The 67,084-nt window shown below is 45.3% G+C and overlaps 3 protein-coding genes and 1 pseudogene across 11 annotated transcripts; 2 read left to right on the plus strand and 2 right to left on the minus strand.

Moving 5' to 3' along the window:
* The first annotated feature begins 5,230 nt into the window (after positions 1-5,230).
* Positions 5,231-17,365, plus strand: NFE2L1 (NFE2 like bZIP transcription factor 1). Of its 5 annotated transcripts, none has more exons than XM_063112447.1 (6): positions 5,231-5,400; positions 6,831-7,848; positions 12,180-12,395; positions 12,820-12,909; positions 13,132-13,290; positions 14,208-17,365. In XM_063112447.1, the coding sequence occupies exons 2-6, from the start codon at positions 7,339-7,341 to the stop codon at positions 15,546-15,548; spliced, it is 2,316 nt and encodes a 771-aa protein (XP_062968517.1). In that variant the 5' UTR covers positions 5,231-5,400; positions 6,831-7,338; the 3' UTR covers positions 15,549-17,365. The 5 variants fall into 5 exon arrangements, with proteins under 5 accessions (XP_062968517.1, XP_062968516.1, XP_062968515.1 ...); XM_063112446.1 differs by having other exon boundaries at positions 5,231-5,337; XM_063112445.1 differs by lacking the exon at positions 5,231-5,400 and adding an exon at positions 5,651-5,737.
* A 4,518-nt stretch (positions 17,366-21,883) lies between these two features.
* On the minus strand, positions 21,884-22,445 carry LOC134386849 (tropomyosin alpha-3 chain-like; annotated as a pseudogene).
* A 3,189-nt stretch (positions 22,446-25,634) lies between these two features.
* On the minus strand, positions 25,635-50,967 carry CBX1 (chromobox 1). 4 transcript variants are annotated; one of them, XM_063109307.1, is made up of 6 exons: positions 50,852-50,967; positions 50,424-50,607; positions 29,815-29,991; positions 29,099-29,276; positions 28,382-28,476; positions 25,635-26,210 (listed from the first exon to the last, which is right to left on the minus strand). In XM_063109307.1, the coding sequence occupies exons 3-6, from the start codon at positions 29,952-29,954 to the stop codon at positions 26,066-26,068; spliced, it is 558 nt and encodes a 185-aa protein (XP_062965377.1). In that variant the 5' UTR covers positions 29,955-29,991; positions 50,424-50,607; positions 50,852-50,967; the 3' UTR covers positions 25,635-26,065. The 4 variants fall into 4 exon arrangements, with proteins under 4 accessions (XP_062965377.1, XP_062965376.1, XP_062965375.1 ...); XM_063109306.1 differs by having other exon boundaries at positions 50,753-50,967; XM_063109305.1 differs by having other exon boundaries at positions 50,746-50,967.
* On the plus strand, positions 50,958-60,228 carry SNX11 (sorting nexin 11). Of its 2 annotated transcripts, none has more exons than XM_063109303.1 (7): positions 50,958-51,131; positions 54,163-54,359; positions 54,815-54,901; positions 55,217-55,317; positions 57,417-57,512; positions 57,737-57,949; positions 58,696-60,228. In XM_063109303.1, exons 2-7 carry the CDS (start codon positions 54,318-54,320, stop codon positions 58,967-58,969), a joined length of 813 nt encoding a protein of 270 aa, XP_062965373.1. In that variant the 5' UTR covers positions 50,958-51,131; positions 54,163-54,317; the 3' UTR covers positions 58,970-60,228. The 2 variants fall into 2 exon arrangements, with proteins under 2 accessions (XP_062965373.1, XP_062965372.1); XM_063109302.1 differs by having other exon boundaries at positions 54,305-54,359.
* Positions 60,229-67,084: the final 6,856 nt, after the last annotated feature.

Below are 67,084 nucleotides of genomic sequence, written 5' to 3' on the forward strand. Positions count from 1 at the left end.
AGTGTGCACGGTGTCAGGACAGTGTTCTCCAGAGAGCATTGCCCCAAGAGGACTTCACAGTTTAAGGCAGGCAGCCCTTGCGCAGCAAGCAAGCTGAGCCGGAGAGAATGGGCAGAGAGCCTCCTGGAATGAGAAAGCCAAAGCTGGGATCAAAAAACACGCAGCCTTCGTGCTTCTCCACCTCTGCTCGCTTCAGGTGGGTGCGCTTGGCGGCATAGGGGCCGAGCACACCTCTGACCAGCTGGAGTCTGTGAAGTAGCCTGACTCTGAATTGCTCCCTGCCCTTTGGAGTCCCAGGAGGCAGGCGATCCAAATTTGTGTTACAAGGCTGCACTCTAACCAGCTGAGCTCACTGGCCAGCCCAAAATTGGGATCTCCTCTTAGCCATGGTATATCTTGGAGGGGAGACCATCCCGTCTCCTCTGACTCACCCTCCTGCTGCCACATTGCTGTGCTGTCTGTCCTCGGATTTCAGCATCTGTTCTTGTGTGAAAAGAAGAAACAGCTCCCTTGGGTACCAGCCTCTCTCGATCCTTCCTGCTATAATGTCAAGAGGGGGAGGTGTGTGTGGAGTACGCAGCATGGATGTGCGTGCTGGGCATCCTCTAGAGAGAAAACGAAAGTGTCCATGCTGTGTCTGCAGGATGGGTTTCCAGGAGACCATTCTAAGCACAGCTCCATTTCTTCAACGCGTTTGGCTTTCTCTGGGATAAAGTTGTAGGGTGGGTGGAGAGAGTGTTGGCCAAGAAAAGGTGCACCTATTCCTATGTGCCAGTGGCTTTATACACACGATCTGATTTTTACAGTTTGTGGATATGTATATTGTTATCTCCATTTACCTTGGGGTGGCCCAACTAGTAAGTGACAGAGCCGGATGTTTGGACCCAGCTATGAGTCCAAACACCCACTCTTCCCACCTCAGAATGGCACCTGCCTGATTGTGACATGTCACACTGAGAGCTATACAAAGACAATTACTCAATGTTGTTTGGGACGTCATGGCAAGTTTAACTTACATACAGGACAGTTGGACTCAGCTTCAAAAAATGTTACACCAAGACATGAATGAACAATGAGGCGTTTTCATTGTCCAGGTCAAGGAAGAACATTGAGGATTGAGAAAGAGCATGTCCTAGAATGAGATAATCGCCCTGGTCTGTGCTCCTGCATTATCACTGCTGTTCTTTTAACCCAACTTGGATTCTTGCTCCAAGCTAGTGATGCTCTATTCTGGCTACACATAAGAATCACTTGAGGAGCTTTTATGAAATACTGATGCCCAGTTCTGCCCTGGGAGACTCTAATTTAATTGGTCTGGGGTGGGCCCTGGGCATTGGTATTTTTTTTTTTTTACAAGCTTCTAGGTGATTCTAATCTGTGGAGCCAGGGTTGGGAAGCAATCCTCCAAACTGGCCTGGTAGTGGTGCAGCAGGCAGAGGCATGCTTTACCTCTCTTGATGATTTACTGGTAACAAGTTTGCTAATGATGTTTACCATGTAAGAAAGGGGGCCAGATGTCCAGATTAGCTGTAAAACGAATTGATTTCCTTGCAAGACATGCTAACATTTAGTACTGACAGAAGGTAATCCTAGAATCTCTCTGAAGGGTTGAAGAAAATCTCAGGCAGTCATCTAATCCACTCCTCTGGATTAGATGAGGTTGGAGAGTGAGAAATACTTATATAGATTAGCAACATTTAAAAAAATGTCAAAGACAGAAAAATAATGGGCAAGCAGAATGGCAGAAAGACCCGGTTTCCCCTAAGGGAAAAAGTAATTTCTCCTATTCCAGAAGAAATCAGAGCCCCAGTCAGTCTGTTCACCCACTGCCCTTTCTCTGAGGGTTTCGTGGCAGGTGTCATCCTGGAGGATGGATGTGTCTGCTGGTGGCAGCAGCAGCTTTTCCTACAGGGGAAGCTGGGCTGACACACATACTCCTGGGAGGATTGGGGATTTCAGAGTATGTTTTATAGTTAGCTGACTCTTTTTATGACCCCAGATCCCTGTGCATTAGAACTAACCCTCTTCCTGGCTTCCCACTGCCTTTCCTCTCTCCTGTGCAGCCTGGAGTCACATGCACAAGGTCTGGTTTTACTGATGGCTGTCAGCCTCTCCCTTTGGGAGCAAGTGCATACACTCACTTTTTCCAGTGGTCTTCTCAGTCTGATTTAATGGATATACCCGGACTGATGACACATCAGCATGGGATCTTCTTTTGCTTCTTGGGTAATTGTCCTATTAACAGCTGTCACAGGCAAAGGGAGGGGAGAGTGTGGGGGAAGAGGGGAGAGTGTAGGGGGAGGGGGGAGAGTGTAGGGAGAGGGGAGAGAGTAGAGGGGGAAGGGAGGACAGTAGCTTCCTGGGTGAAGAAAGACACACCCTGGATTTACGAGGTTAATCAGCAGGTTCTGGAACGGAGGTTTGCACCTGCTCAGACTTGATCTGGAACTCTAGACAGAGTGGAAGACAATCTTTTGGTCTCCACTCCCTACCATGGAGTATTAAATATCCTGGGCTCCCACACTCTGCCAGGCCTGACTGCCTGCTGTGAGATGGTCTCTGCACCTATGTCTCCTCCGCCCTTGCAACTCTTTCTTTCCCTTTCTTGTCCCACCTTTGTGAAACTGCTAAGCAGGAAACTTTTTCTAACTACCCTCTGGTCATTCTTTAACCCAATGATACAGTTCCTGGTCCACCTCTCTCCCATTTTACACTCACATAATTATTATATACATTTAAATACCGTATGTGAAGTAGGGATGCAAAAGAAAATGAACAGGAGAACATGGGCAAAACACAAAAGATCTCTCCACTCGTCTCCTACCCCTTCATAACATGGGCCCCTCCTCCTCAGTGCCTGCCACTCCCTTCACACCCAGGACCCCAGGTAGAAGGGGAAAAAGATGGTAAGAGTCCTATACCAAGATATTTATGAATCACTGAAAAGTGACCAAGTGAATTTAAGCTCTCAAAGTGATGTGACAGGATCTACTTTATCTCCCCAGGGTGGCCTCCCCACCTACAGCTGCCATGTTTCATTTAATATTTATCTTATTTTATTTCATGTTAGTAAGTCTTTTATCCACCATATGACTTCATTTTGGATTCTAGGAACCTGGCACCTTTGCATGCAGCTCAAAAGACACTTGGGGGCTGGCAGGTTAGCTCAGTTGGTTAGAGTATAGTGTCATAACACCAAGGTCAAGTGTTCAGATCCCCCCCACTGGCCAGCCATAAAAAAAAAAGACATTTGGAAAATACAAATGTTCTTGTCTGAAATATTCTTGTTGTCACTAAGGTTTCCTGACTCCTCATAGATAAAGGATTGCCCAGTTTTTGTTTGTTTGAATTGTGTCGGGACTCAAAATTGTTCTGTATTCACTGTGTCAAACAAACAACCACTCTTAGTATGCTCTCTCTCCTTCCACCTTCTCAAAATAGGCTTGTATATAAAGGCTATAACTTTAGTTGAGCCTTGGTATCTTTCAGCTCCGTGGTTTCTAAATATTTCCTTCTCAGCTCCCTTGATTTAAGGTTAACATTCACACCTAAGTTTCTCTTCCTTTCTTACCCAGTATTTACTGTCATGGTCTCACTAATTCAGGGGTCTCCTATTTTCTTGGTAGCAGACCATATCCTTCAAAATCCCACCTTCTCCGAGATGTGATTAATTTCAGCTTTTAACGGTAACTTCTTTCTAATCACAGGCCAGCCTGCTTGAGTACCCCCTTGAATTATTCAGTATTTATTATCTAAGTTCTATGCACTGTTCTGTGGTTTGTTTTTTGGTGGCTGTCCGGTACAGAGCTAGGTTTTGAAGATACAACAGTTAATGCACAAATCCTAGCCCTTCCTCATGGAGTTTATATCCTAGCATTTACTGGGAGACAAACTGAAAAGAATAAGTAAAATGTGCTCTCCGACTCAGTCTTTGAAAGAGGTAAACCAGCTCGGTAGTTTTGTAGGGATTCAGTGAGTGGATGCTGTTGTAGGATAGTACTTAAAAAATTCTTGGAAAGATTACTATTATCTTTTTTGTTCTTATTTTTTGGCGGCCAACCCAGTATTATCTTTTAATTCTACTTTTCCTTGATTATCTATCAGCAGTTGGCTTTGTCCTTAGTGACTCTCCCGCTAGACTGTAGGCTCTTCCCAGGAGAAGGGACTTGAGTTGCCGCCTTTGTCCCACATCTGGGAGCAGCTTAATGATTCCCTAATCGTGGTTGTCCGACCAGCTGTATTAGAATTACCGAAGCGGACACGTTATCAAAGACATCCAGGGTTACTGAATCAGAATCTCTGGAGTGGGGTCTCCAAGCTCCCCAAGTGACGCTGGGAGTAAACTTACGTTTGAGAGGCAAAAACATGTTTCAGAATATGGCTAGCTGGAATCAGAGAATTCTGTAAACTCAGGAAAGTCCGTAAAAAGCAAGATTAAGTTCCGTGGGGGGTAAAGTAATGGGGGGGAATGTTTCTCTCATGACAAAAATCGCTATGAAGCCACATCTTTCCCACCGCCAAAGTGCCACACAATCCGTCGTGGGAACCCGTCCGCAGGGCAGTTCCTGCGAAATGACCCTTGCCCGGGCCATGAGGAACCACCATCCACGGCGGCTAGGGTAGCTGCGCCAGTCCCGCACCCACAGGAAGCTGGGGTATCGGTTTCCGCTGCCAGCACCCAAAATGGCGGCGCGAGCGTCGGCACTATGAGAACCACGTGCTCTGCGCCCGCCTCGGGCCCCCTCGGGTCTCACTGGACTTTTGCAAGTCACTGTGGGAACCCTCAAGAGGGGGATTCCGCGCTCCGGCGGCAATACCGCCTCCCAATCCCCCGCCCGACGCCCTCACTATCTAGCCTCAGAATGCACTGGAAGCACACTGCCTGTATACTTTTCTGCGCGCCCAACCTGTAACACCGCCCACCGCGAATGCACGGTGGAGGGGCCCCGAATTCCGGGCACTAGGACCTTCGCTCCTCTCATTGGTGGGCCCATGTCGCGGGGCGGGCTTAGACACCCATTGGGCCGTGGGCCATGTCAATCTTGGGAAATTGGGCCCGGGGAGGCGGAGGCGCACTCAGCCACTGGAGTCTCTCTGCTGTCAATCAGAGCGATATCCGGCGGCGGCCACGGTCTGGGCTCGCTGATTGGAGAAACTGTTCTTGGGGTGGGCGCGGCGGGCGGCCTTCCGAGTGCGGTGGGTGGAGGGGGCGGGGAGGGAAGCGGAGGCTGGGGAACGCTAGGCCGGCCGGCGGCGGCGGCGGCGGCGGCGGCGAGGCCGGGAGTCGGGCTGAGGGCCTGCTGTGGCGGCAGCGGCAGACGCCGAGCTCAGCAGCGGGTATCGGTCACATTCCTTTCCCTGAAGGGAGGGGCGCAGCGCCGCGGGGCCGAGGCTTATGGGGTGAGGGGCGGCGAGATGGAGCTGAGGGGCAGGAGGCGGGAGCCGGACGGCCGAGCGGGCATCGGGGCCGGGCCGTGGGCCTGGTAGGAGTCGCAGGGCTGAGAAGAAAGCCGGCTCCGGGGTGGGATGGACTGGGGAGGGTGGAGGGCGCGAGAAGGCGTGGTGTGAGGCCGCGGCTTGGGAGTGGGGTGGGGCCACAGGGAGGAGGGCGGGGTGGGGTTTGCCTTTACAAATGGGTCAAGGCCGGGAAAGTAGCACTTGTTCGCTTGCTGCCCCGGAAGGCTACAAGCCGAGGCGCCGAGAGTGGGCATGGCGACTTGTTCCCAGCCGGACTCGGGTATCAGGGGCGGGGTGGGACCGGGCTCAGGACAGGCCCTCTGGCCTTGACTCTACCTTTAAGGGACTTTGTTCGGTTTCTAGAACTTAATTGGCTCTTTTAGTAATAAATTGCGTATGAACGGGAAAGTAGTGTAAGGAATTCCGGGTCGCAGTTGTGTTTCCTCCAACGAAATGCGTGTGTGTGTGTGTGTAGATACCTCTTCCCGTTTAGAGTGAGGTTGATAGATGGGTCACAACGTTGAAGAGGAGAGGGCGCTGTCTTTGTTTATGAGATTAACGGAAGCTCAAAAGTGGAGACCAGAAACTGAAAGGTAGATTTACCCTCTCTCCACTTGGCAGTCCGGGTTGAGAACTTGGCCATACCTTCTGCTTTGGCTCAGAAGGTCATATGAATGAAAATAGAACCTGCCTATGAAAATTCTGGACGGAATAGTTCTGCGAAGCCCCCCATCATCCCTCTCCTTCCCTCCTTTTTTTTTTTTTTTTAAAATTTTAATGATGTGAGGATGACAGGAAAGGGAAATTAGATTTCAAAGTTGGGAAAACAAAAGGCATTCTTTTGTACGAAGTCGTGGGCTGAACATTGTCCTCGTGTCTTTTCACACTTTCACCCATTAATAATCTTTCCCCTTTAGAACTGGAAGGGTCTATTATAGACAATTTTCTCCTGAGAGGTGGGAAACCACTGGTTAAGATAGGAAATGGGCTTCTCATGCTAAAATTAGAAGCTGGGTAATGTGACTGTATGGCGGGGAGAAGGACTGATAAATCAGTCAAGGTGTAAGATATTTTGCATGTCGTGGGCATTGCCTGCTTATCCAAAGCAAGCTACTTTGTAGGGTATTGCAAATTTAGTATCCAGTAACTGAGATCCTTTGTGATCAATATCTTTCTTTTATAGTTGTTCTGTCTATAACAGGTTTTTTTCTTTTCCTTTTTTTTTCTGAACGTACAAGTGATTTGGGCTTTTTTCCCTGTAAACGTGGCTCTTTAATGTATTTCCTACCTTCTATTATGGAGGTTCCTCTACCCTGATCATGGTGTGAAAAGTATAGAATCTTATCCTGTTGCTCTTGTGATTCTCATTTCAGGTTTCTCTGGAAACCCCCCTGGTAAGTGTGGAGGAGGCGGGACACTCTGACCCAAGACAAAAGGCCTGTAGCTCCAGCCAAAGAAAATAAACCTTAGGAGGGAGAAGGAAAAAAAAAAAAATCCATCAGCTGTTACTGAGAACAGCCTGCAGTGGAATCTACAGAGAGGATAACTAATGTGAGTGAGGAAGTGACTGTATGTGGACTGTGGATACCGTAAGTCACGTGGGCCCTGAGGGCCTGGACTGGGTTAGGAAGAGTTGTACTTTCAGAGGTGAGGTGTTGAGAAGGGAAAAGTGAATGTGGTCTGGAGTGTGGCCTTGGCTCCTCAGGGTGTGCTTTCCTCTGGGGCCATCAGTGAGCTCAGCCCCTGTGTTCTGCCTGGGTGGGGTACAGGGTTTGGCACTGAGGAGGGTAACCTGCTGGCTGGAGCGGCAGAGCAGTGACCTTGATTTGTCTTTCGGAAGATTTAAAAACCAAAAAGCATAAACATTCTGGTCCTTCAGCAATGCTTTCTCTGAAGAAATACTTAACGGAAGGACTTCTCCAGTTCACCATTCTGCTGAGTTTGATTGGGGTGCGGGTGGACGTGGATACTTACTTGACTTCACAGCTCCCCCCGCTCCGGGAGATCATCCTGGGGCCCAGTTCTGCCTATACTCAGACCCAGTTCCACAACCTGAGGAATACCTTGGATGGCTATGGTATCCACCCCAAGAGCATAGACCTGGACAATTACTTCACTGCCCGGCGGCTCCTCAGTCAGGTGAGGGCTCTGGACAGGTTCCAGGTGCCAACCACTGAGGTAAATGCCTGGCTGGTTCACCGGGACCCGGAGGGGTCTGTCTCTGGCAGCCAGCCCAGCTCAGGCCTCGCCCTCGAGAGTTCCAGTGGCCTCCAAGATGTGACAGGCCCAGACAACGGGGTGCGAGAAAGCGAAACGGAGCAGGGATTCAGTGAAGATTTGGAGGATTTGGGGGCTGTAGCCCCTCCAGTCAGTGGAGACTTAACCAAAGAGGTTAGTGGCCCTGTGGTGGGTGGGTGGGGCCTGGGGTTGGGGGGTGGGCTGGTCCTGAAGGACTGTGGTATAGCACCAAGTGCTATAAAGAGCCAGATAGGTTCCAGAGGGGGTCTCAGGCACTTTCTTAGATGGAAATGGGCTTAATTGTCTGATTTTAGGACTGGGGGCTGGTAGCATTTCCCTGTGGTGAACCATTGACCTACCTCTAAATGTACCCTCAGGGCAGTGGGAGGTTCCTGGCACATGCCAGGGTGTTTACTGCTTGGATTTCAACACGACTGCTGGAGGCCTGGGGTGGGGGAGGGAATCCTGTTGTGATGGGCCTTGATGCAGTGTGTATCTGTTGCTAAGACACAAATACTTTGTGGACTCTTGCTTTGTACCTCCCCTCACTTCGAAACACACATACATACCCTGAAGTTTTCCTCCTCTGTGGTTAGGCCTGTTGTTAAAAGATCCTGATAATTCAGCTCTCCTGAACCTGGGCCAAGGGGGGGTAGATTTGGATAGTTATTCTTGGCCAGGAGCAGGCCAAGGCTCCTATTCTTTGCTAAAGGCTGACTGCAGGGAGTAGGGAAGAGAGTGCTGGGAGCTAGAAGAGATACTGCATTCTGTTGCCCAAGTCAGCTTGCTTTGAGCTGTCACAGGCGATCTTTAGTGCTTTTCAAGTGGCTGACATACTGTTCTGAGCAGAAAGTGATGCAGTTTGTTGCCTTTAACAATGGAAATGGCTACTGCTGCCCCTGCCTTACCAGAATGATAAGACTCTTTTGAGCTATGTGTTCATCTGGCTGTGGCTTACCACCCGGCCTTAGGGAGATTGAAAAAAGGCCCACTGCGTTCCCCTAGCCATTAGGAAAGGAGAAGGCTTTATTGTGCTGGGCTGGGTTTTTCGAGGTAGGGATGAGGAGGGATGTAAAAAGTTTTGTAGGAGCCGCAAAACTTGACTCCCTCTGCCCACCAGATCAGAACACGTTTTGCCTCCCTCCCTGCATTGGTTGGATTCCTGTTCCTGATCTCAGTACTCTTGAGTGTTAGTGATTGTCAAAGAATATGGCTTGCTCTAGGCCAGTGGTCCTCAACTGGGCTTGCTCCTGGCAGCCCTGCAGGGGTAGCCCCAATCCCATTCCTGCTGGAGCTCTTGTGGGATGGGATGGGGTGGCATGTTTTGGATATATTTGGGTGGATTGGGATGGAATGGGACTGACCCTGCTTTCCTCTGTTTCTTGGCCCTCCTGAAGGTTTTGCTTTCCCTGACCCCAGGCCTTCACTGCTTTCTTTGGAAAGTGGGGTGGGTCAACATTAGGGGCCCAGGCTGGGTATGGGGGAAGGGAGGATTATTATGTGTCTGGAACAACATTTCCTCAGCAACTCAGGGATAAAAATACCCAGGTCCAGAGCATGTGACAGGCATTGCTGGAGCCAGTATTATCCCTGGGGCGGTAGCACTCCCCCGCTGCCCAGCATGTTCGATGGACAGCCATAACCTAGGCCCTTGTCAGGAGTAGGATTCCCCTCAGGGTTGGCACCCTGCCCAGAGCAAGGGGGTGTACTGTTTACAGCTCTTTCCAGGCTAGGAGCAGGCTGTGACCAGGGAGAACATACTGTCTCTGTGACCTGACCTTAGGTTCCAAGGGAGCAGCACTGAGGAGGGAGCTAAATTTCCCCTTGAGAAACTAATCCAGAGAGTCTGATTTGTGATACTGATTCTGTCAGGGGTTTCTTTCCTGCCTGGAGGGATGTGGGCCGGGGGTCAGGCAGAGAATGCTCTTGAACGAAGCTGGGGTGAAAGTGGGAATGGGGGACATATCTGTGTTCAGGATATTGCAGAGCACCTGTCTCCCTAAGCACTCGGTTTTTAGGGTTGTGACTCCCCTTCTCTTGCTTGGCTAGGCCTGGCCAGCACTGTGACATTGCTTCACGTGTGCAAAAATGGCTTTCCCCTTTGCTCTAGTCTGGCCTGTTTTATGGAACAAGCTTCTGGCTCTTGGTGGTCCTGGGTACCCTGGGTTCCTACCAGCCTGGCTGTGATCCTTGGCTTTGACTGGCCACAGCTTTCTGCAGGAATGGGAAAACTTCTACTTCCAGAAAAGAATTTAGATTCCCGGAGAAGCTGCTGGAGGAGTGTCTGCTTAGTCCTGAGTGGGCTGGATGAGCAAGCTGCGACAGGAGGGAGGAGAGTGGCACCCCTTCCCCCAGAGCTCTCTCACTGCGCCACCCCAGCTGACTGACTGGGTTGGGTGGGGCCGCCCGCCCCTGGGTGCATCTCCTCAAGGAGAGGAGGCGGCCCAGGGATGGGCTGGTTCCTTGCGGCAGCTCCTCCAGCTGCCCTGGTGCAGAGATTGGCTCCTGGCCGCAGCTAGGTAACAGGCGGTGGGAGGGGATTGGCTCCTTCCGCATCTCCAGCGGAGACTTGGGGGAGGAGATTGGCTCTCCGCGCAGCCTAGGTAACGACAGTGGGAGGGGATTGGCTCTTTCCGCAGCCCAGCTGCTGACCTGGGGGAGGGGATTGGCTCTCTGCAGCCTCAGCAGTGACCTGCGGGGTGGGCGGGGGAGGGAATTGGCTCCTTGCTGCAGCCTAGGTAACAAGTTTGGGGGGCGTGGGGAGGGGGAGAGAGGGAGGAGCGGGAGGATAGGCCCAGGAGGGAGCTGGCTTTTCTCTGCAGCTTGAGCACGGAGCATGGGGTGGGAGTCCCATCTCACTGCAGCCTCTGCGGTGAGCTCCGGGTGGGGGCTGCCGGGCGCCTGAGTGGAACTGGGGTTGTGAGGTGGGAGGGGGCTGCTCAAGGATGGAGGAAGGGGGCTGGGCTGGGCCGCCCAGGCAGCAGCACGGGCGGGGCACCCTCCTCGGGCCCCTCGGAGCTAGCAAGGGGCCACCCTTCCAGCCTGGTGTGCTCCCTGCAAGCCAAGAGCTCCTTGCAGCCCCCTGTCCGGCTTCCCGGCACCGGCTGCCCTGGGGCTCATCTCGCAGACCATGACCCGCCTGGACCGCAGCTCTCACAGTGGTGGGGGCCATGCCAAAGGCAGCCGGCCCTTTAACTCTTTGCTGGCTGGCCACCGGGTGGCCCAGCCCCCCTCTGTTCCTGGGTCCAGGGCTTCTGTTCAGGTTGGTGTATGTGGGGAGACTAACGGGAGAGGTACATCTGGGAGGTCTTAGCATTGGTGTGGGTGAAGGTGGGAAAGGGATACCTGCTTAGGGCTAGAGATGTGGATCTGATCTAAGGATATTGCTTTCTGGAAAGTATCAGCTTTTTAACCCCGGAATGGAAGGCAACACTTTAGGGTTTCTTCAGGCTTGTGGGGAGAGCCCAGCCACAGGGGGCGGTGTGTCTAGGAAGCCCAAATGGCTCTATTTATTGGGGTTCTGTGCTGGTGGCAATGGGGGTGGCAGTTGGTGCAGGAACTGTTCAGGAGCCACAAGGGTAGAGCCGGGAGGGAGGCATTTTGGTGCCCAAGCTATAGGGGGTTACATCCTTGAGTGGATTGACTGGTGGGGATTTGGTGAGCCCTGGGGTGTGGTAAGGAAGGGAGTGAGAGAGCACTGGTGTGAGGGAACACCGTGGGGCTGGCCTGGGTAGGGGTGGGGTGCCCAGTGAGGATCATCTGATTGCTTGAGGCTCCCCTGAGATTGAGGCTTTTGCTAGGATCAGCTAAGTGGGAATTCTGGCAGGGATGGAACTTGAGGTAAGCCTGGGCTTTCAGAGTTGTGGGTGTTCAACCTTGTTCCTGCTGTGAGCCAGGGAAGGCGGAATGACCATAGGAAGGGCTGGAGACAGCCCGCTGTTGTCATTGGTTGCATCAGGTGGTTGGAAATGCAGGGATTTTCCTTTCCAACCCACCCCACCCCTTTATGCAAATGAAATGGCACCACAAGCTGATGCAAGTCTGGTCACTGCTAAGCAATTCTGCATGACAATTTGCCCTTCCTAGCCATGGCCAGCCTCCTGCAGACCAAGTTTTAAGGGGTTCCCATTCCCAACATGAGAGGTGTTTCCTGCTTCCCCCTTCTGTTGTATACAGGGGTGAGGCGGCCTTGCCTTTTGGCTTGGGTGTGTCTCTGGTATGGATCCTAAGCCTACAGACCTTTACGGTGATAGTCATGCTAATGGTTTTTGCTAGTACCTCTGTTTTGGGGAGGGAAGGGGCAGGAAGTGGATGAATGAAGCCATGCTGGTGCAGAGGGGCTGGGGGTAAAGGCTGGCAGGTGTAGGGCTGGGAGGGCCCCACCCAGGACTAACTGGAGTGACACAAGGAGGGACTTCTGATGGGCAGGATAGGGAGGGGCACTGGGATCTGAGAGCTAAAGTCATGGTGATCTATTCTTTCAGGACATAGATCTGATTGACATCCTTTGGCGACAGGATATTGATCTGGGGGCTGGGCGTGAGGTTTTTGACTATAGTCATCGCCAGAAGGAGCAGGATGTGGATAAGGAGCTGCAAGATGGAGGAGAGCAGGAGGACACCTGGGCAGGCGAGGGCGCCGAAGCTCTGGCACGGAACCTGCTAGTGGATGGAGAGACTGGGGAGAGCTTCCCTGCACAGGTACCCCGCCTCTGCCCACTGGGCTCTCTTTTTCTCCTTGTTCCCCTCTAAACTGAAACCAGGCTGGATTTCTTCCAGAAATTTCCTCGTAGAGAAGGCAGGTTGTGTCTGGGGTGGACTTGAATGTCTCTTTTGGGTGGAATCTATAAGTCACAGTGGCTGGGCCACGGAAGGGGGAGTGGATGAGTAGCAGATGCAGAAGGGCCAGGTTTTGGCAATAGACAGAACTGAGGAGGCAAGGCATCTAGCATCTTCCTGCTTGCTTCAGGACTCTTCCACTCTTACTTCTGTTGTGCCTGGGAGTTTGGGACTCGGGGCCAGCTGTTAGCCCAGGAACGGGAAGGAGACTGCAGGCCTACAAGAAACTTCAGCCCCTAGCAGCCAGGGCCCAGGCCAGTCAGACTTACAGTTGCTGTTGCCACAGGTGCCTGGTGGGGAGGACCAGACAGCCCTGTCCCTGGAAGAGTGCCTTAGGCTGCTGGAGGCCACCTGCCCCTTTGGGGAGAATGCGGAGGTGAGCAGGACTCCAGGGAAAGTCGACAGCAGCAGGGCAGCCTGCACGTGGTGTGTCCCTTCATGGCTGGCTGAGGGGCCAGCTTTTGGTTCTGGCCTTGTCCTGGCTGCCAGGAGTGAATTCAGAGGAAGGAAGAAATAGAAAACCAAGTGGTAGTCTCTGGGAGGAAAGTAGAAGGTGATCTTTCCTTCACCCCATTAAAGGCTCTCTGTTTTGCCCTAGTTTCCAGCAGACATTTCCAGCATAACAGAAGCAGTGCCTAGTGAGAGTGAGCCCCCAGCTCTTCAGAACAACCTCTTGTCTCCTCTCCTGACGGGAACAGAATCACCATTTGATTTGGAACAGCAGTGGCAAGATCTCATGTCCATCATGGAAATGCAGGTAGGATGGTCAGAACAGGGCACAAACTTACTGGGTTTTGTGTAGGGTGTGTAAGCTTTTCCGTCTCTGGGGAGAGAAAGAATAATACTTTATCTGTCTTATCCATAGGAAAGTGGGGACACTGAGAGGTAACCTGTCCAGGTGTCTTCTGGGGGCAGTAGGGAGTGGAATCAGGAGTGGGGTTTGGGTTAAATGTCAGGACTGAGCCTTCCAAAGTAGTGCCTGCCTTCTAGGTGCGCCATCTTCCTTTCATTCAGGCAGATATTCACTTGGCTGGGGACTTCCACGATTAATAATAGGCCACATTCACATAGTGCTTTACAGCCATCGTCGTCTCACTTGGCCCTCACAGTCATCTAGCCAGCCCTTTATTATTATTATATTTTTTATTTTTTTCTTTTGCTGGCTGGCCGGAATCCGAATCCTTGACCTTGGTGTTGTAACATGACACTCTAACCAGCTGAGCTAACCAGCCAGCTCTCCTTTATTATTTTAAAGGTGAGGAAATTGAAGCTCAGAGGGGTTAAGTGATGTGCCCATGCTCATACAGCAAGTGGTGTAGCTAGGTTTTCTGACTCAAGTCCGGGTACTCTCTCTTCATTGTGCTGATTTTGCAGCAAAGAGGTAGTGTTAGTGTTTTCTTCCTTATCCTTCTGAGATGGGAGGAGTCTGGCCAAACATGACCAGGAGCTGATCAGTTCTGTGTGAGGGAGGAGCCCACACAAAGGAACCCATCTCTGCCAGGCCTGATGGACCAAGTGGGGACAGGAGCTGACCCTGTGGGCTTTGGTTTCTAGTTTCTTGCCTTTTCACCCATGCGTTTGTGCTTCTGTTGGGTGCCTGCAGTGTGTAAGCCTCAGGGGAAAGAGTCTGCTCCTAGTGAATGGTGGTGCTCTTCTTCCCCCCTGCCCCCCCAGGCCATGGAAGTGAACACATCAGCAAGTGAGATCCTGTATAGTGCCCCTCCTGGAGACCCACTGAATACCAACTACAGCCTTGCCCCCAACACTCCCATCAATCAGAATGTCAGCCTGCATCAGGCATCCCTGGGGGGCTGCAGCCAGGACTTCTCCCTCTTCAGCCCTGAGGTGGAGAGCTTGCCTGTGGCCAGCAGCTCCACACTGCTCCCTTTGGTCCCCAGCAATTCCACCAGCCTCAACTCCACCTTTGGCTCCACCAACCTGGCAGGGCTGTTCTTTCCACCCCAGCTCAATGGCACAGCCAATGATACAGCAGGCCCAGAGCTGCCTGACCCACTGGGGGGTCTGTTAGATGAAGCCATGCTGGATGAGATCAGCCTGATGGACTTGGCTATTGAAGAAGGCTTTAACCCTGTGCAGGCCTCCCAGCTCGAGGAGGAATTTGACTCTGACTCAGGCCTCTCCTTGGACTCCAGCCATAGCCCTTCCTCCCTGAGCAGCTCTGAAGGCAGCTCCTCTTCCTCTTCTTCCTCCTCCTCTTCCTCTGCTTCTTCCTCTGCCTCGTCCTCCTTTTCTGAGGAAGGCGCCGTTGGTTACAGCTCTGATTCTGAGACCCTGGATCTGGAAGAGGCCGAGGGCGCTGTGGGCTACCAGCCTGAGTATTCCAAGTTCTGTCGCATGAGCTACCAGGATCCGTCTCAGCTCTCCTGCCTCCCCTACTTGGAGCATGTGGGCCACAACCACACATACAACATGGCGCCCAGTGCCCTCGACTCTGCTGACTTGCCACCACCCAGCGCCCTCAAGAAAGGCAGCAAGGAGAAGCAGGCCGACTTCCTGGACAAGCAGATGAGCCGGGATGAGCATCGAGCTCGAGCCATGAAGATCCCTTTCACCAATGACAAAATCATCAACCTGCCTGTGGAGGAGTTCAACGAGCTGCTGTCCAAGTACCAGCTGAGCGAGGCCCAGCTGAGCCTCATCCGGGATATCCGGCGCCGGGGCAAAAACAAGATGGCGGCACAGAACTGCCGCAAGCGTAAGCTGGACACCATCCTGAACTTGGAGCGCGACGTGGAGGACCTGCAGCGTGATAAAGCCCGGCTGCTGCGGGAGAAGGTGGAGTTCCTGCGGTCCCTGCGGCAGATGAAGCAGAAGGTCCAGAGCCTGTACCAGGAGGTGTTTGGGCGACTGCGGGATGAGAACGGGCGGCCCTACTCACCCAGTCAGTACGCCCTCCAGTATGCCGGGGACGGCAGCGTCCTCCTCATTCCCCGCACGATGGCAGACCAGCAGGCCCGGCGGCAAGAGAGGAAGCCAAAGGACCGGAGAAAATGAGCCTGGGGAGGAAGGGGAGTGGATGCTCACCACGACTGAAACTGGAGAAGGCCTTGGCCTGGACCTGGACCTACCGCGGGGACTTTCATCATGCCTTCTTATCCAATATATCTTCTCAGATGCGATGACTGCGGGTCAGTGTACAAGAGGCGGTGGGCGCCAGTGCTGTCTGGCTCAGCTTCCCCCACTGGGGTGGGGCGGAAGCGGCCAGACCATTTGGGTGGACAGGGTCCTCACCCTTACCCCTTTTCTGTGAAGGAAGGGTGGTGCTGGCATTGCTGGAAGTAGAGGAGCAATGGGGAGCGAAGGCCAGCAAAGGGGAAGGAAGGGAGGAAGGAAGGAAACCCAAAAAAATCAAAGCGGGAAGATAGTCAAAGGGAAGGTTAAGGTTTTTTAAGGTTGGCTTTGGCCAGGATTCCAGGCAGCAGGTTTGAGTGACTGTGGTGGGCCTAGGTTATGGGTGCGATAAAGTCCATTTCACCCGGGGTGGGGAGGGGGTGTACGCAGACACAGGGTAGGGTCAGGGAGGGACGTTGTTAGTTATCTGCTCCTTGCACTTTGGCATCCCTGAAGGGGAGCTCTTGGATATCACCTGTAAGATTTCAATCCAATGGGAGCCACTGGGACACAACACTGGCTTGGAGGTTGAGTCAAAGGGCAGAGTGAACAGGGAAGGGAAAGCCTTTGTTGCAGCAGCCCCAACACCAAGCATGTCACTCACTGCTCTGTCACTGCCATCTCCCCCCATGCTTCAGCCACCCCTTGGCTGAGGCTCCCTGTCTCCATCAGAGCCTGCATGTGAATGCTGTCATCTTCCCACCCGTGTTTGTGTTCCCCCACCCCTCACCGCCTGCCTGCAGCTCTTCTGTAGCTGGGTTGCTGTGCTGGCAGTGCTGGGGTCTGGGCCTGCAGCCTTCCTCTTCTGGGGGCTGCACTGAGGCAGGGGGATGATTGATGTGGAGGGAGAAGCCAGCACAACAACCTCCAGGCAGTATTCAGCACAACACTGAGGAGTGACCCTTCCCTCAGGCTTCTGCCTACCAACAACTGGGCTTGTCACTGGAAAAAACAAACCCTACAAAACCCAGCAACAAAAAACTAGTCCTCTTAGAATTTCTCGCGCTTTGATTTTTCTTTTTAGGGCTTGTGCCCTGTTTCATTTATAGGGTCTAGAATGTTTGTGTTGAGTTGAAAGGAGATGCCCCAATATTCAGAGCTGCTAAATGTTCTCTTTGCCATAAAGACTCCGTGTAACTGTGTGAACACTTGGGATTTTTCTCCTCTGTCCCGAGGTCTCTGTCTGCTTTCTTTTTTGGGTTTCTTTCTAAGATAATGAGAAGTGCATGTAAGTGGGGCTCAGAGCACTCTCACCCTCAGAGCGCTCGGCCACAGGTTGCTTCTCCACAGCCCCAGTTTAGCCTGGGCTCCTGGAGGACTGCCTGGGGGAGGCACAGAGGGAGAGTGCCAGGGTGGCCAGATGGTTCCAGGACCACAATGTCTTTATTTTTAACTCTTTGCCACTGCTGCCCCCACCCCTGCCCGGCTGTGGAGTACTGCCTGCCCCAGACTAGCAGGAGTGAATTGGGGGGAAAGCACTGAATCCTCTCCCCTTGCGGGTAGACGGGGGTGGGGGTGGGGGGGTGTCCCTAACTGAGCAGTAGGGATAGAAGGCGTGAGCCTGGGAATGCTTTTATAAATTATTTTCCTTGTAGACTTTATTTTTAATTTATCTCTGTGACCTGCAGGGAGAGGAGAGAAAGAGATGCTGTGAGCACATGACAAAATAAAATAAAATAAAATGGATGATTCATTCTCAAGTGCAGTTTTTCCCCACTTTGACTTTATTTAAATTGAGAGTAAAGGAAACAAGCTTCACAGACGGGAGGACTGGCCATTTTGTGGTTAAGGCAGAGCACAAAAGAAGGTGGGTGGAGAGCAGAGACAATGGAGAATTTGAAGACAAGTCTTAAATCCTGTATTGAACCTTTCAGGTGGGTGTTATTTACCTCTATAGGGTTTGCCAGCTGAATCATCTCAGAGGAAGGATTCAGAATTCTTTTGGCCTCCAGATTCTCATAGAGCTAGGATAGTTGGAGGATGTGTCACCTGGCTCAGCTCCTTACCTGTCCACCTGCTACAAACTGCATTTTTATGTTTGTGCTGTTATTTCTCGGGTGGCCACACCTGCTGAAGGGGTTCAGAGCACCGGAGTGTAGTCATGATGAAAACCTGAGAAATCAATGGGACCAACTAACACATGGCAAGCACTAGTGTAACCAACAGCAGGGCCACAGAACAAGAGAATCAGGGAGCTAGGAAACCTCACCAGCTAAGGTGACTGTAATCTGTTCTCCCTCCAAAAATAATGGCTCTAACACCCAGCTTGTGAAGAGCTGTAATGCTTTAAGGTACCTATGGGTGGACACTGGAACTCCCACATGCCATCTCGGGGTGGGCGTTCAACGGTCACTCACTTGGCAGTCTTCTGTGAAATAATTGGACAAAGTTTAGGGGTAGAACCTGTGGTCCTCAGCTCCTGGGTACCACTGTGTAATCTGGCTCTGCTCAGTTCTTTAATGAGTGTCCTAAGAGGTGTAATAGAATTTTAAGAATAACATTGATTTTTATTATTATGTTTCAGTTTACAACCCATGCTGCTCCCCATCTCTAGTTGGAAGAGATTTTATCAAACAAACTTTCCTAATTAGGAACTGACTAATTTCTATAAGCCAGATAAAACCAAGATTCTTAAGGCTCGGGGGGAGGGGGAGGGCAGAGAGCAAGACTGAAAATGAAGGTCAAAAAACCTTTAATTCATGCTGATAATTTAAAAAATACAAATTACATATAGAAGGGTAAACTGACAAGTAAAATTCAGGGTTTTTTTGGAGGCTGGCTGGTATGGGGATCTGAACCCTTGCCCTTAGTGTTGTAATACCACAAAAGTTCAGTTATTTAATGATTTGTGTCCTTTCTAGAAACGTGTGCATATGTATTTTTGTTTAGTACATATTAGGCTATAACTTTTTTCATCTTGTTTTTCAACTTTTTTTTTAACTTAAAAGATTTGAAAAATTCTTCTTTACCGCTTTGGGAGTGTTGTCCCTGGTCTGAGTAAATATATTTTTGTTAACACCTATTCTCTCTGCCCCCCACTCCACCAGAGAGATGTAGTTTTGTCTAGGATCAGGCTGATTAGCTGTGGCTTTGGGCCAAGTTGGTCAGCACTACTGTGGCCGCTGACCTCTTTTTGCTGTTGGCAGGTAGAGTGGGTATTCTAGCCTCCAGGCTTTTTCTGGCAGAAAGATATGAGGACTCAAGGCCTGTGGAAGGGCTGCTACCACTAAACCAAACACCTAGGACAGGAAGTGAGAAGACGTCCTGGGGTGAGGCAGGGAGATGAGCAGACCTTAGGCTTAATTAAGGACCAAACTCTGCAGGGTTACCTGTGTGGGTGGGCGTGGAAAGCTTACTTTGTCTTGACTTCCGCAACCCTAGGCTTCACTCAAATTGATTTCCCACACACCTTATTCATGTAAGGAGGTGGAAAGAGACCCATTGTTTACCTCTGCCCTGCGTGGATCTCACCAATGAAGTTGGGGCTATTTCAGTGTCAATAAAAATAGAAATATTGAACCACGTGGGGAAAACTGATCTAGAAACATGCTTCAATGTCATCAAAACCTGGCCTCCATGGCTGACTCCCTCACCTCTACTGTGGAAAGCTGAACAGTAAGTAACTAGTCCAATAGCTTGGTGAATGGAGAAGTACCTTCTTTCCTTAGGCTGACCTCATCTCTTTTATAACCCCCAGATAAACCAGATCTTGCTGCTCTTCAAGTTTGTTCAGCAAATAGATGAGACAATAAATGTCTTGCAGAAAAAATAAAATCCTCACCACCCTCAAGTCTTCTACCCTATCCCGTAGGTGCTGACCAAGAACAACTTTAGAAGCTCATACTAAACAATAGTGAACAGGTGGACAGCAAGAAGTCTGTTTCCATGTTGATGGTATACATAGACACATACTAGACAGGTACACATACTAGACATACAGCCTTTTCCCATTTTCTCAGCCAAGTGTAGAAATTCTCTAGCAAAACCCATGTACTTGATTATCATGAGTGGTTAAGCCTTGTTTCTTCTTATCACTGATCCATCTGGTAAGTGAAAGAGACCCATAAACCTTCAACTTGTCATTTTGTCAAGGTACCAAGAATAACCCTTCTTTTCGCCTTTACTTTCTTACACAGAAGTCAGTCATCCTCCTTGCCTCTGGTTCTGAATTTTGTAGTGAAGAATGAGCATTTGGAGACCCTGAGGATACATGTGAAACTTAACACTATAAGTTCTAGTCCTTGTTCTGTACAGAGCTGCTTTGAAAGTGCCCGAATTAGTTGAGAAAATCTAATGCACAAGTTGTCTCTGGAGGAGAGAGAGCATGGGACCTTTGCTAAAGAGGTGTCTTCAAAATCAGCTGGATAGAAACCATCTTCCTTTTGAGTACACAAAAATACCAAAAGGTCTTAGAACTGCTTCTTTCCCAGCCTAACTTAAACTGCAAAATGGAGATAGGTTGCACAGTATTTTTTACTTAATTCCAGATGCCATTTCAACCAAGGACACAAAACCTACTTCACTTGGGGAGAGGTGGAGAAAAGACAAAGCAGTTAGCACTGTGCCTTTTGTTTTAAACTAGTTTAATTAGGCTAATACAACTGACTTAAACCTTCCAATCCTCAGCTAGGGGCTGAATCAATAATTGAAACAGTGGGCAGGTCCCAGACCAGGCCTCAAAATTGCCCAGCCTGACCCTAGGCTGTACACACAGCAGAGGGCAGGCTTGGTTAAAGTCAACCAGGATTTAAAAATCCACTGGGAGTAAGCAGTGGCTTTGGTACTATCACAAATCAACAAGGTCACAATGCAGACCCAGTCCTGCTGTTGAATATTTTAACACACGCTATTTAAACAAAAACTATAGAAACTGAATTGTCAACACATATTCGAAACTTAGTATTTCAGCCCTGCCTCACTTTTACCACCTCACTGGCCTAAGTAAACAAAAAAAGCATAGAAAGGGACTGTTCTGCTTGACCCCACTGAGCAGGGCCAACTATGTTTTTTTGGAGGGACTGGTTCTTTATTTTAAAAAGACACTTGTCAATATTCAGTATCAAAATAATTGCAGTACTGGTTTCTCTTTCTCCCAGTCAGCCCCAAAGAGACTACCCCAAAAGAGAGTACATTTTAAGCCAGTAAGTTGCAGGATGTACACCTAACAGACCTCACAGAAACCTCACCAAAAAGTGGGGGTTGGCTGGGGAAAGAAACTAGAAGATCAACACCTGCCAGCTCACAGACTATAGACTCTCATAGCCAGGTGGCTAGGCCAGGGTACCCCAGCACCAGAGAAGCAAAGTTTGAAAATAATATAAAAGTTTATTTTTTTATGTGAGCTACTCAAGATTTCTCCAGCACTGACTGATAACAGCACAATGAGATGGCAGTTTTAAAGACAGCAGCTTTAGACCTTGAAAAGGATGATGAGATGAGTTTCATATGGCTAAATCAGTGGCGAAAACAACTTTCTTTCAAGGAGCAAGGAGTTTATAATACCAAGAGCAAGGGTTGGGATCCCCATACTGGCCAGCCACCAAAAACAAAACAAAAAGGAAGGAGCACAATTAGGTGGTCACCTCACCGTAAAGGGCACATGATCCATTCTGTGAGCATTTGGGGGAGGGATGAGATGGGAACAAAAATTTGGTCTCAAAGGTCTCACCATCTTAATTTGGTCACTTCTGATGAAAAGAATAAAAATAAAGTCCAAAGATACCTTTAAGCTGAAAATCTGAATAGCACTTTTTTGGGGGGAGGGGGCGGGGGCTAACTCCTGGAATCCCCTTTCTGGTTTTGGCTGGTACTCTGTCCAGAGTAATTTGGTTTCCCATGGTGGAGTCTTTCCCTGGGCTGTTTGGCTCTTAGTAAGGCAAGCCTGTACCTCTTTCCCTTCTCTATGGAGAGGGCAATACGCATTAAGTGGAAAAGCTACCTTCCAAAAGTGAGAAAGGGACTAGATTGCTGCTTTCAGAGCCGTGGAATTATTTGGAATGCTTTATAAATGGCTGCTACAAACAAAAAAGGTAATTAAAAAAGGTGTACAGCAGAACATAACTTTTAAAGACACTCTGCACGTTCCCTTAATTGTTCCCAAAGGTGCTCCGCCTCTAGCCCAGCTGGAATCTTTGGGAAGAAGCAGAGATAGTTTGGTGGGCGGGGGGCAGGGGTGGTGAAGATAGAAGGTGGAGGGTGCAAAAGAAGAAAGTAGCCTTCTAGTTAGCCTGTATCTCTTCCTCACATGTGCCCTCTTTTTGAGTATTTTCTTCAGCAGCATGCAGATACTTCAGGTTCTGGTCCATCAGTGTAATCTGCTCACCCTTCTCTCAGCAGTGGACCAGTTCAACTCCTTCCTCTGTGTTCCAGGTCTCCTTCAATAATTACCAACTTACAGGCAACCTATCTGCCTCTTCTGCAATGTGCTTAGCTTCTTTGAGTTGGATTTCCTGCAGTTCCATCTTTTCATCTTTGCAGGCCTGGTTTCCAATAACTTTCATACCTCTCTCACTCTCAGCAGGTTTTTCCTTTTTCCTCTAGCTTTTACAGGGCAATGGCCAGGCGCTCCTGAGCGCAGTCCAACTTCTCTTCAACCAGCTGGACTGTCAGCCTCAGCCTCTTCCCTGGCCGCTGTTCCACTTCCCGTTGGAGGTGCTCGGCTCTCTCCTTGTCATCGCTGGCCTGATGCTGCAGAAGCTGCATCTTGCACTTCACTGCCTTGATGGTGGTGATCCCAGCTATGGTGCCCACCCAGCTCCTGCCTCCATCTATGTTTTTCATCCCAGCAGGATGGTTTCATTTCAGATTTCATTTGCTTTCAACATTCAGCAGTTTGTTCGGTGGGAAACTTACAAAGCTGAGTTTGATTAAGTCATCCATATAAGAGAGATGAACAACTTTAAGCACATTGGCTAGGAAAGCAGTAACCTTTGGAGAAAATCTCAGTGCTGGACATAGTCAAGAGACTGATAGTTATCTTGGGATCTTAAGCTCCTCTCTATCAAACTTCCATAATCCCACACCAAAACACTAGGATGCCTCTATTTGATAACTGTTTCCTAGTACTCAAAGCCAACACTCCTTTACTAAGCTGAATGCAGGATCGATAGTGCTATTTGCATTTCAATCAAATTCTGGAGGGGAGAAAACACTGAGCCTGGACTTAGTTCAGTCTTATCCGGCTCTAAATTTTATTCATCTATTTATTTTTTGGTGGCTGGCCGGTACAGGGATCTGAACTCTAGCTCTAAGTTTTAAAGGAGAACAGCCCCATGAGAAGACCCAACTTGAACATCAGATTAATCCCAGCTCTACAGTGCCGGATCTGGAGTTATTGCAGAAAGAACCAGATTAGGATTTCAAAAGTCTAGTTCTACCAAATTATTCTGGAGTAGCAATTTCCTCTGTCATTTTTTCCTTCTACTACGAGAGAAATAATTGCTTTATAACGCAGATTTCTTGTGCCACAGGATAGACTGAAATTATTTATAATTGCGCTGGCTGGTTAGCTCACTTGGGAGAGCATGGTACTGATATAACACCAAGGTCAAGAGTTTGAATCCTTGTGCAGGCCAGCTGCAAAGAAAAAAAAACACCAAAAAACATTTATATATATAGTTGATAGTGAAAACTTTCAAATGACATTAAATGGAGAAACAGTTATTCCTCAGCACTGTTAGGTGGTAGTCTTTCTGTAGTCATTATACTGTCTGTTTATAGTACTAAAAAGAAAGTTAACTGAAGACAATGGAGGAGCAAGATTGTTTTTGCTCTGCCAATATAGGATACCTCGGATAATGAGGTTGCCACCATTAGTAAGCACCCCCCCTTTTTTTCTTTTGCCTCTTCTACCATGTAAAGTAAGCTCTCCTTTTCTAACAGTAAGCAAGGTAAGAACCCATTTCTTCTTCAACCTTTGGGTGAGAGGTCCATGATGGTGCAATTCCATGGATACCATCCAACAAACATGTTTTTGCACTGCCTGAAGAAATGTTTTCTGAATACTTATTTAAGATCTGTTGTGCCTACTTATATTTATTTCTAACATTTCTGCATTTGTGGCCACAACAATCATTTAAGAAAAATTTATCCTTAAACCTTAGATCTAGAAATATGAAATTAGCTTTTGAAGGTAACAAAATTGTGAATATCTATCTTCACCTCAGTTTTCGCTGCATACATGTCACTTTTAGTGTCTTCTCTGGGAAAGAATGATATGGTTTTTACATCAGTCAGCAATGTCAGAAATGACAATGAAGTTGGTTCTGAAGGTTAAGGCTAAAGCTGAATAGCAGCCCTTCTGGACATATACCAAGGCTGAAGTCTCATTTCAATACATCTGATGATGCAGAACTAACCAGAATGTCTCTACCCTTCTCTCTCAACTAGCTGACTACTGTGCTACTACCAACCACCACAAGGACACACTCAGACCTTTGCACAGAAAGTCGTCTTCATGATTTAGACCTTCAGTAAGGCTCCCCAGCTCTACTTTACTTATGTCTCACCAAAACTCCTCCCAGGAGGCTTTTGAAAAAAGTATCTACACATCAGTTTATTTGAAACACTTTGCACTAGTGATTAAAGCTCAACTGTTAAAATGACGTTAAGAAAATGGACGACATTTTAATTCACTGCTCAAACACACGGCCAATTCCTGAAAATTTTGGAGAAGCTGATTTTAGCCAAGGTCATATGATCTACTACACACCAGAGCCAGGATCTAAACCTAACTCAAACCCCATGTTTGCAAATATATCATAGTTTTGGAAGTGCTACCAGGTCACAGAGTGCTCAATAAATAAATAAGCTTTCAGCAGTACTGAAGACAGAATGATATGACAATCTTTACAATATCTGCAGCAACTATACATGCTCAGTATTTACTAAATTAATATGGTGAGACCACTAAGGCCAGACACCAAATCTTCAAGCCTACAGTGTTCAAGAAATAAAACCAAGTGTGAAAGCCGTTTCCAACAGGCTGAACCTATAAGGCGATAAAAGGCAATATGGGTTTATGGTAAGACTTAAGACAGAAATCAGGGATTATAAATCTATAGTTTTATTAAGACAAAAACTGACAATGACATGATAATGACATTTAAACAAAGTTTTCACAGAAACCTAACACATGCCTAAAAAATTGTACAATGCAGCTCTAGATGATGTCAAGAATGGATGGGTCTCATGATTCAAGACAGAGCATTTTGGGTTAATTCTTAGGATTTTTTAAAAAATGTTTGTTTTGTGTTTTAAAGTGAATCACTGCCCCAGTTTGAAAGTTTAATCTTCTCCTGAGACCAGGGCTTTTGAAATCATTCAACCCTTGAAATGATTCAATGAAACTTGTGCTGTTAGTGACTGAACCCTGCCACCAACGGTTTTAGAGTTCAAAGTTCAAAAAACAGAGAGGCTCCAAGAATTCTCCACCCTAAGAGCACGAGCCCTTGCCTTTCCCCACTCTCCCATCTTCTATACCACCCTCTTCTCCTCCCCTCATACCACAGCCAGTGCTTGGATGGACGAGCTGATACATCTGTAACTTCATAATTGGAAAAGAAAGGGTCTTCCTATCACATTTCAAGAATTAGCACCTCTAAGACAGAATGACCTGCCCGTGTATGCTCTCCAATAGAAGACTTTCCCTCCTCAGTCAGTTTCCACCTCCAAAATGGCAGCTTTGGTAACTTAAGAACTGGATTACTCCTTTGTGGGGAACAGCATTAAGCTCAGGCAGGGAACACCTTGGCTTATAGGTTTCAGGCATTCACAGCTTTTAAACAGTCTCTTGTAGTCCTTGCTTATGGTGCCAATGACATTTTTTGAAAAGGTAAAATATTTTGGACACAGAACTGAATCATTTAGTTGTTTGTTCTTTCTGTTGTTTCACCATTTCCTCAATCAGGCCCTAAATTTTAACCAAAATGATCCAACCCATCTCCCTTCCTCCCCGCCCCACCCCTCCCACCCCAAAATAATACACCAGAAATAGCCAAAAACTACACACATGCTACGCTGTAAAAATGCGGTTAACACTATTGGGAAGAAGGCTGTGGGTTGTGGAGATGCTCTTTGAAGATCTACAGTATCTTTTTACTCTCCCACACACCGAATTCTGCAAGTATTGTCCTTCATAGAAGGCCCTTTGCTTTTCTCAGCAAAGTGCAGAACAGGTTGCCTTTAAACACTTATCCCCATTCCCCTCCACTGGGATGGGTGTGCAAACTATACAGCTTGGAACGGCTTTAAAGCACTTGGGCTGCTGCAGGGCACAGAAACTATACTGGCTCTTCAAAGGACATCTTCTCAAGCCACCTCTATGGTGTCAAGACAAGCAGAACTCCTTCCTTCCCCATTGAAACCCACAGTCAGATGACAGGGGCTGGTACTCAGGAGAGTTAATTCTTGTCATCTTTTTTGTCATCCTCCTCCGAGGGGTAGGAATGCCACGTCAGCCTTTCCTCATAGAAGGATATGACAACCTGTGGGCACTTGACATTGGCTTCCTTGGCAGGGACCAGGTCAGCCTCATCAGAGTTTTTCCTGCAGAACAAAACACAGAAAGACTTTGAGACCAGGTGCCAGTGGTCTCCTAACTTGGATCACCCAGGGGATAGATAGGGCTTTAAAAATATTAACTCCAGAAAAGTAGGCTAGGGAAAGGTAAAGACATTGCCCAAGCAGCATTATTGGCGGCCTTTAGTCAACTGACATCCTCAGGATCCCCTCCTGTTGAAAATCCCCTCTGGGTATCTTTGTCAAAAGGTAGGCCACCTGACTCAACCTATCATATCTGAACCTCTGGGAAAGGCCAACAAAAAGCATGATTCTCTAGATTCTCTGAGGAAAGAAGAGACTATCACACTCTTCCAAAAGCCATATGCCAGCTGATAAGAGCCCATGGAGAGATCCTTGCACTAGCCGAAGCCAATGCAAGTGGATGCTTTCTTGCTTACTGATATTACACTGTTTGACATTATCCTCATACAACCTCCAGGTGCTTTGAACTAGGGCTTCGAAATGGTGCTTCAACATTGGAAGGTAGAAAATGAGGGGGTTGTTACATAATTCTCTACATTTTTCTGAATTTCAAAATGTTGTCAAAATTTGAAAAACCACTCACATTATAAGGGATTTAAGAGTAAACTTTTATCTTCAAGTCACAAGGAGTGTCCTAGATGGAAGCAGTAGCATAGGGCAGGCAGCAGATACATGATGTGATGAATCTCTGACAAGGCACCACCAAAGACCTTCAGAACTCCAACAATAGGAAACCAAGGGTAAACAGCCCCACAGAACCAAAGAACATTAAGCTAATAAGGCAGGTTTTTGAGCAATGGACCCAAGAGAATGGGAGGGAAATGGACTATAAGAGTGTGGGGAATCTGAAGCATGCTGCCCTTTGTTGACAACTGAACATCCTTTGAAGTAAATTCAGTTGTTTCACTGCACAGAAATATTTGCTATTTTTGGAAATGGACAAGTATCTCCACTCTCCAGGAAATTCATGTTTAAAATTAACTTGGTTTTATAATCACCATCCAATCTTAACCTGTAGATACAGTAGTGAGTCTACCAAAGGAGTAAAATCTTAAGTAATATGGAGATACTACTCATACTGGTCACTTGCAGAGAAACTATTCTAGATGGAGTGAAAAACCCCTGGCATCAATTATTTTCCTCCATATGCAGTACCTCAAAAAAGAACATTTCTCCTACAGGCTAGCAATAAATCAGTTAAAAGAGCGTCAGATTCAGTAAACATCTAGGGAATACATGGGAAGAAAATAAAGGGATAGCTAGTTGTGAGCTAGGCATTCAATAGTGCTAAAGTTAGGTCTCTCCAATCTTTTAAAGGAGAAGATTTAGTACGGATATGAGTTTCAGAGAAGGTTCTAGACTGACAAAAAGAAAAATCCCCAGAATGCTGCTTTCGTTGGCAATGGCTTAGAATTATTCCCTCCTAACTTTATATTTTAAGAACAATGATTGAGATCCACTTTGGGAGAAAAAAAGGCACAAGAATTTTCAATAATCAAGAAAAAGGGAAGAAAGGCCTCCTTTTGGACACACAGTAGGGAAATTAGAAAGAATTTTGGGTTAATTACGGTTCTTAAAGACTCTCATAATAACTGCCTTCATTAAGATGTTTCATGGAGTATTACTATCACTGGTATTTATCCTTATAATGGAAAAAAGCAGGATTGCTCTATGCTCAGTAACAGTAAAAGGGCCTTGCTGACCCCTGCTGGCTGATTCTGTAATTGTACAATCTGCACAAATTGGAAAGGATCTAACAAAAGAGCTACAAATTCTTTCCTAACCCTGAGAAGTTAAGGGAATCTCTGATCCTGGGGCCGCCCTGATCTTTATAAGGAGGTGGAAGAAGGGGAGGGCTGTCCAATCACATTTCAAATTTTTTTCCTTCATTTACAGAAATGAAATGTGATTCCTCCCTCTACCCTCTCCACTCTAGATTTCTCCCCCCACCTCCTAAAAAAATGGGCAAAGATCCGAGAATCCTAAGGGCCCCCTACCTGTAACTCATGAGTCCAGGTTGGCAGTCAGGCCGAAAATCACTATCAAAGGACTATGACATCTTAAAGATTTCACACCTGGGCGACTGGAATTTCGAAGGCTCAGCTCTTTTTCTCTGGCATGGAACAGACAGGGAAAAGAAAAAACAACCACAACAGGGCCACTGGCAGACTCACCATTTCATCAGGAACATAAGCTCTCCACTGGAATCTGTAGCTCCAATAATCCGCTCTGGCTCCAAACCCCGGGCAAAGCCCCGTGGCTTTTCTGACTGTAAAAACCAGATGGGTGAAACAACTTTATCTATATGGGACTGGAGTTGCCCCTCTGTTTCTGATTAAAATAATCATAAACTCTTGCCAATATTTCACCAATACCTTGGCTCCAAGTAATAGGCCTTTTAGTATCCTTCAGAGTGAGTATTCCACCAAGATCTGAAGTGCTTGAGGTTTTCCCGTATGTGAAAAGGGGAATACATCCCAAGCAAAATAAATATTTACAACTGTCTCTTCACTCTCAAAAGATAACTTACTTTAAGGTGTTGAATTAAGTTAAAATAGCCACCTCAAACCTTTAATGATTAAAACATAGAAAACTATTCACAAGAATGAATTCACTTGCCTTTATATCTGTTCCCCAGTAAGTTCATGCTTATTGTTCCTGCACCATGAATAAAAAGAGTAGATCATGTGGCTTCACAAGAGTAAGCCCCCAAGCACTTTGTAAGCAGTAGCCTATCTAAGATTTCAGAAGGATTTCAGATTTCAGGAATGAGAGTTGGCAGCTGCTGAAATCCAAGAGGCAGAACAAAACTGCTTAAATTATTTGGTTTTCAGCTTCTTTGAGAGTAGAACAAATTCTGGGCTAGTAAAACTTCTTACTTCTAGCCTTACCTCTTCTTTCTTCTTCTTTGGTTTGCTCTCCTCTCCCTTATCTTCAGAATCAGAATCAGCTTTGCGCTTGCCTCCCTCTGATTTATCTGTCTCATGTGCTGTTTTCTGTGATTGTAGAAACTCAGCAATGAGATCAGGACAATCCAGGTTCTCTTCTGGCTCCCATGTGTTGTCTTCACTGAAACCAGAGGAGACAGCAAATCATTTTCCACTTACGCATACTAACAATAAGGATAAGCACAGGAGGGCAAGAGCTGATGTACTTGGAAAAGAGGAGTTAATGATAATCAGTAGTTAGATTTTTGTTCAAGACCAAGAACTTGGGAAAGGTGAAATTTCTTGGGATGCCTCCTTCAAAGAAAAATTACTTTAGGCCGGCCTGTTAGCTCAGTGGGTTAGAGTGCAGCCTTGTTACAACAAGGTCAAGGGTTTGGTTCCCCCTACCAGCCAGCTGCCAAAAACAAAAAGCTCAAAGGAAAATTACTTTTCTTTGCAAACTCGGATTGGTCTATAGTCACACAGAAAACTGCTCCTCAGAAATCACTATCTTGCATTATAGCTCTTTGTGCATATAGGTCATATTCCTAATTAGACTACAAGCCATGAAGGCCAGGACTGAGTCATGTGACTCAGTATCCATCAAAGCACTGAGGCATATCACTAGACTCCTGATAAAACTACTGGTAACTAAATTTACCCATCTCAATAAAACTTACTCTGAGAAACCCTTCCACTTCAGGAGGTACTCCACTTTGCCCTTTACCACTCGGCGGTCAAGAACTTTTTCCACCACATATTCTTCTTCCTCCTCTTCCAGCACCTCCTCCACTTTCTTCTTGTTTTGTTTTTTCCCCATAGTGCCCGCCAGCTTTCTGGTGTAAAGGGTGACGCTGCTAAAATCATAAAGGAATAGAAAGGGCATTAGGGCACACTCTTATTGGTTAGATGAATATCTTTATGGTGAGAAAAACAAGGACATCACTGATGATTTTAATACTGCATGAAGCTTATATAAGTTATGCCTATTCATCTTCAATACGTGATAGTTTTCTGGTATGTTCGAAAGTTCATAAAACTGCCCCAACTAATCTCACAGCAAAACTTCTTTATTCTTGCATATCCATTTAAGACTTTTATACCCATTCTCTCTAATTTAAAGGGCTCCCAAAACCTCTTTAAATTAGCCAAAGATTACCAAGCATGGTACCTAAAATATTATATTAAATTGAAACAAAAGCAATCTTCCTGAAAGTAATGTTCATACATCTAAGTTACATACATATAATGCTTTGACCCATACTTTCTCCTATTCTCTATGCTTTCCTTTTCGTTATAGCACGGGACCTAAATTTTTACTTGGGAAACAGCTTGTCCTATTAAACATCTAATTTAGTTTTTCTTTTTGTTTATACATATATATATAATAATCCATTCTTCTGAATTGTAAAAACACTTTCTTTTGAAAAGTTCCCCTATTCTTTATGCAATGAATGATTCCTGAATGCCTCCATAAATTCACAATTCAAAAGTTTCTTTTTAACGTCTTATTCTACTTAGTTTATTTCATAATTTATTTCTAAGACTGAAGAAGACTAATAAAAATGCCAGAATAACCATGAAATTCTCTAAACTGGAACACTAAAATAATTTGGAAAACAAGTGTGAAAAAAAGGTAGTTATGACAGATAAGAGAATCTGAGTTTACTCTTTTGTAAAATACATCATCAGGTTGGGTAACATCTAAGGGTTTTTCCAGTGTTAAAATTCTAGTCCCCATAAATCTATTTTCTTTAGCTCTTCATCCAACTGACTTCTACTAGGCCTAAAATCTTATGATTACCAATTTGTGTCAGTAGATGGCGCCATGAGATATCAATAAAACAAAACTGGCCAAACTCTAAAAGGGATGAATTGCGTTGCCCAGAATGAGATGCAAAGAATCGGAGGATGACAGATAATCCAAAACAAAGAAGATTACTACTACTCTGCTTCAGTTTAAGACAATACTAATTTGGGGTTAAACTGGTTTCCCAGCATTCTTGGGAAAAAGCAAATAAATAGAAACTCTTCTAAAAACTTTAAAACTGGCAAGTGCAGATGGAATGTAATTCAGAAAGAGTCCATCCGTAGACTGTGAAACATAACAAACCTTTCATAAATGTCAGGATCATCATTATAAATCAGTTATATCATCTACAGATGTTTAAGTTGGTACCTCAGAGATATTCCCATGTCTCCATCTATGAACAACATTCTAGACACTGTGCTTAATGTTAGAGATTCAAGAGAATAACATATGGCCCCTGCCTTCCTGAAGCTTAAAGTCTGGTAAAAATAATTTAGACACCTTTTCCATTAAAGGTATTGTGAACTCTTGCAGTACAAAGAATGTTTTCTGAGGTGCTTTTACTATGGCCTAAGACAACACCCAAAGCCCCTCTCTCCACACAGTTCAGAACTATTGGCTTGAACATACATCTGTGCTAAGATCAGATGTAGCTATCTTTTTAGCACTCTTCCTCACTATTCATGTACTGCTGCAGATTCTGCTTTCCCCAACCCTTTGTTGTCTCTTCTTTTAGAGAAAGTGCTAGATGAATCTTCCCTTCCTTCTGTTACTGAACAGACTGATCTGTGAACAGAATGTAATCTTTGGCTAAATCTTGGCTACCTTTATTTATGCCTCTGACTTAGGGACTGTGCTTCTTCCTAGTGGGATATACTTTCAGGTTTTCAGAATTCTGGTTGTCAAGTGACAAGTGTTATTTTATGAGGAAAGAAAAATCTAATTGTCCTTTTGAATAAATGCAGTAGTGTTTTCTCCCAAGAACAAGTGTTACTCCTTGCTTGCTTACTTTCACTGTCAGTTGAAGGGGTAGCAAGATTGTCAGTCTTTGATATAGAGCAGGGAAAAATAAACTGACAATCATCTTTAGGTAACAAGGGCTACCACAATTCCCTACATTAATTTGGACTTAGAAATTGGAAGATACTCCCTTTCTCAATAGATGGAAGGGAAACAATGGGTAATGAACCATCCAAAAACAGTAACTGTCCCCTAACAACCCCTCTTCAAAGTAATTACATTTAAGGAAAGACATTCTATCACTATGATTTCAGAATTCAGAGCTATTTAATTAAGGCTCTATTAATAACTATTTTTCTTACAAAAAGAAACAACCTTGAATACTATCCATCTGATCTTCCTATGAGCCAAAAGGGTTAGTATAGCCTCTGGCTGATCCCTAGCTACTGCAGGCTCTCTGCCCTTTATCATTAGCATGGCCTCAAAGAGGAAAAGACGGGCCAGGCCCACGTCTCACTTGGGAGAATGTGGTGCTGATAACACCAAGGCCATGGTTTTGGATCCCTACATAGGGATGGCCGGTTCACTCACTTGGGAGAGCGTGGTGCTGACAACACCAAGTCAAGGGTTAATAAGATCCCCTTACCGGTCATCTTTAAAAAAAAAAAAAAAAAAAAAAAAGGAAAAGTCATAGAATGGAAGAACATAATTGTCAGGTTAAGAAAGCCCCCCAAAAGGGGAAATCTGAGCTAACTGGCCAGCCTAACTTTCATCTTTATTCACTTTTTAACATATTGTCCTAAGAGCAACTCAAATAAGAAGTGAAGATGTAGAACTGACTCTTGCCTTTCACTGGCTCATCCCAGCATCTACTTCCAGAGACCGGATTCTTTATACCTGAGATTCTCAGCCAGGCTTCCCAAAGTGAATTTTGCCCTTGTTTACAGCTAGTTCTTAAGGGTCCTGAGTAAGCTGTTTGTCAAAATCAGTAGAAGTAGGTTAAATATGCAACCCGCTCTTCCTAAAGGATCTAGCACCTTCTGAGGAGCCATGGATCCCCTTAAATATTGCTGATGGGACAATTATTCTCATAGTTTCCAACTAACTGGATTACTTCAAGAGAAACCTCTTCTCCCTCCAAACACCAGCAGGGATATCTGGAAGGAAGACTCTGTATTGGAATTGTTTGGGAGGGAAATTTTAAGGTAACCCAGATCAGTGTAGCAGCACAGTGAAATAAATGCCTTTAGCTAATACTGTTTGCCACTCCCCTTAATCATCCTGGCAACCAAATCATTTATGACATCAAAGTGCCATAATTATTACTGAACAAACAGTCAAAATATGATAGAACATCACAAGATACACGCAGGGTCAACAGTTCCAGATTAACTATGAAATCTTAATCTGGGACAATACTAAATTCTGACAATACTCTATGCTTTTTTTTACTGCCATCACCTTTGATACTAGGCAATTTTACTAGACGTTTGTCCTTCTTGCAAATCACTTATCAAGTAAGTATCTTTATAATGTTATTTGGAAATTGTGTGCTGCTGTTAGGTAATAGATTCACTGTAGGATGATTGGTCAAGGACCTAGCTATTTTGTTGGGGATCTTCCAAATGTCAGTATATATCCACAGCTCCTTTCTATTAGGACAGTTTCTCCAGAAAGGAATCTACCTATTTCCTGTCAGGGAGAAGAAATTGAGGCAGGGGATGTCTTACAGGCAAGTTCAGGAAGAAGTCTGGGGGATTCATTAGTTAGTACATTGATTACTGTTTTCAGTATGGCCCCCTACCCTTAGCTCTGTATGATGCCCCCAAGTCCAGAGTCCCTTTGGTTCAACCTTCAGTTCCAAGTACACCTCTAACACGCTACTGGGGCAGGAAAGGGGTAGTCTTTACTGTGTGGAATGGAGAAAGGGACCTGTCGGTTCTACCTTCCCTTCCAGAATATAAACCAATTCTTGCTTTCTAAATCCCACCTGCAACCCCAAGGTACCTGGTGGCCTCTCTGGAATCCTGTTGCACAAACTAGCTTACCATCTTCTTGCCTCTTCCTAATTTCAATCCTGCTTAATTTTCAGCTTTTTATGGTCAGGAACTACTTTTCCATCTATTTTCTGACGTCTCTGCTTTCCCCTCTCCTGTTTTTATCCCATGCTTCCCCCTCCCCCACCCTGCCGCCCTCTGCTTTTTTTGGGCAGCTGGCTGGTACAGGGATTGAACCTTGGGCCTTGGTGTTATCAGCACCATCCTCTAACCAACTGAACTAACCAGCTAGCCCTCTTGTCCCCTTTAAATTCCTTTACCATTAGTTGTGAGGACTTTTGGAATGGAGTAGAACCCATGTGTTCAACCAGCCATGTTTAACTGGAAGTTTCATGTAAATATCTAATATTAGTGAGTGCTTACTATGTGCCAGGTACTATTCCAAGCACTTTGCTCATTTATTATTTACAATACTCTCAAGAGTTACTAGTCAGAGCTAGTAACTGTGGAGACAGAATACAAACCTGGGAATCTGGCTCTATGATATGTACTCTTAACCTCCATGGGATCCTCAATTGTCTTACTTGGGCAACGCTTCTTAAAATAGGGCTGGCCAGTTAGTCCAGGGTTTGATCTCTACCAGCCAGCCACACACATACAAATAAATAAATAATATATATATATATTTTTTTAAAAGATGACTGGTAAGGGGATCTTAACCCTTGACTTGGTGTTGTGAGCACCACGCTCAGCCAGTGAGCAACCGGCCATCCCTATATGGGATCCGAACCCGGGGCCTTGGTGTTATCAGCACCACACTCTCCCGAGTGAGCCACGGGCTGGCCCTAAATAATTTTTTTTAAAAAAAGGATTTTACAGTGTTGCAGTAAAAAAAAAATAAAAAATCTAGTTAATTAACTTGCCATAATTTCTACCTAAATATTTACTGAGTCTTCCACACTTTAAGATTCCTAGAAAAATTATATTTTACATTTGCATTGTGCTTTACAGTTTACAATGTGCTACCATGTTATCTCACTTGATCCTCAAAACCATCCTGTGAGATAAACCTTTTAGCTGTTATCTCTGTCTCACAGATAACAGAACAGATTTAGATGAAATAAATCACCAGGGTCACACAATTAACAAAGAGCACAGCACTTCAGTAAGAACATTTCATAAGGATAGGCTAACAGCCCTGCTGCATAGACAAAACTAAGAGCTCACTACAAACCTGCAGGAAGACCTCTCTCCTCCAGGCTACACAAGGAAAGGACAGAGGTCTCTTGAGATGGATCCTCCCTACAGTTTGTCATCAATAAATAAGGAACTAACTGATAATGACTTTCTTTCAGAAAAGACCTTGGAAGGTATGGTTGTTAAAAAAACCAATGATTTTTAATTGGTTCCAAGAATATGAAGGTAATGTTAATTAAGTCAGCAGACAGTAACAAAGCTTGGTTTCTAATGCCCCAGCAGTCTTTTGGGTCTTTTAAATTGGCAAGTGCTAGATGATGCAGAATTTTTGAAGTTAAACATCAAGTAAGTAGGCTAGACAGGTAACTACTGAAAAAAAATGCCAATTTTAAGAGTCCAAAATTTGTTTATAGTGTCCCAATCAGGCCAGGAATAGTGTAAATCTGAAGCGGGAGTAATGAAATTATAATTCTTTGGGGAGAAAAAAAAAAAAGAGCACTGTTTTGATTCTCCTCACTCACCCTCTGCCCCTACACTTAGAAGCTAGAAAATGGAAAGGAAGAACAATGCTACCTGAAGGTAGAAGTCAGTAAAGTATCAGACACAAGATTAGGTCTTCTCTGTTTTGTTTCATTTTTGAATGGTCTGTACTGTGAAAGGGTGTGAAAAGGATCTGAGAAGGCCAGTGGGGCCATGGCTCCTGGTTGCCACCACAAACATGAATTATAAAGGGCTCTACCCCCAGGAACTTCCAGGATACTGATTTCTTGCCAGCTTGAAAAATCAAATTCTAGATATGAGGCCAATATCTACAGACCTCAGAAACCAAACTAGTATGGTTTTTAGCTAAATGCTAAGGTGAAGCATTTAAAATGCTGGCATAGGGGCTGCCTGGCTAAGCTCAATTGATTAGAATGTGGTGTTCTAACACCAAGATCAAGGGTTTGGAATCCCCTGCCAGCCAGCTGCCAAAAACAAAAACAGCAGAAAGAAAGAGAAAGAGAGAGTGAGAGACAGAGTGTGAGAGAGTGAGAGAGAGAGAGAGAGAGAAAGAAAAATAAATGTTGGTTTGGGCTGGCTAGTTAGCTCAGTTGGTTAGAGTGTAGTACTGATAACAGCAAGGTCCAGGGTTCCAATCCCCGTACTGGCCAGCTGCACACCCTCCCCCACCCCCCCAAACCCCGTAAAAAAGATTAATGTTTGGTAAGATGGTTGTCTGTACTAAGGAAGAATTCACAAGAAAGCAAACTTTTGAGTTGAGAACTTTCATGAGAAAGTATGAGAATCAGAATCACCAGAGTTTAATGCCCAGATTCCACACCAGATCCAATAAATCAAAAAGTGGTATATCTATTTTTTAAAAACAATATTTTCATTTTTTCCTAATTGTAATAGGATACATATATTCACATTCAACTATAAAAATACGCAATGTAGGAAATCAAAGTCCTCTGGCCCAAAACGTGTCAAATCATGTTTATGTTCTTCCATAAATAGATTCATACATGTGACAACAGACGTTACCATTCTACAACTTGCCTTTTTATGCAATGCAATGTATCTTTGACATTGTATTATGAAGATCACTAATTTTTAAAAAAAATTTTTTTGTGGATGGCTGGTAAGGGGAACCGAACCCTTGACCTTGATGTTATAAAGCTGCACTTCTAACCAACTGAGCTATCTAGCCAGCCCCAAGATCACTATTCTTAACAACTGCCACAGTATTCTATTGTATGGACAACCGTACTTTATTTAATCTTTCACCTAGTGATTGTAGAGGATCCTTAAAGCAAATGTACTTCACAGGGCCTGATTTTCCAAAGCCTTGCAGTTTCGAATATTGACCTTGCAGAGGACAGGAAATTTTCCTCAGGCTATAAAGTCTCTGTCTCTGTTGTAAGATAAAGATTTGTGGCACAGCAAGGTTGTTGGCTCAAGGACAGACTAGTTACTGATTGTTATATAAAGATACTGAGAAATTGCTCTAAGAAGGGAATGTTTGCTAGATCAAGCTTGTGTTGGTGGATCACTTAATTGTCTAATGGAATGTCATCTGACTTGTTTCACTGAAAGTTACCAGCCTATATTGTTAAACTATAACCCCACCTATGTTTTCTTCCTGTAACTTCCTGGTCTGGAAAATAAATGCAGGAAGGGAACCCCAATTTGGGATTAATTTCCCAAGGAAGGGATGCCTCTCGCTTGAGGGTTCTGGGGAAGTTAACCAGTTCAGGGCTTCTCACTGCTCAGAAGAGATGGGCTTTGGGCCGGCCCGTGGCTCACTCGGGAGAGTGCGGTGCTGATAACACCAAGGCCCCGGGTTCGGATCCCATATACGGATGGCCGGTTTGCTCACTGGCTGAGTGTGGTGCTGACAACACTAAGTCAAGGGTTAAGATCCCCTTACCGGTCATCTTTAAAAAAAAAAAAAAAAAAGAAGAAGAAGAGATGGGCTTTGAGTAATCCTTTGCGGCTCCGTCACCCAGGGGAAGAGAGGTGACAGATCTGTGGGGTGTAAAGCAACAGTGATGAAAGTTTGAATTGTTTCCAATTTTTTATTATTGCAAAGAATGCTGCTTTGATCATGGCATCTGCATCTTTAAGAGCTCCATAGGTGATTCTGATGCACATCCTTTGATAAAAGCCACTGCTGTAAAAGGATTGGCAGAAACTATATTCCTCAAGTGAATTTATACATATTTCTGCAGAAATTGTAAATCAGCTCTCAGGTGAACATTTTACTTTCTCCATAAAATTTAAAATAAGGCTGGGGCAATAAGAAAAGTAACTGATAGGGCCGGCCCATGGCTCACTTGGGAGGGTGCAGTGCTGATAACACCAAGGCCATGGGTTCAGATCCCTATATAGGGATGGCCGGTTTGCTCACTTGGGAGAGCATGGTGCTGACAATGCCAAGTCAAGGGTTAAGATCCCTTTACCAGTCATCTTTAAAAAAAAAAGAAAAAGAAAAAGAAAAATCACTTTGGATGATCCATACAGGAAAAGTTCTTTAACAAACTTCAGTGGTTGTCATTTCAGGCTCAGCTTTACATATACACATTTTTTCCCCAGCCAATCACCCAATTAAATGAACAATGGTCTAAGAACTCATATAACTTTTGCTGTATTCAAGACAAAAATAGGGGAATCATCCTTTATTCCTCATCCTCCATATCCAGTCTCTCACTAAATCTTGTTGATTTTGTATCTTAAATATCTTTCAATTCATACTTTTTCCTAGCCCCACCGCCACTACCTACTCCAAGCCACCATCATCCCCTGCCTGGATAACTCCTAATTCAATTTATTCTCAACACTAGCCAGTGATTTAAAAGTGAAGAGATCTTCATATCATTATCTGTGGGAATTTGAGCTGAAGACCCTGCCCTTAACCTATCAACCACAATTACCTTGCCCTTTGCCTCATTCTTCACTTAACCAATTTCCTTAACTTAAATGTCACTTCCCTAGAAGACTTTCCCTGAAGCCCCACATTATGCTAATTCTTGGTATGAACATGCTCCTACAGTACACTCTCATTAAACAATTATGTAAAGGGTGCCTAGGTGTAAGGTGCTGGAAAAATGAGGTGAACAAGACAGACAAAATCCCTGGTCTCTTAGACTTTATATTCTAGGATGGACAGTGAATGAGCATTGACAGTGGGTATGTGCACACGCAAGCAAGTGCACAGCATAGCACAGACAACAAAGAAAATATCAGTGACAAATGTTACAAAGAAAGCATCTTTTTTCTTTTGGTGGCTGACCTGGGGATCTGAACCGTTGTCAATGGTGTTATCGAACCTGAGAAAATATCTTTATTTTAAACAGAGACCTGAATGACAAGGAGACAACTTGTCAAAAATCAGGAAAGCATTCCAAGTTTATGGAACAGTTGGTTCAAAGGTCCTAAAATGAGAACAAGCTTTCTTTATCTGAGAAAAAGAAATGTGGCCAGGTGGAAAGAGTTACACTAGACTAAGAGAGTTGCAGGCAAGGACCAGATGACAATTACTGTGCACATCACTCCCTAATTCATTTCTTCTTCTGTCTAGCTCTTTTTCCCATTCCCTGTTTTCCTTCTCCCTCTTTTGCCACTAGCTTAGGTTTAAGACCTAGTCAATTAATGGCTGTAAAAGTTTATAACTGAAGTTCTACTAGCTCTTAATACTACGTATTAAAAAAAAAAATCAATAAGTATTTAGTAAGAGCCCGAATGGAATATAGTGATCAACTCACCCCAGTTAAAGTACCAAAACTTCCACCACATTGCAGAAACCACCTCAGACACAGGCAAATGGGGCCATTTGGTCGTGATGTTAGGCTATGTAGACACACAAGTATAGGCTTTTGAGAAGCACTTGAGGGTAAGTAATAATATAATGATAACTAACACTTAAATAATACATATAAAGGCACGTAATTCAATCCTCACAACACTCCATTAAGCCCATTTCACAAATGAGAAAACTAAGGCTTACTGAAGCAAATAAAAATTATAAAAAGATCCCTCGAGGGCTGGCCTGTGGCTCACTCGGGAGAGTGTGGTGCGGAGAACAACAAGGCTGCGGGTTCAGATCCTATATAGGGATGGCCGGTTAACTCACTGGCTGAGCGTGGTGCTGACAACACCAAGCCAAGGGTTGAGATCCCCTTACCGGTCATCTTTAAAAAAAAAAAAAAAAAAAAAAAGATCCCTTGACAGTAAGGCAGAGTAAGAACAGAAAGACAAAAAAACAAACAGAAAGGTAAACAATACAAGTTCAAGTGAGGGTTCAAAATGATAAGAGTATGTAATAATCAGCAAAAGTATAAGCAATAATAAGTAGCTACAAAAGCACTACAGGAGATTTGGAGGAAAAACTGGCTACGGTGATTAGGGTAGGTTCTGAAAAATTGGGATTGAAGCCAGGCTCTACCAGCATTTGAAAAGGTGGATTGCAGGAGGGCAATTTGACCTAAGGGACTGTTCTGAACAAAAACAATGTGACGAGTATAAACCAGTCTGGGCTGGAGTAGGCTGAATAGAAAAGTGGTAAGTTAAAAAATGTTCAAGAAGGTCCCCTCCCCCTTAAAACAAAGACGAAACTTCTCAGTGTAACATCAAACGCCCTTTGGTTTCAACTGTTCCAGACTAACTATACTCCTAATTCCTTCACAAAATCTACACTCCTGTCAATACAGAAGACTATAACCTGGTTATAACCTGAACACATCCTGCATGTTTCCTCCAAGCATGGCTTAGTTCATCTATTAAGAAGTGTGCTCCCAGGCCGGCCTGTGGCTCACTCGATAGAGTGCGGTGCTGATAACACCAAGGCCACGGGTTCGGATCCTATATAGGGATGGCCGGTTTGCTCACTAGCTGAGCGTGGTGCTGACAACACCAAGCCAAGGGTTGAGATCCCCTTACCGGTCATCTTTTTAAAAAAAAAAAATAAATAAAGTGTGCTCCTGACCAGGACCAACAGTCAAAATCCTACCCATTCTTCAAGACCCAGCCTATATGCTACTTCCTCCATGAAGCCTACCCAACCTAGCCAAATATTAATTATTTCTCTTTCCCTTTGGGATTCCCGAAGCATGTTGTTTCTATTTTTACTTGGATACTAAATTAAAGGTACGTCTGAGCCCTGTGCAAGTTGTTGAACCCTACATGAGGAACAGGATGAATATCTCAGACTCAGACGATCAGGAAACAGAAGTCCAAAGCTGTCAAGCTTTTTAGGGAATGATCAACAAGATGTATCTGATTGGTAAGCCCTAAACAGAAAAAAAGGAAGAAGTACCTCTGCTGAAAGAATTAGCAACTACTGTACATACCAGTCATCAAAAGGCAGGTGAAGGCATGTGTAGTATATTCAGGTGTTAGTTGTATTTCTAAAACGCTTTTTGTCTCTTAGCTGTGGCTGTTTGTGAAGCAAATGCTTTCCAGATGGAAAACTTGACTGAGCAGAAAACAAGAACTTGTGCCACATACACAGTGAGCAGGAGTTTCATTTTTAAAGGAGCCCCTGCTCTTGAATTCCAAAGGATCTAAAGATAAAATAACGGTATGTGAATACATTTTGAATTTTATCTGAGACATGTTCAGAAACTCCACTAACTCCCCTTTGAGTGTGCCGACATGGATTAAACTATAGATATAGCTTCAAGGCCACAGGGATCTGCAAATGTTGGTAGGACACAGTGATGCCGCAAGCAAATCTTTCAGAGGTTTTAATTTAAGATGAAATGAAAATGATTAGAAAGTTAAACCAGGGCCGGCCTGTGGCTCACTTGGGAGAGTGTGGTGCTGATAACACCAAGGCCATGGGTTCAGATCCCTATAGGGATGGCTGGTTCGCTCACTTGGGAGAGTGTGGTGCTGACAACACCAAGTCAAGGGTTAAGATCCCCTTACCGGTCATCTTTAATTGAAAAAAAAAAAAAAAAGAAAGAAAGAAAGTTAAACCAGAATTATGACTACATTGGAAACATCAAAACTTCACACTGTACCCCATAAATATATACTTATAATTTGTCAATTAAAAAATAAAATTACATTAAATAAAAGAATTATGACTACATTGGAATTAAAAGTGGAGACCAAAACATTCACAGATAATAAAACAAAACCAAATTACTGACACTAGCCTCTCAAATACCACAGTTCTGGAAAGGCCCTCAAATTAGGTGGCCCCCTTCTGGTCATGCAATCATGAGCAGGAAAGACTTAACACAAGTCACTCCAATTCAAATACTGACAGGATCTGATTTTTGTCCATATTTGAGTAACTTCTCCAGTTAATCTTGGAAAGGCTATTCATTTTTTCAATAGATATCCCTACCGGGAAATTTTTATTATTCAACTCTATACAAAAGACAAAGGATTTTCCAAGATACTTTCAAAACAAAGTATTCAAGCTATATAGCCTGCTGTTGAAACTCAGAACCTGGGACCTAAGGCATTTATTTAAAAGTCATCTGCACAGTCTGCATACCTTTTCCTTATTTAATACCAGGGTGAGTACATTAAAACCTGAGGCTAAGACAAACATGCGAAGGCCAACAGTTTTACTCTGCCAAATATCATAGGTCGAAGACAGGCAAACTACTACCTAAATGCACATTAATTAATTCCCCAACACATGAGTTCTCAGAAAGGATCTGAAAGCCCTATTTATTCATTCGTCAACAGTCTGAACGGCCTACTACGTGCCTGACACTGGATGAACAAGAGGGTACCCATAAAGAGCCATTAGCCTATTACTCCAAAAACTCTTCAGAAATAACCTATGATGTGAACATCTATCAAGTCTAATGCAAAATCTGTTACACCACCACAGATAGTGTACGAAAAAGGGAAATTTTGCTGGATAAACTAGTAGAACAAAAAAGTGAATAAATTCTCTTTTATGGTGTGAACAAAAAAGAAACATTTTCCTAGTCCCTAAAATGGGCATGAGAATACATAACAGTTGCTTTTCTTCAGATGCAGTACGGTTAGAAAATTATAGGTGTACTGTATTCAAAAACGCAGAAGGCAAGGGTACCCTCACTTGGTCTCCTTTAATAAATATAGAAGCACTAGGCTACACACTATTTACATTTTTAATGAAAAACAATTTAGGCCTCAGCAGCCATTTAAGAAAAATGTCACCACAGGGAAAACCGGAAATGACTGAAGATTCTCCACTGCCCTAAGGCTTCATTAAGGTGCAACCGGTTCAATACAGGTGCTTTTCAATCATACCTCTTTCCATATAAAAGTCTATAAAGCGCCTAGGGAGAAACACAGGCACTAATTGCCCGATTGTATTCACGCATCTATTCTAAACACTTGGACCTTTCAAAACTATTCCAAACTGCTAACATGATTCTTAACACACGAGTATATCTTACCCCAGGCCACAGGTTCTACTATAACTGATCTTTTTGTAAATTCCGTCTCAATTGAGTTAAACCATTACATATTAAAATAGACCAATCCACAAATAACCTTCATTTGACGCTTTGAAAAGGGGGTAAAAGACTGCTCACTTTGCCACCACACTCTGCTAACAATCCCAGATTAAAATTTATGGAACTAATTTTGAATCAAAGCAAGAGCTGCACTTGGACTTTTTTTTTTTTTAAACTCCGCAAAGTTATCACGGAGTGAAGGTAGTAGAAAACCTGGGAAAAGTGAAGAAAGCGTGTTCCATCTTACAGCACTGTAACGACCCCTCAGGAAGCAAGGGCGGCCTGTTTTCCCCTTTCCTCTTCCACACCTTACAGATATACTCTCGGGACCTCCGCCCTGCTTATCCTAGCAGCTCCTCCCCCTCTAGAGCCAGGCTAAACAAATATATATTCCTCTCCCTCCTTTCGCCCTCCCCGACTTATTCAACAAATCTCCTCCCCCATTAGCACACCTTGGACTGCCCAGCTCCCTCTTCCAATTTACTCCAAGTTACTTCATAGTTCAGCAAGCAAAATTTCTCTGGCAACCCCGGCCCGACCCAATATCCTCAGGTTACATTTCTAAGCCTCGGGTCTCGCAGTCGTCAGCCCCTCTCCAGGCATATATATCCACGTATCAAGCCTGTGCCCTTTCCAATTTCCTAAAGTATTTCCTCTCCAGCCCAATCCAGCCGCCCACCCAACCCAAGCAGCATTGTCTCGGTCTACCCGGGCCCAGAAGAGCGATCCCTAAGTGCTCTGCCCACCGCGAATCGCTTCAATCTCTCGCTGAGGACTCGCCACCCCGCCTTCTCCATCCTTCACGCAGCTGGCGCCCGACCCCTCTGCCCCAGAGGGAGAGCTCCGCGCGGGAAGCTGAGGGGCAGGGCTCTGGGCCCCGGCGCGCTCGCCACTCCTAACCTCTGCCGCGAGAGCGGCCCCTCACCCTGGAATCCCGCCGCCGCCGCGCCCCCTCCCCCCGCTTCCCCGTCTCTAGCGGGCTCTTCACCTCAGAGCAGCGCCAAGAGCCCAAGAGGAATCGGTGCCGCGCCACTAGCGCGTTTCGTCGGGTCGGCCGGGGGAGTGGCACCCAGGAAAGCTACAAGCCGGTGGCCGCGGTCGAGCCCCTCACTGAAGCGGCGTACCACAGGCCACGGCCAACGGCCCTCCCCTCTGCCGAACAAAAGAGCCTTGCACTCTGCGCTGCCCGCCGCCCGCACTGCGCAGGCGCGACGACCCGCCCCACGGCACCATGGGACTCGGAGTCCGTTCAAGACTACAAGGCCCGAAGTGCTGCGCGCGTCCCACGCAGCACGCACAGCTTGCGAGGATTGAAGGAGTTTTAGTTTTTAAACTGCAATGGCGGAGAGAGTGTAGTTTACGACGCTGCATCGCAGAATATTAGTATGTGTGATTTTACAAGTAAGCCCCTTGATGGTTGGTCCCCAAAATCAACGACTTCTGGACAGTTCTGTGATTAACATCCTCGAAATTTTTGAATCTTAACAGGTTCCCCACTAGAGTTTTACCAAATCTCCGCTTCTTCAAATCTCCAATAATCTCTGTAATCCTCTATCTCCGCCTCCTCACATCTCTGTAAGGCTCCCACTCCTCAGCGTTGGGATTACTTTCCCCTTCGAGGCCTTCCCTGACTCCCTAGAGTAAGTCAGGTCCGCCTGGTAGGCATCATCATGGGTTCCTAATTACTCCTTTTTCATTGGCTGTGCCAGCTAGTGGCTTAAGTACCGATCCCTTGATCTCCGGCAACCCTCACTCGGCTACCCCAAGGAAACAAAATTAGGCAAAAACCATGGTTATTATTCTTGAGACAAGGGTTCTGGTTTTTATTGCAACTAGATCGCTGTCATCAAACCCGTTCATATGGATATTCGGTCTCCCATAATAACATTCACCCACTTTATTGTCATTAATGTCTGTCATCCCTTCCGGATCTATACTCCGATTAGGGTAGAAACCCCGCCTTATGCCGTTCATTACTATATCCCCAGTGTCCAATACAGTCCCTGGCATATAGTAAATCAATATTCGTTGAATAAATGATTAAGTGAATGAATGAGATGGTCCTTCTTCCTAACAGAAAATGAAGTTGGTCAAGCTTTCCTTCACCTCAGTTTTATGTTTTGTATCTCTCTCTCTTCTTTTCCTTATCCAATCAGAAACTGAATAGAAGTTCTCCTGGGAGAGGGTGACATTTTTGTCTTTCTTACTTTGAAAATTGTTTTTTCCCCGTCCCCTTGGGGGCTGGCTGACATGGGGATCCCAACGCGTGACCCTGGTGTTGTAAGGCTGCGCTCTAACCAACTGAGCTAACTGGCCAGCGTCTTAATTTGTGTATTAAAGTATCCTTTTAATCAGGGGGAAAGGGCAATCGCCAACTAGTCTACGGCACCCCACCCCACAGTGCAGGAGTCTGCATTTATATATCAGTTTTGCTGAATCGGGCAGTGTTCAGGGCTCTGGAGAAATACTATATAAGAAGCCCAGCCCAGAAATATCATGAGAGTTTAGCTAAAAGGGCTTCAAGTATACAGAGAAGAGAGCAATTCTTCCTAAGACTTTTGGGTCGAGTGTCCATGAAGAAGCAAAAATTCATCTACTCACTTCCTCCCGAAGTGTACTGTTTTGAATAACCTTAGTAATGAGAAAATTAGTTGTAATAACGTTAACTACTAAAATTGAATGCTTACCCCAGTGCTAGGAATTCTGTTAGATTCTTGACTGATGTTATTTAATCTTCACAACCACCCTGGGAGGTGGGAATTCCTATTTCCAATTTGTAGAGAAGGCTCAGAGGTGTGTCCAATGGCATTCACCCACCAATAAGTGGTGGAATCAAGATGTGATCATGAATGTGAGGGTGATCTGGCTGCGACATCTGTCACCGCACTGATCGCCAGGGTTGATTCTGCTGATCTAGCTGGTTAGGCGGGTGTCCCCTTCCCCCCTCACCACTCCATATGCGTCCTTCCTGAAGCTGCGCGCTCAGTCGAAGAGGACAACCTAACTCCATAGAGGAGAGGAACGTTCTTCAATCAAGGGTATAGGAGTAGCTGCGCTCCCCTGCTAGAACCTCCAAACAAGCTCTCAAGATTTGATCTTATTTCTGTCTTACTCTCAAACCATATTCCTTTCTGCGTGAAATCCCTAATTCCCCATATTGAACTGAATTCTGCTCCCCAGGTACATGCCATCTATTTTTCCTAATTCTAGCTTCTGTAGCCACCCAGAGTAAATCTAATCTCTCTTTCCTATGCTCCTTCTAGTAGTGAAATTTAACCTTATATTCCACAAGGTCTCAATTTTCTGGCCTAAATGTCATCATTTTCTTAAACTGCGCTTCACCGGACAACAGTTTAAGATCTATCACATCTAGATTGTTCGTAAATTCTGGCTCCGTATTTCTAAGTAGGGAGAGCTGTCACTATGGTACGCTATACCATTCTTGAATTAAGGGAGCCAAAGTTTATCTTCTCTTTTTAGATAGCCCAGCATCACTGGTTTATGCTAATCTGGAATTCTGCCAGGGATGGATGTCAAACACAAGCCTAAATTTCTGTTATCAATATTCATTTTGAAATTTGTTTGGGATTAAATGGTTTTAGTTTTCTCCTTCCATAAGAGTAGTGACATTTTAAATTATTCAGACTCTCAGAGTTTCTTTTCTTTCTAGGGGTAATGGCAACTCAGTCTTAATAATCTTTGTCAAGACAATATTTGTTTTTGTTTGTTTGTCTGTTTGTTTTGGCAGCTGGAGGTGTGGGGGGGAAATCTGACCCCTTAACCTTGGTGTTATAACACCACGCTCTAACCAACTGGGCTAACCGGCCAGCCTGTCAAGGCAATATATATATATTTTTTTTTTAAAAAAGATGACCGGTAAGGGGATCTCAACCCTTGACTTGGTGTTGTCAGCACCATGCTCAGCCAGTGAGCGAACTGGCCATCCCTATATAGGACCTGAACCCGTGGCCTTGGTGTTATCAGCACCGCACTCTCCTGAGTGAGCCACGGGCCAGCCCAACGCAATATTTGAAGAGACATTGCTCATGCTACAGGAAATGCATCTGTCACATCGTTTGTAAAATCACAAGTAATGTGGGAAAGGGAGTAAGTGTGATGTTGCAAAAAACACAAGGGCTTGAAAATCTGAACTGAATTGGATTCTGTCTCTACTATTTGCCTGCTGTGTAATGCTGGACAAGCTATTTAACTTTTCTGAGTCTCAGCCTCCGTGAAAATCTAAAAAACATGAAAATATTATTTTAGGTTTGCTTTGTAGGATTTCTGTGGGATTAAATGTTGAATAAAGGGGATGGCATATAGCTGGCACTCAGTAAATAGTAGCTATTTTAGGTATAGTAGATAGCTGCTTCTGAGATGTGATTTAAAGAGTGGGGGAAGAACAGAACTTTTAAAATATTTTTCTCCACACTGTCTGAAATTCTTTGCTTCATTTTGACTATTACTTGAAATTCTATTGTTAAAGATGTATTCATCTGGGGTTAAGAGAACCCCCCACCCCTTTTTTTTCTTTTGGCAACTGGCTGGTAAGGAGATCTGAAACAGGCACACTTTTAAAAAAAGGCTAATATACTTAAGAGCTACTTCTCTCTTAGCTCCTCTGGTCAGTCTAATTCTCAAGATGACTTCCTGGTAGTAACTGATTAAAATGTACACTTCTCAAATCCTGCACCCATAGCCCTGACTGGTTTTCTCCTGTGAAAGGGGAGCACTGCTGCAGAGGTACTCATGTCATTTGCTAGCATGTCAGGTATGAAAAGGATTGGCCTCATTATCAAGTCTTAGAAATGACCGTTTCAATTTACTTGAAATTACTGTTTCAAATTACTAGAAATCACTTTTGAAAAAATAAGCTAGAGATAGGGCATTGCCTATTTGTGAAACCTATATTACATTCAAGTTATTTCATGACTTTATTTTAAAACATTTATTGATACCAACAAGGTCAAGAGTTTGGATCCCCGTACTGGCCAGCCAACAACAAAAAATTTATTGAATAATGTGCAGGGGTGGTGGTGTGGGTGGGTGGGATTATGCTAAGCCCTTACATTCTTTAGAATATAAGCTCCAGGAGGTCAGCGTTTTCTCCTGTTTGGTTCACTGCTTTATTTATTTATTTTTTTCTCTTCACTGCTTTATTTTTAATGCTTAAAACAGTGCTCAGCCTGCAGAAGTGACTTAGTATCTGTTGAATTAATGGATACATTCTGCAGATATGCTCTGTGGAAGTGGCTCTCCAAGTGTAGTCCACAGACTCAGAGAGTGCCTGAGATGGTTTCATGGGGTCTGCATGGTCAAAACTATTTTCACAGTAATATTAAGACATTATTTATTTGCTCCTTTTCACTGTGTTGACACGTTCACTGATGGTTCAGAAGCAACAGTGGCTGAAACTGCCAGAATCTTGGCATGAATCAAGGCAGAGGAACCAACTTGAACTAGTCATTGTATTTTTCACTGCCATACACATGCAATAAAAGAATTTAAAAGCTACTTTCACTTAAGACTACCCTTCATGAAGCAGCAAAAATAATGAATTTTATGGAATCTCTTTCCTAGAGTGCACGTCTTTTTCATGTTCTATGTGATGAAATGGGAGGTATGCATAAAGCACTTCTGCTGCTTACTGAAATATGATGGTTGTGCAATTGTTTGAGATGTGTGAATTGAACTAGTTGTTTTTTTCATAGATTAAAAAAATTTTAGGGCCGGCCCGTGGCTCACTCGGGAGAGTGCGGTGCTGATAACACCAAGGCCCCGGGTTCGGATCCCATATACGGATGGCCGGTTCGCTCACTGGCTGAACGTGGTGCTGACAACACCAAGTCAAGCGTTAAGATCCCCTTACCGGTCATCTTAAAAAAAAAAAAAAAAAAAAAAAATTTTAACTTTTTTTTTTTTTTAAGATGACTGGTAAGAGGATCTTACCCCTTGGCTCGATGTTGTCAGCACCACGCTCAGCCAGTGAGCGAACTGGCCATCCCTATATAGCATCTGAGCCCATGGCCTTGGTGTTGTCAGTACTGCACTCTCCCACAGGCCGGCCCTAAAAAATTTTTTTTTTTTTTTTTAAATATAGAGTTTATTTTTATTTATTTATTTATTATTTTTTTTGTCTTTTTCGTGACCGGCACTCAGCCAGTGAGTGCACCAGCCAGTCCTATATAGGATCCGAACCCGCGGTGGGAGCGTCGTCGCGCTTCCCAGCGCCGCACTCTCCTGAGTGCGCCACGGCTCGGCCTCGGCCTTAAAAAATTTTAACTTTTTACTTGAAAGAATGACTGACAGAAAAACTATGGTTATTCAGACTTGGGTATTTGAGGGAGGGAAATCAGCCTGTCTCTTCAAGGAAAATGAAAGTGTTAAATAAAGAAATAAAATTTGAGCTTTCAAGCGGAGATATAATTTTGGAAAATGTGGTGTTCATCACAATGAGCCTCACAGCTTCCTGAGACTTTCCTGATCAGATCAGTGATGATGTTAACAAATGTGATTTTTATCTTGAATAATGAAATGTATCGGGGCTGGCCCGTGGCTCACTCGGGAGAGTGCGGTGCTGATAACACCAAGGCCACGGGTTCGGATCCCATATAGGGATGGCCGGTTCGCTCACCTGGCTGAGCGTGGTGCTGACAACACCAAGCCAAGGGTTGAGATCCCAAAAAAAAAAAAAAAAAAAAAAGAAATGTATCAACATTGGAAGTTCTGCATAACTCTGAACCAATATTTTCCAAATGATTTCAAATCTCCATTGCACCTAACCTTTAAGAAACTACCATTTGGGCTGGCCAGTTGGCTCAGTTGGTTAGAGTACAGCCTTGGAATACCAAGGTCAAGGGTTTGGATCCCCTTACCCGCCAGCCACCAACAAACAAAAAAAATTAGGCAAGAAACTACCATTTATTGACTTTTGGTAGTATCAAAGAAGAGTATTTATAATTGTCCGAGAAGGCTAAAAATACTCCTCTCTTTTCCAACTGTTTAACTGTGTAAGGCCGGATTTTCTTCATGTACCAAAGCAACACAGCACAACAGAGAAAATGGGGAAGCACATATAAGAATCCAGCTGTCTTCTATTAAACCAGACATTAAAGAGATTCTCAAAATTGTAATACAATGTCACTCTACTCGTTTTGTTTGTTTTGGAAAACAGCTATATCTCATAAAATATATTAACATGTAATGGTTTATTATTATTGTTTTAAATGAATTAATTAGTACGTGTTTTTGAATTTCTCATTAATTTCTAAATCGGTGAATTTCCCACACAAACAAAAGCTTCTCAGGTCGTCTAGCTCCAGGGCTTGCATTTGTGACCATAACATTTTCCTTGATAATATCTTTGCTAAAATTACCTTCAAAGAAGTTGTTTAAATTGCTTACTAACTAGCTGCATGATCCTTCTTTGGGCTTGTTTCGGCGAGTGCAATCAATGTGAGTTGCTTGACGCTCTCAAGTCGTTTTCGCTCTGACAATCAGTGGCTTTACGAATCTGAGTTGGAGTCCCCTTAGTAGGTAGCTCCGCTGGGGAACTGCAACCTACGGAATTCAAACGCCGGACTTAGTGAGGCTCCAGGAATGTGGGCGTTTTCTTCCCCAGCATCCCACACTCCAGACTGCCTACACTGAACCGGAACAGTGACAACTCCCTCACACCTCTCTGCTCCCAGGACCCACCAGCGACCTTTAATGACGCTCCTTGGCCGCTGATTAGCTACATCTGACAACAGTGGGCGGGAGGCGGCCCGGAATTGGAGGTCAGAGCCCATTCACCGCCCCTCACCCAGCATCCGCGTCCACCCTCCAGCGCCCCAAGTGAGTCGAGAGGGGATCCCGACCCCCGTCCGCGGCTGGGCGTAGCCGCGCCGCGGGGGAGCGGGAAGCGCCACTGAGAGGCCGGGCCTTCAGGGGCGGGGCGTCCGAGGCACCCAGGATTGGCGTGTGGGAGCCGTATCCCGTCGTGCACCGCGGCACCGGCAACTCACCCGGAAGGAGAAGCCGTGATTCTGGCTATATGGTGGGGCGCTGGCGGTGTTGCTGTGGGGAGCAGGTGCTGCTCTCAGGTGAGGGGGCACGGGCGTGAGCGTCAGTAGTGGCACTTGGGATGGTGGCCTCGCTTGACATTCTAGGGAAGGGGCTGTCACCGCCCGGGATGAAGGCGGGAGCTTGCTCGGGATACAAGAAAGGAAACCTGGCTTTTCAGTTTACTTTGAAAGTATAAGGTATCTTTCGTTTTCACTCCCGAAGCTTAATCGGGAAGGGAGAAGGGCTGTGTGACCCTTTTGCTCCTATTTCGTTGAAAACGGAGGGGGGACTGGCCGTAGTGAGAGAATGGGGACATTTACCCAAGCGGCTAGGACTAGCGGGTAATGGCAAGTATTTTACCCGGACACAGGAGACTCGCGCTAGATTGTGGTTGCCTATGTTACTCATCTTCCAAATGGAAGGAGGAGTAGGCTAGAGATGGACAAAAGATTGCAAGAGAGCTGCTTAGTTGAGACTACACAGAACTTGGTCAGACAGGGGAGCTTCCTCTAGCACCTGTGAGTAGATAGGAGAGCTCTTTGAGTTGCCATCTGCCATCTGGCACCAATGGCTCAAGGAGAAAAGGATGGGCGTCTCGGTGGCTCAATCGGCTTTGATCACCTGATTTTTTCTTAACGTGTCTCTTGAAGTTTAAATGGGAGAGAAAATGGTGAGGCAAAAAGCCTTGAGTTGCTACCGTGAATTGTTAGGACACTGGAAATCTTTACAAGCTTTGTGACGAATCTACTTTGTAAACAGCAAATAACTGGGTTCTCACCAAAGATATTGGTGCTGGTACGGGTGGAGAAAGTAAAGGAAACTTCAGATGTGATTGAAAGGGCCCAGGAAATGTAGGTAGTGCTGAGTAAGTTGTGTACCTAGCTGAGAGGGTCACTGACTCTGTCTTTACTTGGATGACACACAGATATGCCCCCCAGATCATTGAGCTAAAGTTAAGAACTTCCTGCTTCTCTCCAAGGGCCGAACTGAGCTTCATTTCCTTCGGAGGAGTGGAATCTATGGGGAGGAAGCTGATGAATAGTGGTTGTTAGAAATTATTACTTGCAGTCTATGTTTTTGTATTTGTACCAGTGTTTCTAAAGAAAGTTAAAACTGAATCTTTCTTAGTGCCCTTTTAAATTTAGATTTGAGTATACAGCATATTGAGGGTCTTGGGAATTTTTTTTTAAAGCCAGTTTATAGCTAGTTATTTCTAAGTGGTATTGGCCCCAAAGGAAAGGAGAACTAGTTCTGCGTGGAGGTGGTGCAGGGTCTTATGCAAACTATTCTTGAGACTAAGGGTATGATGACCATGTAGTTACTAGATTATGGTCCTGATTTTGGCAAACCTTTCAAGGCACAGGAGATGTATGAGCTCCGTTGAGTGTGTGGATGACTATGATTTCCTTGCCATCATCTTTCCTATTGTTACTTTTGTGAAAAGATACTTCAGAATATTTAACTCTCTGCTTCTCTGCTGGCAGTTTACCAAATTCCTGAAAAGAGAAGTGAAAAAAAAAATTTTTAAGGGCCAACCCATGGCTCACTTGGGAGAGTGTGGTGCTGACAACACTAAGTCAAGGGTTAAGATCTCCTTACTGGTCATCTTTATAAAAAAAAATTTTTTTTTTTAATCCACAGAAGTTAATTTTTCACAGCAAGTCCGTCTGCTGTTTTTGGTCACAGCCATTTGACTACTACATCTGGAATGTTATACATGGGTTGCTATGGAATTGGAATTTCCTACCTTTCAGTTCAGGAGCCTTGGAGGTGGTGACTGCATCAGATGAAAAATCAGATTGTCAGCAAGAATGCTGTTTAAGATGGTATCGAAATCACAAAACCTTGGATTTACTCGACAGTGCAGCTCAATTTTGTCATATGCCATGCAGTTTTGTCTCTGCATGCAATGTCTGTCTGTAGAGAGACCTTCTGGTGTGTTGGAAAGAATTAGAAAAGCTGTTGGGTCTGCTAATTTCGTGGTGTAAATGAGTTCCCCTTCTTTTGAAACATTAGCCTTGTGTTAGCAAAACATAAAATAGAAGGAAACTCATTACATACTCCTCTAATGGTAAGGCAGAACTAATAAGAGAATGTTTTTAAAATTAATTGTGGGACTATAAAAATGAGTGGGTGTGTGAATGGGCATGGTGCGGGGGCGGAGAGGGAGAGCTCAGATATAGTGTTGTTCTCCCAGGAGCCAGCCAGGGCATTTGTTGGCAGTACATATTGGCTGAAGTCAGTTTTCATTTCAAGGTAAATTGGAAAGGGAAATTAAACCTTATTGTTCTGCTCTTAAGAGAGGAGAAGGCGGGTGGAGGCAGCAGCCAGGGTGGATGCTGTTGGAGTGGTTCTAGAAGTAACAAGATTAGTGCTGTATTTTAACAGAAGGTGACATCATGGGCCCCTTTGGAGTTGAGTAACCCTATGCTGCAGCCTTCATGGTCCCCTTGTCAGAGTGGGCGATGTCGCTATACATGTAAACTGCCACACTGGGGGAAATCAGGAATTTAGGCTTTAATGAATCTTTACAAGGAGCGGAACACATCCTGAATCGACCTGTGCAGCTGTGGGGTGCTTGGGCAGAGAAACAAACCGGGTGGCGTGTTGAGAGAGGAAATGATTAGAATTATTGGCTCGGGTTCTGGAGAACGGATTTGATAAGGGAAGGTCACAACTGGGCAACCCACTTCCTGGAACACTAAAACTCTATGATTCACCTATGGGGAGGTGACTGGTTAGCAAAACAGAGAGATTCAAGAGCATTGGAGTTTGTGGGGACTTGGATGTCTCTAAATAGCCAGGAGGGGGCACTATGAGGCTCACTTTCAAAGCTGTGCTGAGTGCCCACCAGACACGGCTGCTCTTGTAGCCCTCAAGGCAAAGGTTTTTACCACTGAACCTGCCTGTTCTGGCTGCCTGGGACAGACTCTCCACAGACCTCAACGTGCTTTGGGGAGAGGTGGCTTAGTGGAGGGTCCTGGCAGGGGTTTGAGAAGGTAGGCAAATCCCCCAGGACTTTTAGCTTGGCACTGAGTTAATGTGGGGGATGTTTTTGCTTCCTCTTAGGTTTTACACAAGAACTAAAAAAGTTACCTGGGTTTCCCCAGGAGGGTCTACTGGAAAATTTCAGAGTTTTGCTCTGAGGAAGAGTGATAAGAATAGAGGCACACTAACCCTTATTGTTCCTGTATCCTCTGTCCTTCATCAGATGTTTTCTTCCAATGGGCTTTTGGTGTAAGATGTCGGAGAACCAAGAGCAGGAGGTAAGAGTGTGGTCTCTAGGGAACAGGTGGGTCAAAGTTGGGGAGGGGATTTAGGAGGAGGGAGGACACAGAGATGCAAATCATTGCTCAGTGGTGTTCTTCCTACAGTGATACCTTGGTGGTTCTGATGAGCTTAAAATAAAGCCAGGAGAAGGAAATCAATAGCAGAGGCATTGCTGGAAAATGAGGTTCTACTTCTAACTAACTTTTCTGTTGGTTGGAATGTACTGGAATATAAGCTTCATGAGGGCAGGGATTTTTGTCTTGTGTTCATGCTCTATCCCCAGCACCTAGAACAGTGTCTGCCCCATAATAGTGCTCAGTAAATACTTGTTGAACTGAATGAACAAATGAATGAAAGTTGGTGCTGAGTGGAAAAAATCTAGCAGCCTGTGTTGCAAAGCTGCTTTTCTGTGTGGCTGAGCTGAAGCTGAAGGAGCATTTCTTACCCACAGGAGGTGATCACAGTGCGTGTTCAAGACCCCCGCGTGCAGAATGAGGGCTCCTGGAATTCTTATGTGGATTATAAGATATTCCTCCATGTGAGTGCATCAGGCTTCTGTATTGGGGTCAACAGTCTCTAGGGCTGAGGGCTTGTGCTGAGGTGGAATCTGTTTGTGGATGTTTCTGGTGGCTTGAGACAGAAGACTTAGAAGAAAAGGAGGGAGGAGAGGAAAGAGAGCTTGAGGTATGCTGTGAGTTGCTTTTAGGCTGCCTGGTGGCACCTTGCTCCACTTGGGGCCTCCTGATCAGGACCATGGCCTGATGGCCTGGATCCTCAGTGAGAGTGATGATGGGGGGCTCATGTGAACTTGGTCGTTTCCCACTAAACCCTTGTTGTGTACTTCCTCCTATAGACCAACAGCAAGGCCTTTACTGCCAAGACTTCCTGTGTGCGGCGCCGCTACCGTGAGTTTGTGTGGCTGAGAAGGCAACTACAGAGAAACGCTGGTTTGGTGTGAGTTTGCTCTTGCTTCTTTCTTGGGTCTGAGACTGGCTTTTTAGGTGTTTACTTGGGAAATGGAATTGACAATGAAGAGAACTTGCAACATGCAACATGCCATGCACTAAGGAAATTGGGAAATGCATTCTTAAATCATGTTTTCAAGTCAGTGAAAAAAGTAGAGTTCTCATTTTTAGTATCTTGACCTAACAAAGCCTTACAGACATCAAAAATATTTTTCTCTTTTCTTATGTGTTTTAGCATAGGGCTCAGGAAATATACTGCTAGCATTTTAAATGTGCTTATGACTGGTTATCAGAAAATTTTAAGCACCTGGACTTATTTGACAGGTAGTGTTCCTGTTCATTTGACATATAAAAATTGTGACTTTTTTTTTTCTTTTTAGTACAGAGCTAATTTTCTAGAGAGATACCTTAGGAAAGGTAGTTATTCACTCCTCACTCACACTCCCCAAATGTGTTCTGAAAGTGGAGAGAATTAGGACATGATTCCACCGCAGGATGGTCACTGAATGCTCGGTGGTGGTGGGTGGCCTGTTGGGTGACCAAGCCAGTTAGTTAACATGTGGGTCTGATGAGGATGTTGTCATGGAGCAGGCCCTCATAAGCCAAATGAAACTCCCTAAGTTTCTCTGACATATCCTGCATCCTCCAGCCTGGCCTGTTTTTTAAAAGTATGTGCTGTACTTCATATGAGAAACTAGGGAGGTTTTAAGAGTTGACAAATGATTTGCTGCAACTCAGCCACTTTTAGGAAATTCTAATCATGTGACTTTCTGGGACTACAGTAGGTAGTCTTAATTTACTCAGAAGGACCCAGCATTCTCAATGTCTAAAATTCTTCATTTTAAAAATAATAGTTGATGGCGGGAGTGGGTTTTGTAAGCCATGTAGTATAGCAGCATGGAATTTGGAGTCATAGACTTGGTTCAGTACGAGCTTTGCTGCTTCCTAGCTGTGTGACAGTGGGAAATTTACTTAACGTTTCTGATCTACTACAGTGGGGACACTTATATCTTTCTCAGAGGGTTTTGGGGAGGATTAAATGAAATGACGTATGTAAAATATTTAGTACAGTGCCTGACACATGGCATGCAGTCAGTCTGTGTTGAGGGGGGTTAAAATTGGGGAGGCTCTAAAAGTAATTGAGTTGCAGCAAATTGTCTATCATCTCTTAAAACCTCCCTAGCTAGGAAGGTTTGAAGTACAGCACATACTTTTATTTTTTTAATTAAAAAAAATTTTTTTTATTGAATCATAATTGATTATACGTATTTTTGGGATTCAACATTGACATATGTTGATCGAATCAATATTACTAGTATGTATATTGTTACAAATTGTACTTATTCTTTATATTCCTTTTACAATCTCTCCCTATCCCTCTCTCCTTCCCCCGCCCCACTCATAACCCTAGATTTCTTCTCTCCCTCTGAAAGAATAATGGTTACTGTATTGATTTGTTGCCTAGATGATATATCCAATGCTGAAAGGTGTGTTCAGGTCCCCCCATATTTTCATAGAGAAGATGCCTCTTCTGTCACTCTGGAATGGGCTTTGTGGAGAGAGACATTGTATTCTTTTCTTTGGTTTCTGCTGGTGACTCTCCTTGTGTCGATGCAATCCAGTGGCTGGTGGACCATCTGTGTGGTGGTTGTGATGTCTAGCCACTTTCACAGCAGCTGTGGTTACTCTGGTGGCTGTGGTGGGCCACCCACATGGAGGTGATGTTTTTGGCATTCTCCTTGGTGCTGGTGGTGTGCCTGGTTATGGGCGGGTCTGTAATCTGGCTGCATGCCCTGGGCCCCCGGGTGGGGCCCCGAGGTGCTGGTGGTGCAGCACATACTTTTAAAAAACAACAGGCCAACTGGAGGATGCAGGATCAGTCAGAGAAACTGAGGGAATTTCAACTGGCTTATGAGGGCCTGCCACATGACAATAGCCTCATCAGCCCTGCACATTAACTCCTCCCTGCCTTAGTTAAAAGCTCACTGTTGATTAGGCCTCTTTTTAGGGGATTTCCTTGATCAGGGGCTGGAATGATTATCTTAGACGTTACACTTATCTTGGGTGTTACATTTTGTGACTCTGTAGCCCTGTACCTGAACTTCCTGGGAAGTCGGCCTTCTTTGGCAGCTCGGATGAGTTCATTGAGAAACGACGACAAGGTCTGCAGCACTTCCTGGAAAAGTGAGTGGACATGGTGGGCTAGCATTGGCTGGTGGGGCAGAGGCAGAGGAAGGTACCAGGCAGGATCTCATGCCCTTGCTCATCAAGGCATGTTTGTGGTAGGCACCTTTCTTGTGCCCTAACGCCTTCAGTGCTCACTCAAGCCAGAAGCCTTTCGGAAGATGGGGATGGAGAGCAACTCCTCAGGGTGATGCTCTGTGTTGTGCCGCCTGTGTTCCCCGCAGGGTCCTGCAGAGTGTGGTCCTCCTGTCAGACAGCCAGCTGCACCTCTTCCTGCAAAGCCAGCTCTCAGTGCCCGAGATAGAAGCCTGTGTTCAGGGCCGAAGCCCCTTGACTGTTTCTGATGCCATTCTTCGCTATGCTATGTCAAACTGTGGCTGGGTCCAGGAGGAGAGACAGAGCTCTTCTCACCTGGCTAAAGGAGACCAGCCTAAGAGGTGACTGAAGCACTCTTTTTGAGACACCAGGGCTTAGGATTACTGTAACCTGGCCAGTGGGGCATCCATTTGTCAGGGAAAGTAATGTCACTGTGTTGGTAGCCTTTCAGAAAAGCCTCACTCTCTGTGTGCACGGTTCTCTCATCCAAGGTGGGTCTGTGTTAATCTACTACTGGGTAGCAGGGGCTCCTATTAAAACCTGGGGAGAAAGAGGGGAGAGCTTTCTTGTCTGTTCTTTGTTTCTCACCCTCCTTTTAAATAATAGCTTTATTGATATACAATTCACCTGCCAGAAAATTTACCTTTTTAGTGTACTGCTCAGTAGTTTTTAGTATATTCACAGGGTTTTGCAACTATCAATCACCACAGTCTGTTTTAGAACATTTCTATCAATCCAAAAGAAACTCTGTACCTACCCATGCATGACTCCTGTTTCCCTTCCCACCCCCCAGCCCCTGACAACCAGTAGTCTCCTTTTTATGTCTATGGATTTGCCTATTCTGGACATTTCACACAAACGGAGTCAAGTGATCTGTGATCTTTTGTAACTGGCTTCTTTCACTTAGCATAATGTTTTAGAGGCTCATCCATGTTGTAGCATGGGTCAGTATTTCTTTTTATGATGAAATAATATTCCATTTGCATGGATACATAAGCACATTTTGTTGATCTATTCACTTGTGTGTATCCGTTCATTTTTGTTTATCTGTTCATGCCCTTCTTTTTCCTTTCTTGCTGTTTTCCAGTTGCTGCTTTCTTCCAAGATCTCGTAGGAAGAGCTCTCCCTCACCGCCTCTCAGTGAAGAAAAGGACGATTTAGAAGTCTGGGCTCCTGTTGTTGACTCTGAGGTTCCTTCCTTGAAAAGTCCCACTCTCCCACCCCTCTCCTCACTGTCATGCTGTGATTTTGCAAGATCTGATGAGGGAACGTCCACTTCTCAGTCTGTGAGGAGGGTCGTGGGAGGGGACCACACTGTGCCTTTGGACTCTGGTCAGTTAGAAACAGTTTTGGAAAAGTGAGCACTGGTCTGAGCTCTGTGTTCTGTTCCAACGCAGATGGAGAAGACACAGGCCAGGAGACTTAGGTGGGAGTGGGCACAGGGCAGATGTAGGGGAAGCCGGGCTGCAGTTGCCTCTGCTCGGGTTAGTTGCACAGAAGTGGGTCATGACAGCTCCTCATGCCTCTTCCGTAGGAGTGAACACTGTGCAGATGTTTGTAAGTTAAGCATAAGGCCCAGGGGCTCTTCCTTTTGCACAGAACCCCATATGTACTCTCTTGGGTGCTGAGTTTCTTTGGGTGTTTATTTATAGTCCCAGGAGCACTGCCACAGGTGACTAGTTTTGGGGACCTGTAAGTGGCAGATTCTAAGCTGCCATATTGAATATTGTCCCAACAGGAATGCTTACGTAGTTATATTCCCATCTTGGCTGGCTTCTGTTTTTGCAGTCCCTGGAGCTGGGACTTTTTGTTTCTGGGATGCTGGCCTCTTGTACACCTCCTTGCATGGACAGGGTGGTGAATATTTACTCTCCCACCTCCTTGTTTTTTTCTCCGCTAATACCACTGTACTCAACTGGTGTTGTGACTCCTGTTGCTGGAGTTTCCAGCACATCCAAGTCCTCAGCCTGGCTGAGTGGGGCCTGAGACCCAGTAACAGCTCATGGCTGTACATGAGAGAGAAATGGTTGGCCACAGCCAGAGGGAAAGGCAACAGCTCAGGGGGCTTTGTTTTGGAAAAGGCCGTCCTGGGCTGTCACTATCTTTTCTGTTTATAAAGCAGGGTCATGGCTATCTTTTCTGCAGGGTTAGAGTGGGTTCCTTTTTTTTTTTTTTTGAGTCCTTTTCTTCTCCTTTAGTAACAATCCCATACCCCTAGGGCTTCAGCCACCACAGTGTGCCTCTGCTATGTTGCAAGGAGGCCGTATGTTCAGTCCAGCAGGGCGCAAGGGCTTTGTTTCTGCCTGGAAGAGAGGGCTCTGGGGATGTAGATGAGGAACCACATGCCTTCCTTCAGACAATGAGGCATTGTGCCCTCCTGCTGCCATAATTCCTCTCCACTGAGAGCCTGCGCTGGCAAGAGCCGAGTGCTGTCGGCATCCTGCATCGCTCTGCTCTTAGGGGTATGTGTGTGGATCGTCCCCCTCTCGCCCACTCCTCCCTCCTCTGGCCATCCCACCCTGTCTGTGGGCTCTTTTACTACCAGCCTATGCTGTGGGACTGTCATGGCATTTAGTTCAGAGTTAGGGGCTTTGGCCTGAAATAAAACGCAAGTATTTAAGATTGTTGTTGCAATTCATGTCTAACAAGCTGTAGCCGAGAAGGAGGGAGTGAGGGCTGGCGGTAGTTACCTTCATAAATCATGAATTTATCAGCGTGGAAATAATGGTTCAGAACTGTGCACTGCGATTCTCCTGTATTGTGTGTGCAGCTCAAGTTGACCACTGGAGGAAGGATTGTCTTCCAAAGAGTCAGGATCCAGCTCTTCTCACAGTTCTGGGCATGAACCTTGTTAGGTATAATTTACCTGATGCTGCTTCCATCCTCGCAGCCTGTCTGAGGTGCCAGGTGCTGAAAGAGAAATAAAAGTTTGTCAACAGGCAGATGCGAAGCCCTGGCTGGTATTCATCCCTCTTTCCTGCCATCTCCCCTGGGTTTTTCCTTTATATGATGCAGCAGAGCAAGGCAAGGATAGAAAACCTACAGAGGCAAATCCAAAATGTCAAAAGAAGTTCATTTAAAAGGGGAAAAAAACTCCAGACACAACCCTCGCAAAAAACCGACAGATGCTAAGCTAATGGCATCCGCTCTGCCGATTGGTGGGGTTGGCTCATGAATATTAATGAATCCAATGCTCCAAATGGTGCAGCTGTGAACCCAGCTGTGCCTGAAGCTCTCTGATCTCGAAACTTCCAGACAGGAGCCGGAGGTGGTCTGTGTCAATTCCCTACTCAGCCAAAAACCAGCAAGCTGGGTTGGCCTTCTTCTCTTCGCTCCTTTTCTTCTTGGAGTCGGTGCTCAGCAGCTTGTTCTGCCAGCAGGCGAGGCTGCTGGGACAGCAGGAGCTGTTCAAAGACGTGGATGTGATTTTTCTGACTCCCAGCATTTTTAATGATCCATTAGCAGCAGTGCATACAAAAGCACCTCAGTTAATCTAAGGCCGGGCACCATCCTCTTGTGGTCTTGTGCTGAGTTGAGTATGGGCCATTGAAGGAGATGTCCTAAGTAGGAAAGAGCTTTTCTAATAATATGGGCCTGGGGTTACCAAAAAAAACAGGAAAGATGGGTGTTTTCGTCCTTTGAGGCAGTGCCATTTGTCCCTCTTATGTTTTGCTCTGTCCCTGTGTGAGCTCGTGTGTTACCACCATGGCTGTAAGACCTCTGTGTGAAAGATGGGGAGCTAGCTGGAGGAGTGGCCTACTGAGCTGTTTTATAGAATGAAAGTATTTTTTGTTTAGAATTTAGGCTTCAGGCGGTTCTGTGCCTGATTTAGTCACCTTTCTTCTGACAGCTACTTCTGCAGCCCTAGATCAGGCATTTCCTATTACACATCTCCTGTTATCCCAAGCTCATGGTGGTATTTTATTTTGTGGAAGGAAGTGTGTGCGTGCATTTGTGTTGGGGGGGTTGGGTTTTCTTATATAAAAATAGTAAGTTTCATATGCATCATTTTATTTGACCTCAGTTCCCACTGAGTAGGGTAGGGCAGGTATTACATTCATTTTCTAGCTGAGGAAACTGAGCTGAGCATGGTGTTTTGTTTTGTAGCTGGTCAGTTGAGCATGATTTTTATTTATTTTTTATTTTTTTTATTGTTATTTTTTAGTGGTTATTATTTTTGGTGGCTGGCCGGTATGGGGATCTGAATGAGCATGGTTTTTAAAAAGCATGTAGATGGAGGCAGAGTATATTCACATGAGAGCTACTTTCCAAACTCTGTAAGACAAATTTTTTTGTTTTGTTTTGTTTTCAAAAACAACAACAACAACAAAAAGTTAAAACAAACCCACCACTACACTCAAGGAAAAAAAAAAATCCTCCCTGCAGAGTTTCTTAGAGTTGTTCTTAGAAGACAGAATTCATTCACAGTCCTTAGTTTTCTAACTGCTAAGGCCCTAAATCCACACCACTGGGTCCTCGGCACCTCCTACCCTCTCTGGTACCTTTGCTTGGGAGGTAATCATGACTTTTTAACTATTTGATTGGGCATTAAGTTAAATCCATGTTTGTGAATTTGTTTGTACACCTCAGCTCTTGCTAATTATTCTTAACACCCTAGGGGTAAGGTGGACAATGGACCCAAAGGATATGAGGAGGGGTTGGGGATAGAATAAACCAGCTCCCAGCCTGCCTCATAGAGGCTGCAGGAGCATTAAATCAGAGGCTGGAGTGGCATCTGTGGATTTATGTATGAGCAGCCAGCTGAGACACAGCTAAAGCCAAGCAGATAACCACTGCAGCACGAGATAGCACTTGCTTAGTCAAGCACTGGGCAGTGATCCTAAGCCAGAGGGACAGCTCTGCCAGCAGGGAGTCAGTCTGTAGGTGGCACATGTCCTGGCTCACGGTAGCCTTTGAGCTGTGGATGAGCATCCTCCTTCCTGTTCTTACTCCATACACCTTCTTTCCTGAGGGTTTCCTCAACCCACTTTGGAAGCCAAGCCCCCACCCACTTCTTATCTCATCTACTCCCTACCCCAGTTCTTCTCTCTAAGGAACTGCTTTGTGAACTGCCAGAAAGACCAATTGTACATTTGGCTAACCAACAGGGTTATAGGTGCCAGTCCTAGCATCTTATTAGAGAAATAACTTCTTGGGGGAAAAACAGTTCCACCTTAGCCATGACTGGATTTGGAGGTGGAAACCTCAGGTCTTAAGATATAACAAACACAGACAACTTATGCTGAAAAGGATAGCAAGAGCCACACGTTTTAGAAGACAGAGTGCTCCTGACTCAATGAACAGAGTGATTAATTTTGCTTCCCTTTGGTTCAGGGGAGATCTGGTCTACTTCCAGAAGCAAAGGAAGAGAAAACGGGTATTTTCATGGTAGTGAGAGGGGCATGGATAATAAGTAGAGAGAGGTAGTAAATCTAGAGTGTGAGTTAAGAGACTACTGGAAAGATTTTAAGGTTTTTTCCCCTGGAAGGGCAGGAACACAAGATTGCTTCTGTAATCGTTGGATTATGGGAAGCCACCAGCCAAAATTTCTTTTCATACCTGGCTGTCAAGTCCTTCCCATCCTTCAGCCAAGCACTTTTTTCGTACCATCAGTTTTGAAGAGGCCAGCTTGTTCAGATCCTTCCATACATGCTCTAGCCTAGTGTGTGTCCTTTCCCCTGGTGGCCGTGTTGGTGTGGGAAGCCAGGCCCACCAGCAGCATGACCCGGATGCTTCCGGCAGAAGGCCCAGAATAGTGATAGCCCTAGGCAGTTTGTTGGAGGCAATGAAACCTGCCTGCTATAAGCTATGAGACTTAGATATATTCTACCAATTAGGGCACATCTGTTCAAAGTGCTGAAAGGCAGGCACTGTCTCTTTAAGAGCCATCCTGCTCTTCTCCTTGAGTGATGAGGGCTGGGAGCACGAGGGAGTCAGATGCTGATTAAACAGTCCTACTGCCGAGCTCTGTTAGAAAATTACTGTAATTATGATCTAGTCCCAGCAGAGGGATGAGTTCCAATCCTGCTAATAACCCTTCCAGGTGCCTCAGATTCAGGGCCCATAGGAGGCAGCGTCGACAGTGCTCTGTTGGCACCAGGGCCAGTGGGGGCCCTCCTGCCTGGCCTGTGCAGGCCAAGACCACAGAGGCACCGGACCCCTCATCCTATCTTGGCCTCCCAAGGAGGCAGTGGGTTTTGGTGGTTTTTATTTTTTTGGTTTTTGACAGAGCTCCTGGGAGTCATTTTGTATGAGAAAACTTTCCCCTAAACTGGCATGAAGGGTAGGAAAATCACAGCCACAAGATGGCCATCTGTCTTCAATTGCTCCACTTCTGCCTGAGTACTGCGGTCAACACACCCAGAGTGCTGCGCCCACACCAGCCCCACCCCGTGCGATGCCCTTTCAGCTGCGGCTGTCCTCTGTGTTGTTTCTAGGACTCTGGGTTTCTTGCTCTGAAGTGGTACACAGCATTTCACTCAGTCCTGATCAAGAGCTTCAGCCACAGAAAAGGGAGACAAGGAATAGTAAGCACAGAGCCACGATGTGAGACTCACTGTCATGCAGGTCTCCGAGCCGGCAGTATGGTCTTATTCATTCCAACACATCATTTTTGTACTGCAAGTCTGCAGCAGCACAGGTAAGCAGATCTCCAAGGTGGAGCGTCCGTGGCATTTATATGCTGTATCTTCCCAACCCAGCTGTAAGCTTCTCTCTATCACTATAATCCGGTGGCTAAAGCACAAATTCTAGAAGGCAGGGAAGTTTGTACTTGGCCCTAAGCACACCCCAAATGTCCTGAGACTGGTTCTCAACCAAGGGAGATTTTGCCTCTAGGGGACATTTCACAATGTCTAGAAACATTTTTGGTTTTCAGAACTCACGGTGGTGGGGGGGGAGTACTACTGGTGATTAGTGGGTAGAGGCAAGGGATGTTGTTGAAGATCCTACAATGCTCCAACAGCATAGAATTATGTGGCTCAAAATGTCAAGAACACTGAAATCAAGAAACCGTGCACTAACAGAATGAAGTAATCAGCTCCAAGTTCTGCCCCCCTAAACTTGGACATGATGAAGAAATGATCTCAAATCTCCAGATGCCAAGTACTTTCCCAGAGGTGGAATATATTCATGATAGGCCCAGCAGGGTGACAACCCATGGGAGTGGTGGTTTGCGTGTACCATTTTGGTGATTCACGGCAGGGCAGTGCCGGTGTGTGTGACGGTGTGTAAAAGGGAAATGTTTGTAGCCTGTCTTCTGTTCCATGATTGGATCTGGGGGATAGAAAGTGGCCAGCTGCTCACCCTCAGGTTGAGAGCATCTACAGTGGAACCAGATGTCCTCTTTGAGGACTAGTGCTAGAAGCCTCTTGGAACTCACTCCTGTCACAGGAGGCAAGGAAGTGGCATACTATTTCCCAGTGCCACAAAAATGCTTCCTTCAGTGGCACTCTGCCAGGTGGAGGGGTGACAGGCTGTGATGGGACTCCATGAGAGAACTGAACACAGAGCTGCCAACAGCCAGCCAGCCCCACAAGCAGTTCGATGCCAGAGACACCAGGCCTCTCAGAGCAGCCTCGGTAGCAGGAAAAGAAAGTCCAGTTGGCAAGTTTGCCTAGAAACCATGTCTGCAGGGGAGAGGACTTCATTAGAAGGGACGTTGCCAAGCCTCATACCTGGAGAGCCAGGTTGTCCTCTATTGCCCACTCCCCAGGTGAGTGGGCACCCCATTCTGCCCTATTTTTAGCATGACCACACATCCCAGCTTAAAACCTGTGGTCTCAGAATTATTATTAACAACTCGCCCTCAATCTCAAAAGTGTCTCAGTTTGGAAAGTAAATTATATGGTCACCCTATTAATTGCCCCTCAGTTTCCTCTAATACAGTAGCATTCTTTTTTCTTTTTGCTGTTATATTTATAAAACATTTTTGTAGAAAATGGGCTACATCTTAAAATGTATCATTAATTGAAACCCAAAGAATGGCCATCAATTCATACTAAGGAGAAAAACAGCATGTTTTCTGAACAGTTAGTTTTTTGATAGGGGAATAGGGAAAATCGAATCCCTTGAAAAAGAAAAATCTCTCTTTCGTTGTTAAGTTTCCAGCTCCCTACCCAATCTCTGTAAATTCTATTGGGAAATGAAATAGCTGGGCAGGAGGGAAGCGGGGGGAGCAGGGGACTATGGTAATCCACAAACTAGAAAATGAGTTTGAGTCACTGGGCTGTGGAGCAGGATAATCCTCTGTGTAGGGGGCTGCTTTTTCTAGAGTTACCCGCCCAGATTTTGCCAGTGCTCTGGGAATTAACAAATCAGCACACTCCAGATTTACCCTTCTGGAGCCACTCCTGGCAGGAGACCTTTGGGGAGTGCTTTTTTTTGTTTTTTGTTTTGAGCCAAAGATGAAAGCACTGCTGTCCCTGGCATCTGAGAGTTTTGTTCCTAAGATGTGAGAAATGAACATACTTTTGTTTCTTTCCTTTTTTTCCCTTCTTGCTTCTCTTCAATGAACTCCATGTTTCCCAGACTGGTTTTTAAAGGCAGGGGCTCCCTCCTCCCACACGTGCGCTATCTTGAGCTTTGCATGGACTCTGTGGTTTTATTGTGATGCCAGGGACTGGCGTGAAATGTGGATTTTGAAAATGTCTCACCGGAGGTGTCTAACTGCAGTAGAATTTGAGTGAGTCAATAAGCAAAGCAGCTGATGGACAATTTCCACAGCAGATTTTGTGTGATTTTGACCAAGTAGTCACAACCTTTTAGATCCTCAGTTTTGTTGCTTGCAAAGACTAACTGGTTACACATCAGGTGATGCAATTAGGGAAGCTAACATACTAAAAGAAAAAGTTAATGGTAACTTGGGATCGAGACTATTCCTTATATATTATGGTTAGATAAAGTATCTGTCTCAAGCATCTATGGCCATAACCCCCCTGAATGCACCTGGTCAAACAAACAGGAGGTTGGCCCCACCTCTGGCACTGCTCTCATTGAAAATGGAATCAACCTGGGTTTCAGGAATGAGATGATAGGAATTCTCTTCTCTTTCCCATATTTATTCACCAGAGGGAAAGATGTAGTTGGTTTTGAGTTACATACAGATTTTTAAGAGGTATAACATGCCATCATATGGGAAAATTTAATATCGAGGTAATTGCAAAACAATGTCTGTGCTATTTTGCTGTATGGATGTCAGAGAAAATATACTTGAAAAAACATTTTTAATGAAATGTAGCTGAAAGATTGCTTTCAGAGCATTTAGTATTTTCAGATGTCAGCTTGGACAATGCAGGCCAAACTGTACTAGCCCCAGGTTAGATTATCCAGTGGTGTCAGTAATTCTGTGTAAATGATTATTTATCTGTAAAAGGCACAGTACATTTTCTTCTTAAATTTAGCATCTTAGCTTTCGTATTTTCCCTCCTTTACCTAAAATCAAGGAAGGAAAAAAGCCTTTTACCTCTACCGCTCTC

Source organism: Cynocephalus volans, chromosome 10 (assembly GCF_027409185.1).
Source record: "Cynocephalus volans isolate mCynVol1 chromosome 10, mCynVol1.pri, whole genome shotgun sequence".
Lineage (NCBI taxonomy): Eukaryota > Metazoa > Chordata > Mammalia > Dermoptera > Cynocephalidae > Cynocephalus > Cynocephalus volans.

Excerpts from the sequence above, each read along its gene's own strand:
- CBX1 (XM_063109307.1), bottom strand. The coding sequence starts at position 29,954 with ATGGGGAAAAAACAAAACAAGAAGAAAGTGGAGGAGGTGCTGGAAGAG. Across the intron at positions 28,477-29,098 it reads CAAAGAAGAAGAAAGAAGAG|TCAGAAAAGCCACGGGGCTT; the intron begins GTAAGGCTAGAA and ends TGGTTTTTACAG. Across the intron at positions 26,211-28,381 it reads CTTATGTTCCTGATGAAATG|GAAAAACTCTGATGAGGCTG; the intron begins GTGAGTCTGCCA and ends TTTGTTCTGCAG.
- NFE2L1 (XM_063112447.1), top strand. The coding sequence starts at position 7,339 with ATGCTTTCTCTGAAGAAATACTTAACGGAAGGACTTCTCCAGTTCACC. Across the intron at positions 7,849-12,179 it reads GTGGAGACTTAACCAAAGAG|GACATAGATCTGATTGACAT; the intron begins GTTAGTGGCCCT and ends CTATTCTTTCAG. Across the intron at positions 12,396-12,819 it reads GGGAGAGCTTCCCTGCACAG|GTGCCTGGTGGGGAGGACCA; the intron begins GTACCCCGCCTC and ends CTGTTGCCACAG.
- SNX11 (XM_063109303.1), top strand. The coding sequence starts at position 54,318 with ATGGGCTTTTGGTGTAAGATGTCGGAGAACCAAGAGCAGGAG. Across the intron at positions 55,318-57,416 it reads CAGAGAAACGCTGGTTTGGT|CCCTGTACCTGAACTTCCTG; the intron begins GTGAGTTTGCTC and ends GTGACTCTGTAG. Across the intron at positions 57,513-57,736 it reads CTGCAGCACTTCCTGGAAAA|GGTCCTGCAGAGTGTGGTCC; the intron begins GTGAGTGGACAT and ends TGTTCCCCGCAG.